General features: G+C 45.0%; 1 protein-coding gene across 1 annotated transcript; it reads left to right on the forward strand.

The window, feature by feature from the left end:
* The first annotated feature begins 20,620 nt into the window (after positions 1-20,620).
* LOC142784600 (solute carrier family 41 member 1-like) lies at positions 20,621-53,975 on the forward strand. Its single transcript, XM_075883021.1, has 9 exons — positions 20,621-20,722; positions 23,411-23,518; positions 28,269-28,340; positions 32,328-32,488; positions 33,005-33,246; positions 47,891-48,037; positions 50,070-50,205; positions 51,059-51,135; positions 53,680-53,975. The coding sequence occupies exons 1-9, from the start codon at positions 20,621-20,623 to the stop codon at positions 53,973-53,975; spliced, it is 1,341 nt and encodes a 446-aa protein (XP_075739136.1).
* The last annotated feature ends 18,114 nt before the right edge of the window (positions 53,976-72,089 follow it).

Consider the following 72,089-nt stretch of genomic DNA (forward strand, 5'->3'; position numbering starts at 1 on the left):
GGAATACTATACACACCAGGGGTGAAAGATGTAGTCACTCATCTTATCAAGGATATATTTAAAGGTAACAAGGTAATTATAAAGTGGGAAAAACAGGTACCCAAGCCTACAGAGTTAAAACGGGGGCTTAGGCAGGGGTCTCCCCTGTCACCCTTATTATTCATAATGTACCTACAAGGATTAGAGGCCAAATTAGAGGGAAGTGGACTGGGCTTTAACCTCTCTTCCGTCAAACAAGGAAAACTCATTGAACAGGCACTACCAGCATTGATGTACGAAGATGATATAGTGCTAACGGCTGACAACAAGAACGATTTGCGGAGATTGGTGGACATCTGCGGTAATGAGAGATGTAGGTCAGATTTCAGATGCAGTAAAGAAAAATCAGCAGTCATGACATTTAATTACAATGAACGTAGTTAGCTTAGAATAATGGGGGTCACGCTAGAGATTACAGGTAAATACAAATATCTTGGCGTATGGATATGCAATGAGGCCGAGTACCTAAGGGAACACGAAATATACCTGACGACTAAAAGTAAGAGCAATGCAGCGGTAATGAAAAACAGGGCACTGTGAAATTACAATAGGTATGATGTTGTAAGAGGAATATGGAAAGGGGTCATGGTTTCTTGTCTGACGTTCGGCAATGTGGTCTTGTGCATGAGATCAGAAGTTCAAGCAAGATTGAAAATTAAGCAACGTGGAACAGGTAGGCTTGCCTTAGAAGCTCACGGGAATAGACCAAATCAGAGAGTACAAGGTGATATGAGTGGACATCATTTGAGGGCAGGGAGGCTGTCAACAAGATAAAATTTGAGAAGCGATTTAGAGAAATGGGGGACGAGCGTTGGGCTAGGAAGGAATTCAGCTACTTGTACAATGAAGAAGGTCGATACGAAATGGAGGAAGCGAACCAGAAAATTGACTAGTAAATACTTAAAAAACAGCAGGGGGCCAAACCAAGAATTATCGGTAAAGAAGAAGGTGAAGGAATCTGAGACCGATATGTGGAGAATTGTCATGATTAAGAAGTCCGCACTAGAAATCTATCAAACATTTAAGCAGGAAATGGCCAAGAAAAGGATCTATGATAATACTCGGGGTAGTTATCTACTGCTTGAGGCCAGGACGGGAGTATTGCGAACCAAGAAATATCGGGACAAATACGAAGGGGTAGACTCGGTATGCAGTGCGTGTGGAGATGAAGAGGAAAGGACCGAACACTTGATAATGTTCTGTGAAGGGCTTCATTCTTTAGTTCAGGATGATGGCGCAGAGTTTTTCACAGCACTGGGGTTTAGGGACAGGGAGGGCAAGATCAGGGAGGGCAGGACTTTAAGCGGGTAGAAATAACTAGAAGGAGGTTATCTGATTGGTGGCTAAAGTCAAGGCACGAGTGAAAATGAAACACTTCACTGCAAAGTACGAATCCTTAACCTCATTATTTAAAGGAACAAAGATAAATATAGTTTTTCGTTCATTAAGTATTACGGCTTGGTTCGCTTGCCACCACCCGATATAAAGGGTACAGCCATATCCATCCATCCATCCATCCATCCATCCATCCATCCATCCATCCATCCATCCATCCATCCATCCATCCATCCATCCATCCATCCATCCATACATACATACATACATACATCCGTCCGTCCGTCCTTCCGTCCGCCCGTCCGTCCATCCATCCGTCCGTCCATCCATCCATCCATCCATCCATCCATCCATCCATCCATCCATCCATCCATCCATCCATCCATCCATCCATCCATCCATCCATCCATCCATCCATCTATCCATCCATCCATCCATCCATCCATCCTTCCATCCATCCATCCATCCATCCATCCATCCATCCATCCATCCATCCATCCATCCATCCATCCATCCATCCATCCATCCATCCATCCATCCATCCATCCATCTATCGGACGGACGGACATATGGATGTCCGTTCGTCCGTCCGTTTGTCCATCAATCCATCCAAACATGTTCCATTTCTCGAACACCATGTGCTCGATACTGTCTTCTAAGCTGTCTGCATGGACGGTTTAAGTGCTCTCTAAGAATTTGAACACAGCCAATATTCTGGGTTTTTTGTTTTAGGGCTCCGGTTCTAGATAAGCGCTTGGCCTGGGGTGGACGTATTTATATGTGTGAGTTCAAACGCAGCAGAACTCAAAATGTTTGGTTTCGTTGTTGACACAGCCGCTTAAACATTTAAAATTTCCTTCCTTTCATGATCAGGTTCTGCCATGCTCGAAAATTATGTACGCTACCTCAGCATTGCAGCTAAGATCTCTGCTTTCCCTTTCGCTCATGTTCGTCCATGTTTGCATGTTTATTTCTACGACACATTTTACGAGGAATTGTGTCGTGCCTAGGTGTAATGATATTCACAAGGCACAGGTAGCGAGATATGTATACTAAGAGCGTAACTGCAAAGACTGAAATCACCGGGGTCATCTGATAAAGCCACGTTCGTACCACTGATCTTAAGATACATTTATCGCATGTTGATTTTTTTGGCGTCATGTGTAAGCCCAAATTTGACGTGTTTAGGCGTTACAGAACGCACGGCACAGTGCTTGTATCGAATTAAATGTTATTCGAAGCTGGATTGCCCTTAAATTGCGAGGTGTTGCACGCCGAAAAAACAGAATCATCTTTTTCAATGTACCCGCAGTTCGTTTGAGGAGCTTGCAAATTTTCTGAAGCGAGGTTTGATTGACGAAAAAAGCTTGCCAGGTCCTAAACTTTCAGAAAACCGTGCATAATCATCGACAAAACATGGCTTAAGCACTTTCGGTGGCGGACGGCTCTCTTCACAAAACATTTTTAGAATCAGCGCAGCAATTAGTGAGGGCTGGTGGCGGCGTTTTTCGAAGTGCCACCTAGGCAGAGCCTGACGTCTATGGCCGCCGTAGAGCGAGCTTGGACCAACCATAGCGGGATCGTAGAGCTCTACTGTTAGACTATAGAGTTATCTCGGGCTGCCCGAGAAGCTGGCTCATCTTGTATAAAACCACAGATCCAGTCTTTTTCATCGACACAGCCGCGTCACAATATCTGTTTTGAATTAAGTAGAGCTGAGCTATGTTGTAGTTTAGTGAATTATTATTTAAACGCAAGGCCAGTTTTTGACTGGTGTGTATTTAGAATAATACAAACAATGAGCAAGTTTATCGAATTAGCAAAATCTAAAATACATATGTGACAAATTCATGACCCAGTGGCCTACTCGCCGGCATTAGAAAAAATATCTTTGCCTAAGCAATCAGGTTGACACATTTAACTTCCAACCGAACTAAGATGCGCTATGTATTCAAAGCTGGCGCAGAGAACGCTTAATAGCGCTATGTTAGTGTTAAAAAGTGCATTTTATTTCGAAGCGAGTAAGTTGTACCGAAGCAGTCAGGACACTTCGACAATAAGGTGCTATGCGCTTGACGTACGAGAAAACATCGGAAACACATACAATAATTCTTGCCTTAAAAGCACATTCATCTGCCCTAACGATGATCGACGATCATTTAGACATTGTGTAAATGAGTGATTATTTTCCAACAGGTGCTGGTAAAGTGATCCATTTCATAAATCACTTAGTGTCAGAAAACGCAATACAGCGATGCCAATATCTTATTTCGTTGTCTTGGTGACATTTATTATCGTGTTAAAATATCATCGTCAAAAAATTAACTTCAGTATTATAAATATTTTTTTCCGCTGCATACATCTTGAAGCGGTGCTTCTAGCTTTACTTTAACGTTTGAACGCATTGAAAAGCGTTTAGTAGGCACAATGTTTTTTTTCTTTGATCTTCTAGCTCAAATGAATGATTTTCTACGTGCAATGATGCACTTTCTTCCACTGATGACCGAAATGAAATAAAACCTTGAAAGATTCCGCTTTCTGCATTCGCTCACGGGCATCGATCAAGAGAAAACGTTTTTTTTTCACAATCAAGTCATTATGTTCGCAAAAAAACGTACAGAAGGTATCCCTACATCTAGAAAAGAGCATTTAAGATCCCAACAGACAAAATGATCTATGCACTCAATCGCCTTTATGTAATACTAAATTCGAGTGATTTCTTTGCGTATGGCAATACGGCAAGCATCCTTGGCTTCTATCTATCTATCTATCTATCTATCTATCTATCTATCTATCTATCTATCTATCTATCTATCTATCTATCTATCTATCTATCTATCTATCTATCTATCTATCTATCTATCTATCTATCTATCTATCTATCCGCCTACATTTGGCTGCGGCGGCGAGCACCCCATTACCTTGGGTTAAGCCAAAAGTTGCATGTGAGGGTAGGAGGGTTTCACAAATACGACTTGCTGGTCATGAACAATATTAGGCTACTATGCTATCGCGAAGTTGTCAAACACTTCTCGCTAGACAATGACACACACCCGCGGGCGTGTACATGCCACAGGTGATTGACACTTTATATCTACCTAGGAGTGGCGAAAACACACATGAGTAGTTTGAACGGGTGAGCTTCAAGGAAAAGCTGACATTGGCTTCGTTGGAGCGGCGAATGTAAAGAAATAATGTCCGGCTCCCAGCAGATATGGAACCGCAGTATTTTGCTTGGCAAAATGTATTCTACTACAGATAGATCATAATCTTCGAGAAGCGTGAATTGGGGATGCAGGGATGACTACCTATATTTTTTACCAATACATATGTACTCCAACGAAACAGCCCTCACATGGCGTTAAGATCAGTTGCAGTTAAACGCATTGCGCCGAAAGTGATTGAGAGTTTAAATTAACCAAAATGTGGCATGAACAGACAATAGGTTTACTTCGAGAGCGTTAAGAAAATTCAGTGCAGCTTCACGAAGTGAATGGAAACTTATGGGTGAAGGAATAGGTCCCAAAATTCATGATGTCTTTGTTGAAGACCCCGACTAGTAAAAAGGACGAACAGATAGACGGACCGATGGACAGGCAGACTTAAGCACGGGTGCACGGACGGTAGGACGCTCGAATGAAGAGACGAACAGATGGGCCGACGGACAGATGGATGAACGGACGAAGAGAGCGGGTGGTCATCTGTTGCGCTGTCATATGCCATATAGATAATTACACGCAAAGTCAGTTGTTTACACTTATGTTCTCGTTTGTGTGTGTGGGGGGGGGGGGCTGAGGAGCTTCGCCCCTAGAGGCTGGAACCAGCAGCAAGGGCGGAACGTGTGCACAGAGGGATTATCATTGTCTCAGTGGGGATCCAGCCCCACATTCTGCGTTGCGACCAAGTATTCTACAACAAAGCGATGCTTTGTAGACCGTATCAGCTTTCCGCTTGTCATCAATTTTGTTCTGGTTCATCTCTTGTCCGTGGCGCATACCCACGGTGGGGGATTGGCCAAGAATTGAGTGTTTTTATAAAATACTAGGCAGTTTAAGAATAATCTAGTATATATAATAGAAAGATTTCCGATGACTTAGATAATTGTGGTGCTTAGTCTAGTGCATATATATATATATATATATATATATATATATATATATATATATATATATATATATATATATATATATATATACTAGAAAAAAATTTCTTTTCAATGAGCTCAATACTCTGATTTTTATACGTTTATAATCTTGTAGACACGTTAGGATAATATTTTAGGATAATTTGTCAACTGACTAGTTTCATCAATATTGCCGCGCGCTTGATCTGCCAGCGCAAAAGAGGCAGACGAAGTGGCAGTTCCCCTCGTGCCATTGTTCTGTTTTTGGCTGCGCTGAGCCGACCGCTCTTCGGACTTTTGTGAGGACGCCTTAAAAACGTCTCCTGTCTTTTTAACGTGACATTTTAATGGTGGAGGTGCGGGGTAACCTCACCTATGCAACAGACTCCTTCTAGCAGCCGGAACGTGACCCAAAACCCAGAGCTTACGCCGGTACACCGTTTCAGTCGGAGGATTCGAGGACTGTCCCCCGAGTTTGTGTCTCACAGTACAAGTACGTCGACTGGTATGGAGAATACTGTTGCTGTCACCGCTTCCCCTGCCGCTGGAGCCGCCGCTGCTCCAACCGCTGCACCCGCAGCTGCACCCACTCATTACACGCTGCAAAAACCACGTGTTCCGAGTCCCTTCCGTGGTGGCCTCTATGAAGATGTGGAAGATTGGCTGGCTGAGTACGAGTACGTAGCGGATTTCAACGGGTGGGACGAAGTAGCGAAGCTCAAGAATGTGTACTTTAGTCTTCTGGATGGTGCTCGCACATGGTTCCAGAACCGCAAGGGCCTCCTAACGTCGTGGCATGAGTTCTGTCACAGGCTCCGCGAAACGTACTCGAGTCTCGATCGTCGAGAGCGCGCTGAAAGGGCCCTCCAGTCCCGCATGCAGATGCCTAATGAAGGTGTGGCTGCATACGTGGAGGATATGGTTCATCTGTTCACTCGCGCCGATCCAACCATGCCGGAAGACAAGAAGCTGCGACACTTGATGCGAGGTGTGAAAGAGCAGCTCTTCGCTGGACTCATTCGTAGTCCGCCTAGAACGGTTGCGGAGTTCCTCACTGAAGCCGTCGCCATGGAAAAGGCGCTGCAGCAGCGGAACCAGTACGATCGGCAAGTGAATGCTACCTATACCACCGGGCTAGGCTCGTTCCCGACCGACGTGGGAGCGCTTCGCGAGCTGATACGTTCGGTTGTTCGCGACGAGCTGCAACAGCTGCAACAGCTGAACCAGGCGCAGCAGCAGCCTTCCACGAATTGCATCGCCACCATCATACGTGACGAAGTTCAGCATGCGCTCGGCACACCTCGTCGCGAGACACCAACGCAGGTTGCTGCACCACTTCAGGCGTTCGCAACTTCAAGTGAACCTCTAGGGGTGACCTACGCAGACGTATTGAGACGCACCGTTCCGTCGTCCACGACACCATCCCCAGTGAGTGGTTTCCAGCGCACCACTTATACCGACACGTTCGAACACAACGCACCTGCACCAGTCCCACTACCAGCCGCAACCCCGTACGCCACACTGCAGTCCGCACAGGTGGTCCCTTATTTTGCAGACACTCGACCCGTCATGCGTAAATCCGACATATGGCGCATGCCCGACCGACGACCGCTTTGCTACCACTGCGGTGAAGCGGGTCACCTCTACCGAGACTGCCAGTACCGCCGACTTGGGCTGCAGGGTTTTCCTGCCAATTCACCCCGCCCCCGGTTTGGACAGAGACCACCAGAAATTGAAGATTTTATCGCTCGGCAGAACGTCCCACTCAGGCGTCAGTCGCGCTCACCGTCACCGCGGTCGTCGTCTTATTCAGGCAACGGAAATCGAAGGCCGCAAGGACGGTCTCCGAGCCCCCGCCTGGAAAACTAACGCCAGCGACCTTTCGAGGCGAGGCCGCTGATTCTCGACGTGATGAAGACCTCGCCCTCCAATCGACGCGACATCGGACCAACGGAAATTCGACTACGCCGGCGCCTGTATCCCAGCTGAGCGACTTTTCAATGGACATACCTGTGATGCTCGACGGTCGCAATTTAACTGCCTTAATAGACACTGGTGCTGACTACTCGATTATTAGCGGACAATTGGCACGTACCTTGAAGAAAGTGATAATGCCTTGGACAGGATCGCATGTACGTACAGCTGGCGGACATGTTGTAACGCCGGTTGGTTTGTGCACGTCCAGGCTACAAATACGAGGCTGCACGTTTTTGGTCAGCTCCATCGTGCTACGTGACTGCTCCCGCGAATTAATTCTCGGCCTCGATTTTCTTCGGGAATATGGCGCCGTAATCGACCTACGGCGACGCTGCATTTCCTTTTCGACAGTCAACGCTACGTCAAGGGACTCCAACCGCCGTACAACCGCCCTCCGTGTTTCCGACGACAGTGTCACAATACCACCTCGTGCAAGTATCCTAATTCAGGTGACTTCCGAAGGAACCAGTGACGGTGAAACAGTGGCAGAGTGCAACGTCTCCCTGCTGCTGGCGCTTGGAATTTCTGTGGCACGAGGCATCATTGACATTCGGAACGGTACAGCCAAGGTCATGATTACAAATTTCACCAATGAGCATCGTCACCTTTTCCGGGGCACTGCGGTCGCCTACGCTGAAGCCTTGGAGGACGTCATTGAGTGTTTTGCCTGTGAAGACAGTAGCCGCGATGGACAAACCGTAATAGATGTTGACATGAACAGTGCACTGCCGGAAGAGAACCAGAGGGCCTTGCGAGAGCTATTGTTTGAATTCAGGGCGTGCTTTGCTCAGTCGTCTAAAGTGAGTCAGACGCCAATTACACAGCACAGGATAATCACTTACGACGACGCAAGACCTATTCACCAACAGCCATACCGCGTCTCGCCGACAGAACGCGCAGCTATCAAGCAGCAAGTGAAAGAAATGATCGACGACGGCGTTATCCAGCCTTCGAACAGTCCCTGGTCCTCACCGGTCGTTCTGGTTAAGAAGAAGGACGGTACGCTTCGCTTCTGTGTAGATTACAGAAAGCTCAACAACGTCACAAAAAAAGATGTTTATCCGCTGCCGCGTATTGATGACTCGCTTGACCGACTACGACGAGCGAAGTATTTTTCTTCCCTGGATTTAAAGAGTGGCTACTGGCAAATTGAGGTTGATGAGCGCGACCGTGAAAAAACCGCCTTTGTCACGCCGGATGGCCTCTACGAATTTCGGGTGCTACCGTTCGGACTCTGCTCTGCGCCAGCTACCTTCCAACGCATGATGGACACTGTGTTGACTGACTTAAAATGGCAAAGCTGCCTTGTGTACTTGGATGATGTGGTCGTGTTTTCAACCAGCTTCTCCGAACATCTGAAGCGACTACGACAGGTACTTGAGGCGATTCGGACGGCTAACCTTACGTTAAAGCCGCAAAAATGCCATTTCGGTTACGAAGAACTAAAGTTCCTTGGACATGTCGTAAGCGCAGAAGGCGTCCGTCCTGACCCTGAGAAAACCGCCGCTGTCGCAGCCTTCCCGACTCCTGCCGATAAGAAAAGTGTGCGGCGGTTTCTTGGTCTATGCGCGTACTACCGGCGCTTTATAGGCAATTTTTCGAAAATTGCCGAACCATTAACTAGACTCACTAGAGACGATACGCCGTTCGTTTGGAGTGCTGAACAAGAATCAGCATTCACAGAGCTTCGGCTTCGCCTGGCATCACCACCTGTTCTTGGACATTTCGACGAGGAAGCCGAAACAGAAATTCATACCGACGCCAGTAACGTCGGTCTGGGCGCGGTACTCGTCCAACGGCAGGAGGGAATTGAAAAGGTTATCGCCTACGCAAGCCGAACCCTAACACGCCCGGAGTCAAACTACAGTACCACGGAGAAGGAGTGCCTTGCTGTCGTGTGGGCAATTGCTAAGTTTCGACCTTACCTTTACGGCCGTCCATTCAGAGTAGTGACGGATCATCACTCGCTGTGCTGGCTTGCGAACCTCAGAGACCCCTCCGGACGACTGGCAAGGTGGAGCCTACGTCTGCAGGAGTACGACGTCACTATCGTGTACAAGTCCGGTCGTGCACACGAAGATGCGGACACGTTGTCACGCGCGCCAGTTGAGCCTGCCGCTCAGAGCTTCGAAGAGGACTGCCCTTTCCTTGGCTCCGTAAGCGTAACAGACTTGGCTTTACGGCAGCGAGCAGATGCTCAATTGCGACCTATCATTGAACATCTAGAGGGCCGCAACGTATCACTGCCCCAGCATATAACTCGCGGATTGTCATCCTTCTGCTTACGACAGGGCGTGTTGTACAAGAAGAACGCAGCCGCCAGCAACAAAACTTACCTGTTGGTCGTCCCCGCAGAGCTGCGTGAGGAAATTCTATTTGCCTGCCACAACGAGCCTCCATCGGGCCATCTGGGCATCACCCGAACCATCGCTAGGGTACGAAAGTCTTACTACTGGCCGAAACTTGCCGCTTGCGTTAAACAGTACGTTCAAGCCTGCCGCGAATGCCAGCGCCGAAAATCCCCATCTGTTAAGCCTGCGGGATTACTTCACCCTATCGAGCCACCCAGAACACCCTTCGATCAAGTCGGCATGGACCTCCTGGGTCCGTTTCCCTTGTCATCTTCCGGCAACAAGTGGATAATCGTCGCTACAGATTATCTAACCCGCTATGCTGAAACTAAGGCGCTTCCTAAAAGCACGGCTTGTGAAGTTGCTCAGTTTTTCATCGAGAGAATTGTATTACGCCACGGTGCTCCATCCTGTGTCATCACAGACCGAGGAACAGCGTTTACAGCAAGGCTCCTTGAACAAGTTTTTCAGTTAAGTTACTCCACGCATCGCAAGACAACAGCGTATCACCCTCAGACAAATGGACTGACCGAGCGGTTTAACAAAACGATGACTGATATGCTGTCTATGTACATAGACGTACAGCACAAGACGTGGGATGAAATACTGCCTTACGTAACATTCGCGTATAATACCGCTACGCAAGAGACCACACGATTCACTCCGTTTCGTCTTCTATACGGTCGGGACGTTCAGACGATGTTGGACGCAATGCTCCCATGCGACATTGACAACATCGAGGATCTCGACGAAGATGCTGAGTGTTTCGTGCAACGAGCCGAGGAAGCACGTCAACTAGCCCGCGTAAACATCAAGAAACAACAAGGCGTCGATGCACAGCGCTACAACCGCTGCCACAGACAAGTCGATTATAAACCAGGTGACCAGGTGTTAGTTTGGACCCCTGTGCGCTGCAAAGGTCTCTCTGAGAAGCTTCTCAGTCGGTATTTTGGCCCGTACAAAGTGCTACGACAAGTGAGTGACGTCAATTACGAAGTCCTTCCGGACGGAAGCCAACCACCCCGACGCCGACAGCTACGACCCGAGATTGTGCACGTGGTGCGGTTAAAACCGTACCACACACTGTGACAATGTCTTTTTTTTTTTTTTACGATACACGCTTCGTTTAGCATCGAGGCGATGCTCTTCAGGGAGGAGGGGCAGTGCCGCGCGCTTGATCTGCCAGCGCAAAAGAGGCAGACGAAGTGGCAGTTCCCCTCGTGCCATTGTTCTGTTTTTGGCTGCGCTGAGCCGACCGCTCTTCGGACTTTTGTGAGGACGCCTTAAAAACGTCTCCTGTCTTTTTAACGTGACAATATATTCCCGCACAGTCGCGCATACTGCCGCATTGTAGAACTCCAAAATTGAAGCTCCAAAAGAGAAAACGACATGCACAAAAATGCATACCAATACCACGTAAAATTATTTCTAAAAGGGGTTTTCCTATTGCGTTAAACCACCTGCAGGTCAAAAAGAAATCATCTATTGTTTCTAGTTAACCACAGAACGTGCATGGTGACGAAGGTGCCTGAGCGGACCTGTGTTTGTAGAAACTTAGATTTGGTACCCCGCAACAAAGCCTTGTTACTTCTTGTTAGGAGGTTGGCAAAAGGCTCTTCGGCAGGGATGTAATAAATGGCAATATTCAGTCTGTCAGTGTTGTATCTTTGAAGACTTCCATAACTGCACGTCCGCGGAATGAAGCAACTTCAAGTCGATGTTTCAAACCATAACCAAACCTGGTTCACACAAAACATGAAAGACGTTTGCTACGTAGACAGAGCTTCCCAAGATCTCGTGCCCATGACGAGAAATGGTGTTGCCAATGACCACTTTTTCATAACAGACATGAACAAGTCCAAGCAACTGAACTATATGTTATACTTCAGTGTACATAGGCCTCCTATTGGCGCATTATTAAATGATTAAAGGAACAACTGTACTTTCGCTGAAGGTGCTGATATTTCACAGTGATTTGATCCAAATTAAGGAGGCGTCAACAGCCCCCTGGACGTGTATTCATGACCCATTGGCACAGGAACGACGCAGATGCGTGGCAGATGCACGCCCGTTGGCGATGTATGCGCACGTAACCTTGATCGCGTGCTTAGGAAACACTTCAACCTACCACAGTTCATGGTGGTGGTACATGTCGAGCGCGTATAGCTAACGCTATTGCATGAGCATCCTTCTCATAACGCCGATTTTCAAGGTAAGTGAGATCTGCCAAACTTTCGAATGACGAACGAAGGGCACGACCCTTGTCACCCTTGTGCTTTCTGAGTTCTTGCCCATGCTTATACCTTGCAATATGCATGAAAAAAGAAATGTGAACTAAATGAGGAAGATAATTTTGTTCCTAAAATCTCGACTCACAGCTCTTCTGTTGTAGTTTCATATATTTGCTGGAGTCTATTTTTAAACACTTAGGGTACTCTATCTTTTGAGCCGTTGTACGTTACGTGGTATACGCGACAGCAACATTTCAAAACATATTTGAGATAACAAGTATGCAACGAAGCCGCCCAGAAAAAGATGTGTGAGTTAACCCATACCGAGTACTGTTTCATGAAAAGTAAACTACATAAAAAACAAGTACAGAGAGACAGAAAAAAGAAAGGATGCAAGGGAAGGATAGGACGGTAAGGACAACCAGGTAATTCCTGGAGGAAAAAAAATTCTTTGCTGATGCGAGGTTCGAACCCGCGCATGCACCATACGTAGGTGAACGTTTGAATCATTTGTCTACCCAGGCTTCTTGTTCTTTATTTCCTCGTTTATAATTGGATATCAGGCACGATGGTAGAGCAGAAGTTATCCTTGTATACGCGGGGAGATCGGGCTACCTCCGTGCACGTTTGCATAGGCGGTGTGCGGCACGTATACATACACGCAGTGGCGCTTTGTTGCCTGCGGACTGAGACGATTGTCGGCGAGTAGAGTGTGTGGATCGCAGTTGATTGGTAATATCTACGCTCCTCTCTACTGAATCGGTACACGAAGCCTATGCAAGGTTACTATTGCCAGCGAGCAAAGCACATTCTGCCTTTCAAAAGGATGTTCGCACGGGGTGACTCTCGGCGCTCTTTCGCACTAAATCACGCTTTGCCTGTATTGTTCGTTTGTGTTTAGTTTGTGTTCGCCTGCTACTTTCTGCTGTAGTTGGACGGAACTACTTACTTACCTCTTTCTCATCAGCATACAACAAAAAAGAAAGAAAGATAGTAGAAAGCACGCATATCTGTGCGATGAGTTCAGTATCATTATTTGCACTTATACCCAAATGATAATTTTTCCTCATTTTGTACACCATCATTTGTGATACAGTCGATTAGTCTGTCCAGGAAAGATTAGTGGCTGGCAGTGTTTTGCGCCCCACTGCTTTTACCACATATACGCACGCGTTCGTGCACCAGTCGATATAAAAACCTCATAAGTATTCAGCAGAAAGCTTTCATCGATGCATAATACCTGCATGATAGTGCTACATCAGAAGTCTGCTTATTTTATGGAACAAGTTCACATTTTTTTCCAAAAAAGAATGACCATTGCCTTCCGCTGGCCAATAACAATGCCACGCAAACGCTCAACACAATGTAAGAAACGTTCAGTTTTTTAGTAAATTTATGCAATAGTGAATAGAATTCATGCCGTTTTAATTAAATTTGAACGTGTGGGCTCTTTAAAGCATATGTAAAACTAAGCACACAGTTGCTTCGTTTTAAGTACAGTTTAAGTACAGAAAGGTCACAGTTTACGTGATAGTAATAGTTCTCTGTAGTGGTATCATGGACAAATAAACCCAACAGATGCTCCTTGCCGATTCAATAAACTACAGTGCCGTAGATTTGCACCTACAAACAACTGCAAGTGTGGAGCCCGGAGTCTCATTTTTTTTTACAAGCAAGTCCCTAAAACACTGCATTCACACTTAATTTAATAGTACTCACGCTTGCGAGGATGTCAAGAGCGTTTTGAAATATGCTTGAAGTGAAAGTGACACCTATTCCTAAATAACCTCAGTAAATGGACGGCATGCGACAGTCAACAGCACTGTGGAAAGTTGCTCTCGATTATCTTAATACATTGCATTAGCAAAGACCTCAGGTGGTAAATATTTCCGGAGCCCTTCACTACGGCGTTTCTCTTATGGTGGTTTCGGGACGTTCGACCCCACATATCAATCATCAATCAATGCATTAGCGGCTGAGCAAGGTCAAATTCATTCGTATGTCTCTTCAGGCATACGCTCAAGCAGTTACACTCGCGCTAACATGACCGGACAAACCACCCTTTGACAACGGGCATAACGTACGCACACATAGAAACCCGACATGGCTGAACATCGAATAAAACGATAGATGAACATCAAATAAAGCGTCCATGTGGCTGTACCTCAATGTAGAAGCTTCAAAAGAAAAGAAAAAAGAGCAGGTTCTGATAATTTCAAGACCAGTTCTCGAAGCAGTGTTTCTAGTATGCTTTTTCTGAATAAATGGAAACGGCAACAATGGCGTGCTTAAAACAGTTTCCACTAGGCGGCGACTCCCCTCGATCTCTCAGCCAATAGTAGTGCACAGTGAAGGAAATGAAACAATAACGACGAGAGGAGAAGGAAAGGACGGGTACAGATAGAAAAAAAGGGCAAAAGAAAGAGAGCAAAAAAGTAGAAACTCAGATCATTTCAAGTGAATGAGAGCCACAAAAAACGATGAAAGGCGAGAGGCTGACGACAGAAAAAAAGCGAGGAAGAAAAAGAAACAAATGAAAAAAAAACTCAAAAGATAGAATACGAGTGACTGAGTAGCAAAAAGAGAGGAAAATAGGTGCATGATAACAAAGCTAAAAAAACAAAAACAGAGAAAACGAATGGTGATAGAAAAATGTGGAGACAAAGAAAAATATACAGTGAGAAAGTTTTTATTCGCAGTTAGATCTCTAAACTAAGTTTTCAGACTGGTTTTAGTTTTATATAGGTATCCTGCCACCCGGCTCTTGACCCATCCCCCTTTGTGGGTGAGCGCCATTCATCTCAGGTCATCATCATCCTCATCAAACCACACACGCACACAAACACACAAAAGAGAGGCAAAGAAAGACCAAAGGCATAATCACACTTTGTACAGTATTGTAAGTATAGTTTGCCGTGTGGAGTAAAATAAGCTATCATCTTCATGAATCCATACCTCGTCTCTCGATCGTCTAGTTCAACTTAATCTTGTCCGAACGGAACGTTTCCTCCGAATTGTACACAGGGAGATGAAATAACAAGGGCGGGTAAAATATGTGCCGTTAAACCGAATAAACAGACATATTGAATGCACTGCACCACTCCACGACCGGTTCAACAACTGTGTTGTTACTCAGTGTGACGCGAATTCGTCTAAACTGAGCCATTTTTTTCGGCAGAAGGAGAGCACGTGCTGTGATCGATTCACTAAAACGTGAACAAAAATTAACGATAAAGGCACGCGTTACACGAGGAAGCAGACGCAGAAGAAGAAGACTGCGTTCGTGCCTGCGCCTGCGTTCTTTTCTCGCAATGTCACAAGGAGCGTTCTACTCCAGAAGAGGCTCAGCTATTGCTTTAAAAAGGTGAAAAATTTTTTTGTCGTATCGACAATCAAGTCCTAGATGTTAGGGGCTGAACAATGGTCATAATTGCCGGAACAGAAACACTATATCGTCCTTCGTGCAAGCCTCTCTAACCAGCCACTCTTTCTGCAACGTTATTATCATAAGGCAGCATAAAGAAGCGTGGAAATAGAATCCCTTAACGTTTGCAATGTCACATGGACTTATGCTCGACTTAGCACGTCTTCCTCATTTAGAAAAGTAATGAAATCTCATTCACAGTCTCAATCAACTTTAATCCGCTTATAAACCGTGCTACAGGACTTACGTCTCGGTCAGTATTTTGAAAACATTTGACTACGCTAACAGATCGTGTACACTCCGCTGTGTAGGCTAAACTGTCTGTAATCTCTCTACACTACAACTAGGTTTGTGTTAGATACGCTGTTGGTGAAAATCTTTCAGAATATATCCACGTGTAATTGGCGAACCACTGTCGGAAAACACGTGTATCTCGCTTGCTCATGACTAGCTTCGAAAAGTAAGCTCGCACCTACGATGTTCAGCGGACAAAGGATGGCCTTGTTGAGTCTTACAATTCTGTTGTTCACGTGTGCTACGTGACGTAACGCTTCTACATTACGTAAATGAGAGCTTATGCATCCCTCTTCGCCGTAATTCTACAATTATGAATCGGCCTTTTTTACGGCGCTTATCGCACGCACCCTTCGTCTAGTTGAAATATCGTTAAACATTACTTCAGGAGGCTTTACTTCTGGGCCATCACAGGAAATGAAAAGGGCGGATTGGGTGACTGATATTCGGAAACGATAACTGCCAGATACGGCCTCGCATGTAAATTATATCTTAATGATTCCCAAGAAATGTGTGTGTGTGTGTCGTATGTATGTGTATGTGTTAAGTGTTGTTAAAAAGGCGAGACACCAACACGGTCCCGAAGGCGCTACTGCTCCGAACTTCTCCGCCGAGGTCACCAGCCGTTTAGTAGCGTAGGTTTCTCAGCTCATGACTGCTACTGCGCAGAGCTGATAGACGAGTTGAAACGACGGTGAGTAAAGGCAAGGTTTATGTACAGCAAAGAAATAGAGGCTTTACAAATTCGGCACTGGGGCCGACAGTTTAGGGACTCGAAGAGCCAAAATGTCTTCTCTCGCAAGCTGTTACGATGCGCACCGCCGACGAGGTTACGAAGGGCGCCACGAAACTCGGCGCTTCCAAGGACACCGGGCGCACCGACTACAAAGGGGCTCGAAGCAACGAGAGGGTTCTCTGACATATAGGTGTACTGCTGGCGACGCGCCATAGGGCTTTTTTTTATAGGCGCCGGGTGGATCCTTTGAGTCACCAACGTCCAACCAGAAGAGCCGCTGGCCGTGATGTCAGAATCCTCCAATGGGGCCCGCCGCTGGGCCACGTCATGCTCATCGAATCCGAAGCCGCAGTGCGTGGTTGTACCCAAGGACGAGTGACGTGGCCATGCTTTGCATAGACTCGCCAGACTGGGAGGCGCCTATTGCGTCAACGGGCTCGTGGGCTGAGGGAGCTCACTGTGCGTTGCGTGACAGACCGGCACCGCCGCTTGATGACGTCGTTGAATTGATCGCGTCAGGTGGGTTCGAACGCTGGCGTTTAGACAGATTGCCTTTGCAGAGGCATTGACGTTCGGTGTGGACTCACAGGTGTAACAGTGTGTGTGTGTGTGTCTTAGTTTGTGTGAATGTGTGGGTGTGTGTGGCCCTGCGTACGCGCGTGCGTGCGTGAGAGTAGAAGAAAATGATTGTCGCTTTTGAATTTTCTGTCCGCCCTTCTTTTATCGATATGGAATGTGGCACCTACTGTTGTACTGCTCTTCGAGTTTCAGTCTTCTGTAATGAAACTTGCGCTCTCCATAAATTGACACGCTTACGACAGTAAGTCTGTATTTGATCAAACTTGCCAGGATCACGAGAAGTAGCTAAAACGGGGGTAAGTTAATCTTGAGCAATTAGGCACAATGGCATGTATATTCCTATTACCAACGACATGAAAATACTGTTCACCATTACATTGGAAATCACGTAGTGGAATTGACAAATATTTATCTCAATGAAGTTGGATAAGACGTTATCATTGTTATCGCGTGCTCCTTGAGAGAGATTTTTATATCCCCTACTCTTCCCGTATATATGGTGCTTGAGGATCACAATGAAATGCTTACTCGTGATAAACATCTACATCACAAATATCGATTTTTTTTTTTCAATCCTTACACCCTACGAAATATTTCGCTATCGAAGACCCCCGCTCTTTTATTGCGGACGCAGTTCCTGACCACCGGGAATCGTGCACGAGTGAACTCATCCTACGCTATAGTTTCGTGAATTATCACGATTCTGTGTTTGCGAAAGTGTGCGTCTTAGAAGACTGATGAAGTTAAACATTTTAGTGTAACAATTCATTCCCAACGGTGGGGAGCCGATGATGTTCTCTTGTTTACCTGCGCTCATAAGAAAGGAAAACTTCGTGACAATTTTTGACAGCATGAGCAGGAAAACATCATAAACTTAGAAAAAAGAACAGGCTACCTCTTCCCAGAAGAACACAAAATCAAGCCTGTGCATTCAAATTTCTCATATGGTGTTACCTTGACCGAGCAACAAAAAGAGAATTTTTAAAAATTTTCCTTTTCCATTTATGTTGTTTTTCAGCTCATACATCTGAATGTTTTACAAGCAGCCTAGTCCACCACCATAATGCCCTTCGAGGTTTCGTTGTTTCTGTCACACGGTTGAAATTAGATACCTTACTTTAGACGCTCACTCGTGCTGACAGTGACTATTTAGCGAACGTTCACTAAACTGGTGGTGGTAGGTCGGCGCTATGCCTCCTAGAAGAAGTATGCACGGAACGTGAGCCTCGAACGCGCCGCCCTACCCTTGGATTTTACCCTCCCCCTCCGGTATGGAAGTGAACGCCTTTGGCGGCTACCCCTTGCGAACGCAGCAATGCTCTCACAGTTGCTTCCGAGCAGCTGTGATGTCACGTGACAGTGAGCGTCATTGATTTACACGTCCAAGACGGCTCCGGACGGCCCTGGACACCGGCGCCGCATTCGTTGTCTCGGAGACCAACTGGAAGCTCCGCCCACTGGTCCGGTATCACTCAGACGCATGTTCGTTTTTCGCGTGCCTGGCGGCCTGCGGGCGGCCCGGGACCGGCCGAACATTTTCAGGCAGCTGGCAGACGACCGCGCGGTGCGCATGCTGTGCGGCCATCTTAAGTTAGACACGGAAAATTTTCGATGCGCTACTCTCTCTATGCTTTTCTGTCCGCTTCTCGCATTTTTCAGGATTTCGCTTTGTTAGCGCAACCAGTTCTTGTCATCGGTGTTCTGCGCCACGTCGAGCATGTGCGTATTCCCGAAGCTCGAGCTAATACGCGTTATGCTCGCTAGGAAAAACAGTGGTGAAACGACCGTGCCGGTCTACGATGCACACGCGCTCGAGTAGTTCGCTTACAGTAAGTTGCATCACAACAGAAATAGTGATAACTCACTACCTAACTGCTGTTTAGGTTGCAAATGAGTCAGCGTTGTGGCCTGTGCTTCAGCTCTGGAGGGAGCAGACGGCATTGCCAGGCATAGCAGACGCCACAGCGGATGCAGTCAGCCGCAGTCAGCATCAAGCGCGCAGATGGCCCGAGGCCCCTTGGGCTGTTTTGGGACTTTTAGATCACGTGCATCGGACGTAGTCACCTGTGCGCCGAGGCGTCCGCGGGCCGTCCGCGAGTGATCCGGTACTGATTGATTGATTTGCGGGGTTTAACGTCCCAAAACCACCATATAATTATGAGAGACGCCGTAGTGGAGGGCTCCGGAAATTTTGATCACCTGGCAGTGATTCGGGACTTGGTAAATCGATGAAGCTCAGAGTGGTGAGGTAATATCACGTGACTGAGCGGTACGGAGGTGAGCGGTTCCACGCGGCAGATGGTCACAACACGTGGTAGGAGGCATGGCCTCCGAGATTTCGTGCTAGCAGGAAGCTCCCAATTGGAAAGAGAGCGACGTTCTAGGCATTGTTTCTCTTGGAGGCGTTGGTCGGCGTTTAGGATTGACAACGTTTGACCGTCCTATAACTGAAATAAATTGCAGCACGAGAAATGCCACCTAAGAATAAGACACGAGATGACAAACCAGACGACATAGCGCCGGTATGTCATTTCGTGTGTTACATTGTGTCTGCATTTCGAATCGTTTCTGATGTAAAACCGCAAGACCCAATGAACTGTTTTCATAATTTGCAAGCGCGCTTCCTCTGCACTGCTTTTTTTAAACAAGTAATGGCGGCACTTGTGCTTCACGCGAAGACGCGATCGTAGTAATGGGCATGCGCAGGGTTCGTGTTCAAGGGGGCGAAGGTCCATCGCTGTGCCGCCCCTCCCCATTAGGACAATATTAGGGGAAGATTTTACGATACCCCTCTTGTGGGGATAGCAGGGCACCTCGCTCCCTAGTCAATGTATGGAGCAGATCTCGCGCCCCCCTCTTAGGTGACTAGGGGGCGCCGCGGTCCTTTCTGCCTTCTTTTTGCGCACGCCTGGGGTTCTAGATGAACGTGCTCGGTCTTGTCTATTATAGGTGCTTAATTTTGGGAGGCGACTCAACATTTTTCACGTCTTTGCGTATGTAAACCCCGCTTAAACAAGCTCTTTTGACTAAATGGCAAGCCACCATTTGTTGCTCAAGCTGCATAGCAGAAAAGCGAACTTTACAATTTTGAAAAGGGTCTATATTAGGCACAATTCAGAAAATCCCAATAATTTTAGCATAGTGCCTACACGCTATTACCCACAAGCGGTTAAACCAAGTCTCACGCTATTTTGAAGCTAGTCCCATGATGTCTCCACAAAGTGGCAGTATTGTGTAAAATGAAGGCAGCAGATCACAGTTTTTTCAACGCTTACGCACTGTAGCACGGATGCGGCCATCCACCATGGTACCGTCGGAGAAAGGCCGCCAGGACCCTCGCAACAACGACGTAAGCTTGTCGTTGCCTGTTCGTGAGATTGGCCAGGCGTCGTTCATGCTTTCACCAACGTCGGATCACTCTCCGAAGCGGGTGCACCCCTCTCGATTGACGCCTGCGTTGGCACTGCCCTTATCGGCCGTGCAAGTGTGCCACGCACGGATATTGGGAGCGCCAGTCCTAGTGAAGGAACGATGAACGCCCAGCTGACCTCGACGGCGCTGCAGGTGTTCGTGCCCTTTATGCTGGCTGGCTTCGGCTCCACCTTGGCTGGCATCCTGCTCGACGTGGTCAAGGTAAAATTGGCTGGAGTGTAACTGCGAACTAATGAGTCACTCAACATAAAAGCTTCATAAACCATTTTCATGAATGTGGCGAAATATTACAATGCATTTTTGTAACAGGAGAGACACTCACGAATGAAGAAAGGAAAAAAAACAGCCAGAAACAGGTAGGCACAACCTCTCAACTGTGAATAATTTGTGAGGAAGCAATTGGAGCCGCTCTATGAAAGAAGAGAAGAAAACGAGAGTAGGAATAAAAGTAGATTATGGGAGAAAACATGGCTCTCTCTGTCTGGGAATTAGTATATCAGGAAAGAGAAACGTGCCCTAACAGAGGCAGTTAACAGTTTCTTTTGTTTTGTTCGTGCACAAAGGACAACGAATATATGCAACAGAAACAAATTATACTGTCACGCAAAGAACGGCAAGCAGTTCAAAACTTGCAGCGTGCAGCTAAAGGAGAAAGCACGCACGAAAGTAGCATACACAGGACGCGCGCAGAGTAACAAATATCAGGGATCGAATTCATACTTATTTCTGTGTGAGCAGCTTCGGATAAACTTGTTTGGAGCAGCTGGTGAAGTAACCTTCGCGTTTTCTTTAACTACTGTAACTTGAAAGCAATCTTGCCGTGGAAAGACAAGTACATAGCGTTCGAATCACGAGATTAGCGTGCGTGCATGAACCAGCGCATTTTGTGAAGACACGCGCGCATCTTCAGACACAGGACGATGACTTTGCCACGTGCCCAATGCATGTCTTTCGGGCCATTTTGTTACAGATGTGAACGCGCTGAACGACCAGTCATGTATATGAAAAGCTGGACAACGTACACTCCATGGTCTAGAGGTTTTGTGCCGCCCGCTGTGCATTGGGAGGTTGTATGTTCGAAACCCGGGGAGAAGTTTGCCATCGGTTAGGATATATTTTGCGCGATATCAGTGACGGAAATAGGTCAGCGGAGTTGGGGTGCACCTTGGCAAAAACACATTTGTGGTAAAACCGATAAATCTAGAGATCCTATCGTGGGCGTGGGTAGGGTTGCCCATTTAATGTGAGAGTGAATTTTCATCGCACTCGCCCCCCCCTCCCTCTTCGTTGGCAAAATCCAAACGACAACGTGCTTTACAATGGGTTAAGAAATTGGAAATTATGCGGAGACTTCCTTCACCCAAGGGCTAGCCTGAGTTGAAGACGGGAAGTAGACAGTTCCTGAAATGCAACGTCAGGTGTCTTCAGCTGGCAATAGTTTAAAATACCTGTGTATTCATGATTGAACAAACGTATAAGGCAGACTCTACAAACACCCTTTTAAGTGATTAATAGAATGCCGCGTCCCTGTGTCTCTCCTGTACGCACTCCTATGATGCTACATATGCAACTATTGACTTGAGGCACTACATCATGTTTAGATTGGTTCAAAAATTTGTTGCAGTTTCATCATAACATTCGAGCACTATTCAACTTTCAGATGGCTGGCGGTTAAACCCAATAAGTTGCTTATATATCACACATTGCCAGCGCCATAGCATTTTCCCCAGAAGAAACTTGCTAAAAAATAAGGCCTTATTACATGCTTGACGTGCCTTTACTGCAGGATTAGCGCAATGGAGCGTATCAAAACTTTATTCCATAAAAAAGAGAGCAACCCGTATTTACGACACTAGACGCACCATTGAGTTCATGTGCATGCACTGGTCGTGTGCGTGTCGCTTTTAACAATTCCTTCAAGTATTTCGGCAAAACAAAAGTAACGTGGAAGATATTTTCTATCACAGTCCTAAACACATAGCCTGAATTGATTATTCGCACAATGTCAAGCTTTGAAACCTTCAAATTGATAAATTGTTCCCGATCGCGCCCTTTAAAACTGCACTGCACGACCTGTGGTAATAGTGCGGAATATAAACTGTTGTACTGCGTAGTTCCAGTATACTTCATTCGCAGTAATTGTATTACCTCGTATTTCAAAGTGAATGGTTCTAGTTGCAACTTATGAATTTAGTAAGGAAATCGCAGTGAATTTTTCGCCTCCTTAAGCACGACCAAACAGTTTATGGTTATTGTTTTTGACGGCCACGTATTTGATATATACAAAGTGGCTGACCAAAAGCCACCACCTTCTAAAAATAGGCGGACTTGTTGGGTTGAGTAGCTATCCAATTTAAACCATCATTAGGTCTTTGTAAATGGAGTTCCGTCAAATTGAACGGATAAAAACTATTCGCATTGTTTTAAAAGTTCTAATTAAAGCTTTGTTTTAATGTACGGTACAACTGAAATCTGTTTTTTTTAATGTAAAAAGTGGCCACATTTGCTATGCTTACGTGTCCTGGTCGAATGGTTAGTAAAACAGATTTTACCCTTATTAAATTAAAAATATATGGTTTTTGCTTATACACGCATTGCAGCATGAGGTGGTCGCTCAAGTTCTAGTACGACACGTGCATATTAGTCTTACTGCTCACAACCGAGAATTTCTAGAAATTTTCAAGCTGGACTAAATCATAGCAATATCGTTTGATTGCTCGCAGGAAAGCTCAAGAGACACTTGTTGAGTTTAGTTCCTCTGTAATAAGGTGCAAATAATTGAGAGAAAAAAATGTTCGGACTTTTATTGGTGTTGGGGGACACCGCATTCTGTTTTGCGACTACACCTTGTTTGAGCGTGCTCTATATGTTCTCATTTCAACAATGCAGGAGTGGCCGGTGTATGTGATAGTGCAACACATATTCGTGGTCAATCCACCCTTGCTGGGACTCAGCGGCAACCTGGAGCAGACCCTGGTTGCGAGGCTTAGCACCCAGGTGCGTATTTAGTGTGCCACTCTTTGACCCACATAATACAGAACTAATCCACGTCCTCGCTTGTCTATTCCACTTGCACTATTCGAATGTGCGTTTTCATGCGTGCCTGTAAGAATGTAGCTTTCAGTTGCTCTGTAGAGTATCATGTTTAAATTTTAATCACAATCTCACCTAAATTACAAAACTTATTGATTTTCGATGGCGTCTTTCATAGCATAAGCTCCTTTTGATGGTTGCACCTCGTAAAACAACGAATCCATTGTTCCTTGTTTAGGCACACTTTTAAGACGCCTAACTGAAGTATCTGACTCACCCTAATACTCGCAGTTTTGTCCATAAGTGTGTTCCCCGTTCCACTACTGTTATTTTGCATGGTTTTCAGAAGATTTGAAGAGGAATCGTCTATAAGATGGTATCCTGAAGCTAGTTAAGTACAGTTACTAGACAAAATGCAGTCATTATTTGAACCAGTGTGGCCTAAAAGAGAAGCAAAGTTCACTAATTTAGGTGTGCTTGTTAAGGTAATAAAAATGTAAAACCCTTCAGCGCTCTGTATAGGTACAAAATAAAGGTGACGCTTTGAAAGTCATTCAAATTTGATGCTACTATTGCCACTTAGCATAACTTTAGTTCCTTTTTATCGCAAAAACAATGCAATAGACATAGATTCGTGTACACAACTTGGCATGCATACTGGAACTTATGTTTGTAAAGTTAAAGGGACACTAAAGTATATTAACTATTTCCGCCAGAAAGAAAGCTCAATGCATGACTGCATCTAAAACGACAATTTTATCAACGACAGTGCGCTACTTACCGTGAAATTGGGTAAATTCACAAGAACACAAGTGCCGCAGTGAGACATTCTTAAAATGATCCCGATTACATCAGATGAACCACGTACAGTTATTTTGTAGTAATTTGTTTAACTGCACTAGATAAAGAACCTTCCGCGCGTCAAAATACGCAATAAAATGCTGCTTTTTGTTTCTGTTTGAGTAATGAAAAAATGAACCGGCTGACGTAACTATGGGGAATGGCGCGAGTTGTTCAGAAATGCAATTTCCGCGTAGTTACACTGTACAGATGGTGCCATATAGCGGGGCACAGTTGAACCGAAAAACGTCTACAATCTTGGAGCCAAGCGGGAAGTTGATCTATGGCCGTATTTTCTGCTGTGGCTCCCACTGCTTTCAATCTGCTGCTAGAAAGCCGGGCAACCTCGTGCATTGCAACAGTGACGTGAGTTGGTCCGAACTGTCCACTTTTTGAGGCGAGTAATTTGAAGTGCGCTAACCTGTTGCCGACCACTAAAACGTGATTTTATTTCAAAATAGGCCTTTTTTAGTACAAAAATAACAATTGATGCTTATGGATCAGTATTTATACAGTCAACGTCGACCTAATAGTTTCCTTTAGTATCTCTTTAGAAGTCATCGAAGTCATGACCCGCTAAGTTAAAGCGTTGTGCCAAAGCCAACTTCCAATCGCTAGGAAAGAAATTACGCAGTCATAACTTAGTTATGAACTTTTTCAAGGGAGTTTTTGAATCCATGCAATATGACATAGTACATACCCAACAAAAACAGATGACAGTGGAGCCCTTATATCAACTTCTGACGTACAATTTACACGTGCGGCCTCCGTCAGATTGAGAATGAATTGAGCATAATCATAATATATTTCGTAATTCAGTGATGCATCCACCCCTCTCCCCCTCCAACTCCACGCCCTCGCATTTTTTTCCGTTTTGAGGGAATGCTTGTTTCCCTTTGAAAAACCTACTTCGAAATGCCGGCCTCCTTATCGCCACGATGCCCGCTTTCAAAGTTGCCCTCTACTAATTTTTGCTTGTTTTGAAGGAGAGGGTATGAAGCACGCATACAGAAGCACTGAAGAAAGTAGTGCAGAATTGAAGACAAGATGTCGAAATGACGGCTCTAGCGTATACTGAATGCAGGAATTTTCCTTAACCATGCATAATATTACATAGCATAGCAAAAAGGTGGGAAGGGAAGTTAGGGCGAGGAGGAGTCTTGTGACGATGACAGAGGAAATGAGGAGGCGACAGGGTGAAACATGACGTAGTCTTATAAGGTTCACTTTAACAGAGAGCTAGAGCTTGCGCCCAGGCATATGAGGAATGAATGTGTAGCTTTGCTGCAGAAAGAGTCGTCCGGACACAAAAGTAAGTCGTCTTGGCAGGGCGGTCTTGCTACACGTCAGCAAATTCCAGTCCGAGCACATCTTGATAACGCTGCCCCAACATCTAACAATTTTCCCGTGGATTAGCCACACTTTTTTCATGTGATAACGTTAGAAAGCTTGTTTCGCAGATATGCTGGCGTCTGCATCGGGGCCGCCATCGTTCGTCGGCAGCAAAAAATCATGATCTTGTCCATGATTGACACAAGAGTCAATGAAATGAATTAACAATAAACATGTCCGGGACCAAGTGAGGATCGAATTCCAGCCAATTTCTTTTCAAGCAAGTATTCTGCCACACAGCCACGTCGATGTTCGGAAATGCAGCTAAAATTACTTCCTCTACTAGGAAATGCAGTCAAAACAACTTTCATGCTTTACAAACACAAGATCGTTGTATACAGGCTTCATAATATAACGTGGCATAGCGCTGTAAAAATCGCGTGGTACAGGAGTACATTGACACTGGGTGTAATAACACCCGATAATCATAATGACGGCGTGGTTTGAAGCCGGCCACAGATGACAAAAATCACGGACGTTAAGGCATGTATCCCCTTGCTACCATGTAGTGGGTGCATAGAAAGCTAAAATTAGATACTTCGCATAAATGTTTCTAGTTGAAAGTTTGCTACCCTCTACAGAGAGTACAGTTAAAACTTTATTGACACAAGCTACTTTCACCTTTATCGCTTACTTTCAAGTAATCCATGATTTGAACTCTTCGTGTTATATGACACATAAAACATTTTCGTCGAGATTTTTGAAATACGCACTTTAAGAACAGGACATTGCTCTCGCGTTACACTTTTCACCCATTCTAACCGAACGTACTTTTCAAAGTACACTCCAATTTTCGTGAATAGAAAATACTGAATATAATATTCTGAACTTGTTCACTAAAATTTAGAATGCCAAACGTCCCAGCAAGCTAATTGTAAATGGTATATTCACTCGGTTCTGCTCTTTTTTGTGTCATAAGTCGTTAAAATTTATAAAAGTATAACGAATCTTAGAACAAATAAAATTTTCCTACCTTTAGGAAAACGCAGAACCCGTCAAATGCACGTAGTCATCTGCTTTACCAAAATAATTTCAGTTTTCCCATTTATATATTTCAAAAACGAATTTCTTGTACTTCAGCAAGAACAAAATACTTCTTCCAACGCGCGAGATGCACATAGAGTGCATAGGTTTGCTTTGAGGTATAATAAAATGTGAGTGTATTTTGTATTCCACGTTAGAACTTCGTGGGAGCACATATGGCCTGTTGTGCATTGCCTCAGAGACTAAACTTTAGCTTTTTTAGGGGTGTGGTATTGGGGGAAGGTAGGCATTTTTTGCTTATATGAGGCTCACGAGACTGCACCAGTTGTGCGTTGGTGGTGCCTTGGCGCCGCCTTCAGGGCCACCCACGGTAGTATTCTGTCGTAAACGCATTTGTGTGGCATCGAAGGTGGCGGTAAGTCAAGCTCAAAAAAAAAGAGCGTGTATGAATACGGGCGTAGGAATGAAGATGTACTGAGATGGCTTAAAGGGCCCCGCGACACTTTTACTACAGCCTTATTTAGCACTGAAACGCGTCTAGCCGTGATTACTGAAACAAATGCAACAAGACTGATGAAAATTGGTGCACAGAAAGTGAAATTATGAGTCCTCAAAGTTCAATACTTTAGCAGACGACAACGAGAAACGTTCTCTTTCACATGTTACTCGCCTGATGACGTCAAACACCACTTCCAATCACAGCGCGCGTCTCATAAGGACATCCTAAAAATGTCATCTCTTGGTGGCTTTCACACAATACCTCTTGATCGCTTTTTTTAAGGGCGTGATGGCGTGCTTACTACAAACCACATGCGTCGAGTAGAAGATGTTCCCATGGTCACAATATGTAAGATACACACATGCGCTTTGGGCAAGGTCAGTTCTCAGTTTGCATGCAAGGTGCGTTCTGTACGGCAACGCGGGCGTTCACCGCCTGTTGCATTTTTAGCTGGCTTAAAACTGGGTACAAGTTTCCACATTTAGTTGCCGGTGTGCCATAGCATCGTTCGCAGGTTAAGTGTTGTGTTCGTTGTTCTGAAAACACATCATTTTGAAAGAGGAATGGTTTCATTGTGAGAAAGTATAAAAAAAGATTTTTCTGTTTTAGCATTCACTCGTAGGCCTAGCTACCACCATATGAATATGGCCTGCTATTTCTCGCATCAATCTAATAAAAATAGTGCGGTGTTTGTCGTCACGCCACATGACATGACATCACTTCTTATAATTAACATAGCCGCTGTGTGTCGCGGTAGCCTGAAAAAAGGTAGTTTATCTCGTGAAATAAATTAGAACTGCGTCGACTTTGACGTTGCCGTGTGTGCAATGATAGTGGTGCGTTCCACAGCACCAGAATAACTAATAATAAATACGTGTTCAAATAGTGTCACAGGCCCCCTTGAGGCTCTTTTATAGTAGAGTATATCCTATACTTGAAATAGCTCAACCTTGTTTCCGAATGCAATATACTACAAGGCATATTTTATTTATCTCGCAGGCAAACTTGGGCAACCTGAACCGGGTTCGCGAACAACTACCCATGATATTTGCAAACATCGCCCTCTTGCAGGTAGCGTACCTATTTTTGCTCATTTAATTACTGATACAGTCTTCGAAAGCTTTTGATAGTGAACTGTAAGGGGAATATATATCACATGAATAATTAAGTGGTCATAATTGAGATTACTATATAGGGTGAATAAATATATGAACAAACCAACCCAATAACTAGTTTTAACATTTCGTTCTGCAATACAATGTTAATTTTTTCACTGAAAATCACTACTTTTGCTAGATTTAGTTTCATGTAAGCAGGTATTCCGTGTAGCATTCCTATCCATCATGCCATACTGGGGGTATAATATTTCTGCCTGTGAGATATCTTGAAAAAGGCCTGCATGATGATAACTTCTTGCGATAACTTGTCTGGTGTACGAAACAAATGAGTAATTATCTGTGGTCTGTTATGCCAGCACTGACACTAATGTAGTTCACGTGTATCAAAACTATAAACGCTAAAAACATGCTTTCGACTATAGAATCGAAAAAAGTATTTATTGTTAAGTATTTCAAGTAGGAATACACAGGGGACATGGATGGGGTAGTTTCGTTGGAAGTACTACAGGTTGGTGAATGTGGAAGCTCCTCCTCTAGATGCAGAGCTCTCATCTATTTGTGGAAACAGAAAACAAGCGTGGCAGTGGCACAGGTTGTAGGGGCAAACTTCTCCATTGTAATCATCAAAAATGCAACTCTAAGCACGCTAACACTGATTTGCTCACTTAATTGGTCACAATCTGCGGACGCACTTGTTTCAACTATATGCAGAAACACCGTTTATACTACAGTTTGTCTTGTCGCGTTGTTCTATCTGGATAATTTAAAAGCAATAAAAGTAAATATAACAGTATTATAAATATTCAGTGTATAGGTTGAAGTCGCATTCCTTTATATTTACTACGCGGGTCTCAGTAAAACTTTGCAGCAATATTTTTTACAAAAAGATCAACGAAGAGTTCAATTCGGGAGCACGATAGAATTGACAAGTATTCACACAGGCCACACTCGAGTAGAATTATCACTTTGGGAGATATATGCAAAAAAAGTTATTTTTCAAAGTCGCAAGAACTTGTAAAACGTAGGTTGACGGGTATACGTTCATAGGTTGATTGTGGTTTGGCAATTCATAAAGGCTTCAGTGTGCCGTTGAGACAAAAAAGGCTAAATTATCATCTATGGTAAATGTTCGCTGTAGCTCTCTTGAATAAATTCGATCAAATTTCACGTTTTTTTAAATTTAAACATGAAACGTAACATCAGCAGAAAAGTTTACATTTTTATTATATAATCACAAACGGCCACAACTCTACAAATAGCAGTTTTCCAAATGTAATGATGAAGTTTTTCCTGTTTTGTGGTACTTTCTAGTACCATTAGCGCAAAGTTTGTATTGCTGTAAACAGTAGAGTTACATATTTTAGGTGCTAAGCTTTTGGTGTTGTGGGTCTGTCCCTCCTCTTTAATAGTCTGTTGTAGTAGCCTATTTTAGTCAATTTTAAAAATTGCTCACTAGATGGCGTTGTATATATGTGTCTTCAGAAATCTCACTAGGTGGCATTAGCAGTTTTGGTATAGTTTATTAATAAAGAGGAAAGATTGTGCAATCATAATAAGAAATTCGCACTAGATGTACGGAATACGTATTGATGAGTGGGGCGAAGTGCCCGTCAAACCGTTTGTCCATCTAATGCGTGCCCTAGTGTGATAGCAGTGAACGGATGGACAGACAGACAGACAGACAGACAGACAGACAGACAGACAGACAGACAGACAGACAGACAGACCAACCGACCGACCGACCGACGCTTCGCCCTACTCATCATCAGTTACTGCGTGGATTTTCTGTCAATGTTCAGGAGAGAGAGAGAGAAAACTTTATTTGCGCATAACGCGGAGCATTCCAAATGGTCGGACCATTATTCCAGGGCTCCGCATTATTCCAGGGCTACCCGTTGGACCAGCCAGCGCTGATCAACAATGGCCGAGCTGGACAGCAGCGCCTCCCATTGATCCTCTGTGTTGTTCATGTTGTGGTGTTCTTCATTGCGATGCGTACACTCCCACGTGATGTGAAACAGAGTTGGTGTGGCCCCTACCACGGACATATATCTTTGTATGCTGTGGGGTAGAATACATGCAGCCTGTGTAAGTTCGTGTATGTGTTTGTTTGGATTCTGCGTAATGCCACCGATTCCATTGCTGTGAGTTTCTTATGCGGTGCTGGATACAGTCAGTCAGTCAGTCAGTCAGTCAGTCAATGAACTTTATTTACAAATTGTCCTTAGGAGCCGATTCCCCTCAAGAGGGAGGGTCGGCTGCGGGCCGCACCCACGTGGGGACAGGAAGAGCGAGCCCCTCCGTCAAATTGCGGGCCCTCTGGACAGCCCGGATTTGGACCTCTCGGTCCGAGCTGGTAATTGCCGTCCTCCAGGCAGCTTCTGTGCTGAGGGGCTCGCCATTGCGCAGCGCCGCGCATTGCCAGAGCATGTGGGGTAACGTGCAACGTCTCTCTTCGCAATGAGGGCATTGCGGCTTTATGCTAACGATAAACTTGCTGTACACTAAAGGCAACGGGTAAGTACCCGTTTGCAGCATTCTTAAAGTGACTGACTGGGCCCTAGAGAGTTGCGGGTGCGGGAGCGGAAAGCTACACCTGGCCAATTGATAATTTTTGCAAATTTCGTTAAAGGTGAGGAGCGAATCAAGCTGCCGGATGCCATCCCCAAAATTAGATGCCGATTGCCCGTCACGGTGGGACAGTTCGCGTGCAAGCTCATGGGCAAGCTCATTGGCATTGGGGATAACAGGGTGAACATTCTTGCCACTCCTTCGGCACCTGCCCCGACTCCCAAACCCGGTTGACCTCGTCAGTTAGTAGCTCAATGGATCTATCGTCCAGATTTTTAAGTAGCCTGTTAGTGATACCATCCGGCCCGGGAGCCGATTTTCCATTGAGATCAAAAAGGACCGCCCTGATCTCTGCCGTGTTGAAGGGGAAGTCCAGCTCCGCATCCTCCAGACCAGAGAAATCCGGGTAGTCTGCATCCGTGGTAGCCCCCAGGGGGAGGTACCTATCCGCCAGCTGTTGTAAGATTTGATCATTGGAGAGCCCAGCAGACCTCTCCTTGTGAATGAGCCGATCAACAGTGTGTTTCTGATTAGCTTTAGTTTGCTTATCTCCCAGGAGGTGCTTGAGAATGTTCCATTTCACCCCTGACCGCGTCTGCCCATCGACAGCGTTACAGACCTCATCCCATTGTTGTCTGGCCAGGGTTTGGCTGTACGATTCAATCTCCTGTTTGAGCAGAGCAATTTTCTTTCTGAGCCTCCTGTTGAGTCGCTGCGTACGCCATCTGTTAAGTAAGGAGTTTTTGGCTTCAAGGAGCCTCGCTAGGTGGCTGTCCATGCGCTCCGTTTTAAGATCCGTCTCCACCACCTTAGTGGCAGCTTTAACATCTGCCTTAAGACGCTCAAATAGCTGGCCAAGGTCATCGTACTCTTTTTCATCGCTTTGTCTGAGTTCCTGAAAGGCATCCCAATCAACAATTTTGAAAACCCGCGGCGGCGGTGCTTTAACATCGAGGGAGATAGACGCGATGAAATGGTCGCTCCCCAAGTTCTCATGCAAGTTCTGCCAGAAAGGGCACTCGACGTTCTTGACAAAAGCCAGGTCCGGCGTGGTGTCCCTTGCTACAGAATTGCCTAGACGTGTGGGAAAGTTGTGATCAGTAACTAGTAACATATTAAGATTGGTAGTATGCTGCAGAAGCGCCCGCCCCTTAGCCGTATTATTGATATAGCCCCATGTCTGATGTTGCGCATTGAAGTCGCCAGCAACTGTCAATGGAGCCGAGCCCGCGATTTTAGAGGCTTTGCAGAGAAGCGCATTAAAAGTTTCCCGAGTATCAGATGGTGAGCTATAAACGTTGAGAATGAATAGGTGCTCCTTAAGCCGAGAGTTTGGGATTAACTCAATGAGTATGTGTTCCACCTTTAGGTCTGGACGTACATCGTGAACCTCAAAGGAGAACTCTTTGGATATGAGGGTGGCGACCCCGCGTTTTCCTTCCCCCCAGCAGGCCACGGAGCGATAACCCCGGAGGGCCACCTCTCCTTTAAGGGTCTCCTGGAGGAGTATTACGGCTGGCTTATTCTCCTGTGAGCTGACGAACTGCTGCAAGGCTGCCTTCTTCCTGTGGAAGATCGCGCAATTCCATTGCCAAATGGCAAATGTTTTATTTAGCTTCGCCATGATTGCTACTTAGGTTTTGCTCCACCACCACCACCCTTGCAGAAAGGGACTGGATGACAGAGCTGACACCAGCGATGGCCTCCTTAATTTCATGGACCACCCCCATAATTTCCTGTTTAAAGTCAGTGAACTCCTTCTTGATATCTACCGGAGGGTCAGCGGCTTTTCGTTTACCGCCTCTAGGTTGTGCCTCGGCCTGCTGCACTTTCACCGCCCCTTCAGGCGTGCGTTCGCGCTGCCTAAGCTCCTCAACTAATGCTTTAATCTCCGGAAGCTCACTCCTCAGAGTTGCATTCTCACGCTCTAGCTGCTGTATTCTAGCCGTAGCTTGCTGTGGCACCTGGCGCTGCACGATAGTGCGAGACTCACGTTTTGGGCCCACTCGTTCAGCCCAGTTAGGTTCCTGCTGAATCCGGGCACAGGAGGCAGACCTATCCCTCGAGCGAGAGCGGTGACCCGCACCCCGCCCAGGGTTATCAAGGCCACCCCCTGGTTGAACCCAAGCCCGGGAGCTTGCTGTGGCACGAACTCCGCGCGCTGCTTGTTTGCTTTTCTCCGTCGTCGCCTTCTACGCCGAACGATGTAGGGAACCTGGTACCTGCTTTTGCAGGCCCGATCCGCCGTCGGATGCGCTCCTCCACAGATGGAGCACTTCGGCTGGCACGTATGATTCTCAGGGGGCGATGAGACCCCACAGTCCGGGCAGGTGATGACTGTAGGAGTGGGACAAACGTCCGAGCGATGTCCCAGCTTTCCGCAGGTTCGACAGGCGTCGATTTGTCGTGGGTAGAGCGTGCACCGGATCAGGTTCGTCCCACACATGACGTAGTTTGGAACTTTCATACCGTCAAACAGGACGATCACCGTGGGCGTTTTCTTGATGCGCCGTACTCCAAGAACCTTCGGATTTCTCGCGTGCACGAAGAGCTCACCAAGCCGGTCATCAGAGAGCTCAGGGTCGATACCGCGAACAACTCCTCTGCACGTATCCCTGGGTGGCGTCACGTAAGTAGAGACTTCATGGAGCGTTTCTCCCACTCGAATTTGCTTCACTTTAGCGTAGGCTTCTGCGTTCCTAGCGTGTGGCGTGCTGATCACAAAAATGTTCTGCATTTCAATGGCACAAACAATATCTTCCTCAGCCTGCGGCGGGCCGAGACAAGCAGCCATCACCAAAGCTTGGGTAACCTTGATTCCACTGACCTTGCGCACATGCATGCCTCCCTTGGGACGTACGACAACCCGGTAGTGATCTTTAGGCAATCGCGGCAGGCGCGACGCGGCGATGAGCTTGTTTATTGGCCCTTTCGAGTGCGCTGGACGGGCGGCACGATGACCGGCACTGGGGCCAGGGCTGTCGCCGGGCGTAAAATCCTGACGCTGCTTCTTCCGAGAGTGGGCAACAATCCATCCGGAGGCTTCATCCTCCTGTCTGGAGATTTCTTCGCCGATGACCATCTCCTCGAGTGGCATCCTCGAAGCGTCTCGCTCGGCAGGCCGAGCTGAGCGCCAACGTGGCACAGGGTGAAACACCCAAATAAAAGTTTGAAAGCTTGACCTACCCGCAAAAGTCGGGTATCCACTCGATCTTTGAAAGAAACTGGATCAGATGAGTCGAAAAACCGAGGTCGATCGGCAAATTTGCGGTCAAAAACATTTAAAAAAGCAGGAGCCGATGCGAGCGCGTCCGGCTCGCGTCTAGCAAGCGGCCATGCTGGATACACTTTTCTATTGTCCATGTAATACTGAAGAATTGCACCAAAGTTAGGGTCTAGGGGCGTTGGATCCTCTATTGCAGTGTGCAAGGAAGCTCGGTAATCTGTGAAGCCTCGATCCGCCTCATCCGCAAACTGGTTCCCGGTGACGCCCTCGTGCCCTGGCGCCCAGATAATGGTTTGGGTGTATTCAATTGGGAAGTCCTTGTGAGCTTTGGTTAGAATTTGGAAGGCCTTCATACATCTTCTACCTTTTTCGTAATTTCTACATGAAGCCTTCGAGTCTGTGATTATTGTCATTGGGGCTTTTCGCTCCCTGCCCTCCTTGATTGCCAGCGCGATCGCTATCTCCTCCGCTTCTGTGATAGAGGCTTGGGCTATGGAGGCACAACTTGTGACGTTTCCTTTTCGGTCTGTGACCACGGCCTACATGTTCTTTGCATTTGCCTGACATGGTGCGGCGTCAGTAAATCTCGCCGTATTCAGATATTTTGTCTGTTTATCTATGTAAACGGCTCTTGCCTTACGTCTTCCAGCATGTAAAACTGGGTCCAAGTTCTTCGGTAGGGGGCATATTTTGTACCAGGCTCTGACTGAGCACTACAATTCCTTAGCTCTTCCATGTGCCTGTACTTGTTCGCCGAGGTCGATCCTCTGAAGAAGTTTTCTGCCGGTTGTCGTCTGTAGCAGGCGGTTAATCTGGGTGGTTACTTGTGCCTCAGCCAACTCATCAAATGTATTGTGAAGTCCGAGTGCGAATAGCTTCGCAGTCGAAGTGCTTTGTGGTAGTCGCAGAGCCGCTTTATACGCCATCCATATTATTTTGTCTGCTTTTTTTTCTCCTCTCTATTCATGTTGTGGTAGGGTAGCGAGTATGTTAGTCTGCTGATGAATAAGCTCTTTACCAAATGAAGCACGTCTTGTTCTTTCAGTCCAGCACGATTGTTCGTTATTCGAACTATCATACGAACAATTTGTTGAGCTGTTCGTTTAAGCATATTCAGTGTGCGGAGACATCGCTGATTGGACTGTAACCACATCCCTAAGATCCGAACAGTTGTTTTCTCTGGTATAATATTGCCATCTAGCTTGACCTCAAGGCGGAGGCTCGGGTCTTTCCTTTGTTTTTTACTCTTGGAGAACCGAATAAGTTCCGATTTGTCTGCTGAGCACTGAAGCCCCCTTTCTTTAGTGTAATCTTCGATGGTTTTAGCTGCCAGTTGAAGCCGCTCTTCTTTTTCCGCCAAGCTACCCTTGGTTGTCCATACAGTGATGTCATCCGCATAGAAGGAGTGTCGGATGTCGGGAATACCTTCCAGTTTTTTGGCTAGACCAATCATGGCTATGTTGAAAAGCGTAGGCGAGATCACAGCGCCTTGTGGTGTGCCTTTGCTCGGTGGGTGGAAGACATTGGATTCGTCTTCTCCTAATCTGATAACAGCGGTTCTTTTAGTAAGGAAGTTCTGTACATATTTGTACATCCTTTGACCACAGTTTGTCGCTTTTAGCCCATCTAATATGGCCTTATGGCTTACGTTGTCAAAAGCGCCTTTCATGTCGATGGCCATGACAATGTGTTCTCCTGCTTTTGGAACATTCGTTAGTACTTCCTCCTTTAAAAGCAGAAGGATGTGCTGTGTCGAAAGGTTCGAGCGGAAACCAAACATGGTGTTTGGCAACAAGTTGTTTTGTTTAAGGTGCCATTGAAGTCTGGCATTTATTAATCTCTCAAACACTTTGCCTAAGCACGAGGTAAGAGAGATTGGCCTGAGGTTTTCTATTGCCAATTTCTTTCCTGGTTTGGGTATCATAATTATTACAGCATGCTTCCATTGCTGAGGTATAGTGCCATTCACCCAGTGTTTGTTAATGAAGTTTAGAAGCGCTGTTATGGCTTCGTCATTCATGTTGCGAATCATGGCATTGGTGATTTGGTCTGCCTTAGGCGCTGTGTTGCGTTTCATGCTGACGATTGCCGCTCTGACCTCGGCATGCGTGAAAGGTGCATCCAGTTCTGAGTTTGAGAGCCCAGTGTATTTAGCCTGGTAAGGGGCTCTGATGGCTCGGGCGCCGAAACACTTAATATAGATGTCTTGAAGCAGGTCATCTCTTGTGCCTGGGTATGTGTGCAATAATCTTTCTAGAGATTTTTGTCCTTCTCGTTTAGTTTTCAGAGGGTCAATCATGGCTTTTAGGATATTCCATGTCTTTGCTGTTCCTAGAGTTCCATTTAGTGAATCGCAAAATTGTTCCCAGTTGGCTGTCGCGAGTTGATTAGCGTACTGTTCGGCTTGCTGCGTTATTTCTTCAATTTTCGCTTTTAGTTTCTTATTATGTTCAGGAAATGTCTCCGCTTTTGTCTGTATAATAGGCCAACTGAGCGCTTTATAATAAGACTGCACGTTGTTGGTATGAAAGAAACTTTATTGCCGTGAAATTGAGATAGGAAAACTACTTGTAGGTGTACCACCATACTACAATGCGTAACAATTGTCTTGCCGTGGTTCTTAAAAAAATCAGAGCACATCCACAGAATGAATGATGATGAGTGGGGCGAAACGTTCGTAAGTTCATTCGCGCTGCCATCCATTCGTTTGTTATTGCTTCCGCCCGTCCGTGCGACCGTCCACGCATCCACCCTTGCAACCATCCAAGCGTACGTCCGTCCATTCATGCCTCCTTCCGCGTGTCCGTCTCTGCGTCTGTCCGTCTGCCTGTCCGCACGTCTGTCCATGCGTTCTTCCGTGCGTCCGTCCGCTTATATGAGCGTCCATGCGTATGTCCGTCTGTGCATCCGTGTGTCCGTCTGTGAATCTGTATCTCTCCATTCGTTTGTCGGTTCATCCAGCAAATGAACGCTTCAAGTACCGCCATCTCGCGTCTTTTCATCATATGTTCATGATATAAAAGCAACACCATCCAGCGGACATTCTAAAGACTAAAGGAGAGGTGACTACCTACTACTATTACATACATCAGAGATGCGCGACCCGCGGAATAAGAAGCTTCGCCCCTAAAACATCGCTGATCCCTCCGCGATAGGAGTCAGTAAAACACGAAAGTAATATGCATCGTTAAGGAACTAGTTTAAAGTTAATAGTACATTGAGGTAAGAGGGCTTGAACAATGTCTATTGGTTAACTTGTATGCATCCACGTTGTCGCTTAGTCACACATCTCTACCCCACTACTGGCACCCATAATTAAGGAATAAAGAAACCCTTGTGGCCACAGATGCTTGTGGTAGTTCAAGTAGTTAAGATGGAGAGCACAACTAGAGAATAAAATGTGACAGCCGGTAATGTGTGACTGATTGGACGAGAAAATCGCGCTAAGGTCACCTATAAACACCACTTACAGATCAATGCCTGGCCCGGCGACAGAGAAACGCAACGCGCGTCGCCTGCTCCTTTCGGTATGCGGCGATTGTTCGCGGGGTGAGCGTTCATGGGGAACGCGGAGTTAAAGCCAGATGAAGTCGGTGGGCGTGTCGGATCTCTTTGAAACAGCTAAATGCTGTGAACGACGCCGACGAGTGGCTGGATAAATGGTTGTATCCGGCTGTACCCATTAGATTAGGCGGTGGCTCAAGCCACCTAGCCATAAAGTTAACTACTACCACTGTGTGTTTAAGAATTGAGTTTCACTCGCGCCTCGATTGTAGCCACCAATCACTTAGCCTCCTCCTGGTTATTTCTACCCGTTTAGAGACTATTTTGCCTTCACTGTCGCTAAACCCCAACTCTTTAAAAAATGGCAGCATAACCACGGAGTGAATGATGGAGAGTGGGGCGAAGAATTCTTCCGTTCATTCGTTCTTGCTTCCATCCGTCCATGCGTCCGTCAGTGTGACCGTCCATGCGTCCATCAGCCCGTCAGTGCGTGCGTCTGTTCGTGCGTCCATCCCTGCGTTCATCCATGCAGCCACCCCTGCGTCCTTTCATGCGTCCATCAATGCATCTGTCTATGTGTCTGTTCGTCCATCTATTCAACACTCCAAGTACCATCATCTCGCATCTTTTCATCATATATCCCCATATAGAAGCACCGCCATCCAGCGGACATTCCGAGGTATAAACGAGAGGTGGCACACGCACACTTTCTTACGGCTTGCGCTTCGGGTCTACTTCCCACCTTTAACCACCTCGAGTTCATGGTATATACTAGTTCAATGTATTCATGGCACTGCGACCGAACGCTCGCTAAACCTTTCGAAAACCAAGGACGTTACGCCCAGCGAGTATGACGTAGCAATTTTTTTCAGTCAGATAGTGCTCAATGTACATGCCAATGACTGCTAATTGGAAATGAGAGGCGGAGAATTCGGCTTTTACTTTCTTACGGCTTGCGCTTCGTTTCTACTTCCCATTTTTAACCACCTCGAGTTCATTCGTGGTATATACAAGTTCATTGTATTCATGGCACTGCGGCTCAACGCTCGCTAAACCTTTCTAAAGCTAAGGAGGTTACACCCAGCCAGTATAACGTAGCATCTCTTTCTTGTCAGATAGTGCTCAATGCACATGCCAATGGCTGCTAATGTTGATCGCAGCCTGCGCGTTAACTAAAAGCCGAATGCTCCTGTCTCTCATTCCCCATTAGCAGCCATTGACATGTACATTGAGCACTATTTTTATTGTTCAAAAACGCACAGAAGAAGTCTCTCACCGGCACCACCTTGGAGGTCAAAATGTTATACTTGTTACAGAATACGAGGGATGAATGCGTGCCGCTATAAGGAGCTTCGACCCTAATAATCGGCGCCAGTATCTTCGGCTATACGGCGAAGTCCTTTACAAAGCATTATCAAAGGTTCAGCCGTTTCCTCCTGCTCTCCACACGCAATACATACCGTGTCTGTGCCTTCAAATATACTCGGTACGTCTTGGTCGGCAAGTGTCCCATTCTAGCCTCGCAGAGCAGAGAAATACCTCGAGAAATATCGTACATCTTTTCCTTCGCAATTTACTTCTGGAAAGTTCGGTTGGTCTCCAGTGATGATTTCGTAAGCAATCCCATCTTTCACATGTCCCTTCTCTGTTTCCTTCCCCTTCTTTTTAATCGTTGCATTCTGCTGTTGTCTAATACCTGCTTGACAATTTTGAGTTCGTTTCCTTCATTAATTATCGACTTTCTCATCGTCATGTACAAGTACCTGAAATCTTTCCTAATCCAACGCTCCTCTCCCATTTTTCTCAACTGCTCCTCAAATTGTACTTTTGCTGCTAGCTTCCCTGCATTCAAACGATGTCCATCCGATGTCTCCGTGTACCCGCTGATTTGGGGTATTCCCGTATGCTTCCAAAGCAAGTCTACCAATGCCGCTTTGTTTATTTTCCAATCTTGCTTGAACTTCTGGTTTCATGCACAAGACCGCATTGCCGAAATCGTCAAACCCGAGACCATGACACCTTTCTAAATTCCTCTCGCAACGTCATACCTATTGTAGTTCAGCAGTGCCCAATTTTTCATTACAGCTCCATTCCTGGTGTTCTTCGCTATTGTGTATCTTCCGTGCTCTCTTAGGTACCTAGCCCCGTTATTTATTCATATGCCCAAGTATTCGTAATTATCTACTATTTCTTGCGTGACTTCTTGTATCCTATGATCACTGGCTTTCTTATCAATAAAAATGATTGCAAAATTTTTAATGCAGAACTTCCAATTTACCATATCTCCCTCATTATCAGATATGTCTATCAATCTCTGCAGATATCCCTTGTTGTCGGTTATTATTACTATATCATCTGCATACATCAATGCTGGTAATGACTGTTCAATGTGTTTCTCTTGCTTGGCAAAAAAGAGGCTGAATCCGAGTCGACTCTCCTCTAACTTGGCTTCTACTATCTGGAGATACAGCATAAATAACAAAGGTGACAAGGGATATCCCGGTCCAAGCCCGCGTCGTATCTGAATAGGTTCAGATACCTGTTCTTCCCATTTGATAACTACTTTGATACTTTTAAAAATGTCCTTTAGAGATTTGGTATTCCATCTACCACATCTAGTGTGTCCAGTATTCTTCAGAAGTCTTCTTGAATCACACTATCGTAAGCTCTCTTGATATCTAGAAAAGTCAGCCACGGCGGCATATGTTCTTTTTTCCTATTTTATTACAATGCATCAATGAAAACAGTTTGTCCTCCAACCTTCTTCGTTTACAAAACTCATTTTGTTGTTCTTTAGCACCTCGTCGTTGTCCACCCATGGCTGTAAACTTTTCTTTACTATCTGCATCACCAGCCTGTAAACTACTGTTTTCACTCTTATGAGACGGTAGTAGTATGTATCGGCTTAGCCCCCTTTACTTTATAGATCATGCTCATCCTGCTTAGCTTCCACCCATCGGGGGCTGCACCATCCATTATTGCTTTGCTCGCTGCCTCTCTTATTGTTTGCTTAGAGTTTGGTCCTAGTTTCTTTATTATCCATGAGTCGAATGCCGTCAGGGCCTGTTGATGTGCTATTAGGAACTCTTTTTTTCTGCCCTTTACCACTCTCGTTGTCCCAGGGGAGCCACTTAGCTAATTGGTCCATCCTCATCTTGTACGGTGCATGCAGTGCTGTCTTAGTGTTTAAATTTTGCTGTCATCATTGTTATTATGAATCCCATTGCCTCATCCCCTTCTAGTCTGACCCCTTTAACTGTAGTTATAAACCTCTGTTTTATGCTTGTCTTATTACTCAAAGAATTGAGATGGTTCTAAAGGTTTGCAGCTGCCTTTCTAACCTTCCTGTTTACTTCCGCCATTCATTGGGGCCCCATCTTATCTTTTCACTGATCAAATTGGGTGCTTCCTTCTGGAGCTGAAAAAGTTATCCCACTTTATTTTCACATCATCTTCCGGTTCACCCCTCTGGTTAGCATACCTGTGTTCCCTGGAAGCTTCCTGATGTCTTACTATGGATCCCTTCACCCCTCTGGTTAGCATAGCTGTGTTCCCTGGAAGCTTCCTGATGTCTTTCTATAGATCCCTTACCTTCATCAATCCGCCAGTTCTTGGGCTTGCGTCTGCTTTTCCCGGCTGATTTGACTCGTACCTTAGCAAGCTCTAACTCAAACTATCGAGGTATATTTGTGTACGTCCACTTTGCTTTAATATCCTCGGTGAATATTTTCTCAATCTCTACAGCTGCTTTTTCTATCTGCATTTCTGAATAAATATTACCGTGTGGTTGCTCGCAATGCCGCCTTTCCGATTTCTTTCTTTTTCCAAAACTCAGCTTGATAGGCTTGTGATCACTGCCTAAGCTTCTGGACCCAAATTCGTCTATGTTCATCACCCTTAGCCGATCATACATCCTTTGTGACCTTAATGCGTAATCTATCGTCGGCTTCAGCCTTCCCACCTCCCATTTTATCTGCCTTTCGCAATTCTCGGTGCTGTTGCAAATGATTAAATCATGTCTTTCACACACAACCATTAGCATTCTGCCTGTTGGATCAGTATATCCATCCATATGTTCTATGTGCGCATTCATATCTCATCATATAAATACCTCAAACTCTTCTCCTAGTTCGTCAAAGTCATTTCCTCTGCACTGCACCGTTTATTGACTTCCTCTCTGCTTTTTGCCCCTGTCCACAAGTATACAAAACCGAGGAGCATCACTTGCCCTGCCACTTTTCCTTTTAGCCATAAATGTTCCTTGCATGCCTGCTTAACCCTTTGCCAGTCGGTGCTTTTATGAATGAATGTTCCAATACCACCCGCCTTTCAGCGGCCATCTGTTCTATTAAGATATTCCCGCGTATAGTCGGATGGTTAGGAGGTTGTTCCATGCCCCTAAGATGTGTTTCTTCAAAACCATATACCATCGGCCTCTCATTCCTTAGCTGTTCTTCTACCTTGTCCCACTCCAGCCTATTCCTGCCACCCTGCATGTTAATACACCCTAAGCGCAAATTGGCTCGGCCCTCGTGGCTACGTCGACTTCTGCCCCAGACTCTACGTGTCTTAAATATTGATGCCTATTTGGAATCGTTTGTGTCTATACAACCTGTCAAAGAACTCCCCTGGTTGTTTTCCTTGATACTAGCTATCCTGCACCACTAAGGGCCTGCTTGCCCCCCAAAAAAGCTACTGCGCGTCCTGCAAGTCACTAAGCCACCTCTTGGCCTAGCCTCCTATCGAAGTGAATTCTGTCTCGTTGGAAAGAACCCCATCTATGCACCTCTCAGGTTATTTCCACAACCTCAAAGCCTTTCTTTCGACTAATTCGTCATATCTCTTGGTTTGCGTTGACAACCACTTTTTGCAGGTTGCCGTCACGCACCGGTACCTCCGGTATCGTGCATATCACTACCTGTACCTGAGGAGAAGTGGTGCACATAACATCGACTCCTTTTGCCAGTGTGGTCGCTAGTCCTGCCGTATCTACATTTAAGACATCACTTAAACCACTCGAATTTATCACGAGGTTTCGTCTATAAGCTGTAGTTTTAAGTTTTGCGCTCGCTTGCCTCATGACTGCTTGCAGCTTGCGTCCTGGGAACGTTCCTACTGCGACCTTTTTGTCACCTCTTGCTCTTTCTTTGATTGCTTCTGCGCATCGAATTCCATTCTAGTGCTCGGCGATTATCACGTGCTGCGACTTTTCAGCTGGAGCATCCTGCACCGGGAGGGGGGGGGTGTCTCTTGCACCTGTGACGCCAGCTGCTGTGTCCCCTTCCAGCCCCACCACTACTTCGCTGAAGCTAGCTTTTGTGACCATTGAACCGACAGAAGCGGTTTTTTTCCAAACTTCCTTGCTCTTTTTTCTCCGCCGTTCTTGTGTCCAGTGCCCTACCATTCTCTCTGTCAGCTGCTCCTTTGCTCACCTTCGCTAGTGCCTCCTCGGTGTATTTGAGCCTTTCTCTCAGCCTTCGTTTTCTCTTGCTCTGTCGCCAACGCGATCTCCGGCTCGGTGATTCTCATCAGCAGTTTACTCCGGACAACCATGATTTTCTCCATTTTTTGCCTTGATCTCACATTGCCTACACTTGGCGGCAGCCTCCACTTCATTCGCGTCTGCACTTGGGTCAATTTTCAAACCCACCTCACATCGTGAACATTTTACAGCCTTTTAAACCATGTCTTTTTGACACCAATTGTCCTTATGAATTGTCCCAATCGATAATTACAAAACACGGCATACGACAAACCTTGCCCTACGAAAAAAGGAAGTCTAAGCTCTACTACACAAATTTGCGTGTTCGGTGTACCTGCACGTCTCCCATGAGGTGGCAAGAGGAAAAACACAAACACACACACAAACAAGTAAATACCTGGAGACTGACCCCGAAAACGCCGTGCAATGCAATAGGTGTTACATAGGTTTTAACTCTTGCATACAGTTATAAAAGCAAGCTCGAAAAATGCAAAACCACTTATCCCCGCAGTCAATTGGGAGCGCCCAAAACATGTCCATTCACCGGGCCAGTCCAAACTGAATGGGGTAAGGGTAAGGGCGCCACCTGGGGGTGTGTTAAACCGTTGACAAAATCGCATTTCAACGGAACACACCGAATGGTATGAATGCTTAGAAACGACGCGTTGAAGAATCTAATGGCAGATGCGATGGCCATATTGCCTTGCTGCTCTATACCAAGAACATGAAAGGACAGTGGTACATATAAGTGACGCATTTTTAAAAGCGTACAAAACATGTGACTATGGCACAGGGGAAAGTGTGCCCAGAATATGTTGTTCTAAACCTAGGTGTGATGGTTTCAATTGTCTATAAAAAAATTTTTTTTTGTTCTCTGATTGTGAATATTTTTTCGACGTCATTTCCGTGACGTAAATACGTCACTGAAATCTTAGTGAACTCCAGCATAAAACTCTTTTGTGTTTAAAAACAACCTTCAAAGTAAACGCTAACCTGAAAGGAAAAACATGGCAACAACCTCTTATTGTCAAAGATTGCTGCTACTGTAGTTCTAATCCAGTACAGCTTGAAATCGATGAGTGGACAGAGCAGAAATTGGGAAATAAGTGTACTAGTGGAGTATGCGTATCAATATAAAAGTTGAGTATGTCGAGATTAGTCCGGCGAGATCACACATGAAACATTTTCTTTAGCGAATCTAGACACTTGAGAAGCAGCAACTGGGAACTGAAGTAAAAGACTAAGGTCACATGAACCCAGCGCTTTCGTCTTTATTTCCGCATGCACGCTTGACGTCAGCGTAGTGCCGCTTGCGCGCTTATCACGAGGCCTCAACCACATAAAGAAATCGCATAAACAGTGGTGTCAGACATTGTTGTCAAGTTTTCACTCGCGATAACTATCCTACTATGTAACCTATTCTTCGAGTTTTCTCCGTTCATAACTGTATCACCTTGAGATTCACGCCATATCAAACATAGTGTGTGAAAATATTTAAATCATAACTACAGTATCTAGTATTTTGTTCGTTCAGTGCTGTTTGGGCTGGAAAGTGAGGTCATTACTAATCACCTGTTTACCTGCAGAGGTTGAATCACCCATTCATTATTCAACTCATTCAGACTCACAATAGTCTGTTCTGGCCATGAGCTTGAGTCCAAGGTAATCCTGTTGAGAAAAAATTTGTGAGTCCAGGTTTTAGTGAGCCCTGAATGAGAAAGTTTTCTTTATAGTGAAGCATTTCTTATCAAAGTACAGTGACATTGAGCGTATTCGTCCGTCCGTCCGTCCGTCCGTCCGTTCGTCCGTCCTTCCACCCATCCACCCAACCACCCACCCACCCACCCACCCACCCACCCATCCATCCATCCGTCCATCCATCCGTCCGTCCGTCCACCCACCCATCCATCCATCCATCCATCCATCCATCCACCCATCCATCCGTTCGTCCGCCCGTCCGTCCGTCCGTCCGTCCGTCCGTCCGTCCATCCATCCATCCATCCATCCATCCTTCCATCCATCCATCCATCCATCCATCCATCCATCCATCCATCCATCCATCCATCCACCCACCCATCCACCCACCCATCCACCCATCCACCCATCCATCCATCCATCCATCCATCAATCAATCAATCAATCAATCAATCAATCAATCAATCAATCAATCAATCAATCAATCAATCAATCAATCAATCAATACATTATACAATCTCCATTATATAATCTCCGACTATTAGCTCTCCAAGCCGTTTAAATGATGGTATCAATACCAAAACTAATATGCGATATCATGACTCTACGGCGAGCATATGTAACTAATCATAAAATGAAAACCTTGATAGCTATGTCATGAATGTCATGATTTAGATTACATGCTTTTGCTGCTCTTGCGGTCGTTTCGTTCACATGACACATTGCAAAACTGGTAGGGTATCCCATAACTGCATGACGATGATTCTAACCTGGAAACTGTGACATGCATATCATGAAAGTCATGGCTAAACTCCACGCTCGTGTTGCACTCGCACTCGTTTCGCTCACTTCACATATACCAAATTCAGTATCACGCAACGTGAGCAGACTACGAAGGTAAATGACACGCCCAGACATGATAATCATGACATGCGTGTCATGTAAAACATGAATACATGCCATGCTCAAAGCGCACTCAGGGCCGTTTAGCTAGATCTACATATACGAAATTTGGTAGCAAGAGGTGTGAATAGAGAGCGAAGGTATATGACACGTTTAAATATAGCAATGATGGATTGAAGTCGGGTACTGCACAATTTACGTCCGTCTGGTAACGTCAGTTTGGTTTTAAAGGGAGATATTGACCTTCCTTGTTAGTGCTTCGCATGTCATCGGTTCCCACTGTACGTGGCATCTGCTATTTTTTGATGAGTCTGAATGAGCCACCCCTTGTTTTGTCGATCTATGTTTACGTGCAGTGCCAGTCGACAGTGGCGACCTTCCTGACATGTTCACTCGCCGTCCTGAAAGGTCTGGCAATTGACGGTCTCTGGGACCCTTCCCACATCGCCGTCCTCTACGCTGGAGCGCTGGCCGCTGTCAACACTGCCAGTCTCTTTCTCAGTTGCGTATTTGTTTTACATAGCCTCAATCACCGAAGAACTGCATATGGGAGCAGGGGACAAAAACAAGTAATGAGAGTTTGAAGCATTTAAAAATATTCTTGAGAAGTTTAGAAATTCACACATAAATATTGAGTTGACAAAACTAGAAATAGGCACGGTGTGTTACATAACATAAACAAATTTGAAAAGCGAGCGAATTCGTAGTCATCAAGAAATGAGGAATATTGTTGTGATGACACACATGTGAAAATGCACATACATATTGCGGTGCTCTATTCCGGTGCCCGCAGAATTGTATACCGCAGGGGTTTAAAACCAATAAAACTAGAAGGCACGATAGGAGCTGAATTATAAAGACGGAAAACTGTATTAGAACTCATTTCGACAATCGCCTTTTAATACACTAGGTTGATATCTTGAACATTTTACACAGAGGCATATGAGTTGGCTGGCTTATTATATCGGGAGCTTTCGCGCTGTACGAACGGTCACGCTTCCTCAAGCGGATAGGGTAAAGTGTCAATCATCCATGTTCTGTCGTTTGTGCGTGACTATTTTAAAATATCCATGTGCACATAATTAGTGGATTCCATTCATATCGCATTACTTCACGTATTTATGCAGGGCGTTTGAAAAATGTGTCTAATATTGCTTAGAGATCAGCAAAATGCGCTATTTGCTCAATGTCTACATAGTCTTCTCTGTAGCCAAAGGCATTTTAGAAGGTTCACTACATAATTTGAAATAGTACTTAGGAAACTTGCATTAATCACCTTTTCAATTAGCGGGGTCAAGTAGTTAAGTGAAATGGATAATTTGAAGTCCTTGATGTGAAGAACACATTGCTGCTTGTAGATTTTGGAAAAAGGGTCTCTTGTAATAACTATGCAGGTTACACACCCACACAAAGGATTCGGTAGATGGTTTATATACCGCCCCCTCATTTTGGTTTCGCTCTTTTGCGTTTAGGTTTTGGTTTCACCGCAGAATTGGGGATAACTTTATTCATTTGCAGTTATATTACAAATCGTTTTTGTAAACTCTCAATGCAGACATCGGGTTTTTGCATAAGGGGCTTAAATTCTGCCTTTTGACCTAACTGTCTAACTACAGTAGTTAAAAAGCAAATAATTTTATTGCCTAATTACTGTTTTAAATGATATCTTACACCCTCTTAAGATGCCTGCCGCTACAGAAAAACCAATTGTGAAGACAGCGAGCAAATAGCGCCTTTTCATGAAATTTTAGGAGTATAACCTAACTAATAAACTTAACACGGGCATTGGAAAGTGTGAGCTCAGCTTCATATCACTGAACAAATGAAAAAAAACGTTGACGACCTGAAGGAAAATTTTTTTAGAGATATCGCTTCGCAAGGCTGTAAGGCGAAGTCAAAGCCGCGACATAAAGATCCCCTTCACTGCTTTTCAGTACACTCATCTGAGCGCAGTAGTTAACCTAAACAAGGAAATGTCAACAGAGGCTCTTTTTATCCACATTGTTTGCAAATTGAACAATTACGAACATTTATCTACATGCTGCCCTATGAAATATAGAAAGCTGACGTTTTGTACTCTGGAAGAGCGCTTTTTCAATTCCTGTATTTATTGTTCACGCAGGCTTCGTGATGTCCACGGTCGTGGTGCTGTCCACGAAGTGCGAGAAAAACCCGGACAACATCGCGCCGGCCATCGCGGCTTCGTTCGGCGACCTGACCACGCTTTTCTTGCTCTCCGGCTACTCGTCTTTAATGCTGTACCATCCATGTGCGTCTTTGCCACGACCAATTTAAATGCGAAGCATTTCTTAGCGAAATTCGATGACTTTGGGCGTATCTATCTATCTATCTATCTATCTATCTATCTATCTATCTATCTATCTATCTATCTATCTATCTATCTATCTATCTATCTATCTATCTATCTATCTATCTATCAATCTATCTATCTATCTATCTATCTATCTAGCCACCTACGACATTTAGCTCTACGGGCCGTTTCGAGTATCGATTCCAAACTTGGTATGGCAAAACATGACTATATGAAGAACATATCTGACTAGTCATAACATGAAAATCATATCACGTGTGTTATGAATATCATGATTTACATTTCATGGTCCTGCAGCTCTTGCGGTGGTTTCAATCACATGGCTTCTTGCAGAACTGGTATGGCATGACATGATTGCATGGCAAATACAAGAGATAGACCCTAACATGAAAATCATGATATGTCTGTCATGTAACAACAGAACTATAAGCCACGCTCATGATGCCCTCGCGGCCTTTTCGCAAGCGTTCCATACACCAAATTTGCGATTACGGTACGTGAATGGATGACGAAGGTATGTGACTGGTGCAAACATGATAATCATGAGAAGCGTGTCATGTAAAAACATGACTACATGTCAGAGTTAAGGCGCTAATGCATTTCGACGTGTAGCGGTGCGCGTGCTCGCTGGCGTTCATTTTGTCGCGTCACGCCGGCGTTGCCACGCCAGGCACTGGTGCTGCCATATACTCGCAGGCACGCGCCGTGTTGCATCGCTTTGACGCATGTGCGTTTCAGCGTTTTCGGCATCCCTCCATCACGAAAAGAGAGAGAGGCAGTGTTGTTTGGGTAACGCATTGGCGCGAAACTCAGCATGTCGCAGTTTACACCGGTTGCCGTCGGGCCGCACTGACGGACGCTGATCGCACCGGTCGCGCCCGGCGTCAGACTATAGAGCGCTCGTGTTTTTCTAACGTAGCGTCGCTGTTCATCGGGTTCGCGTCAATGCTCTATTGGAGTATATTGGGCCCTTCATGATGCGCTCGCAGTCGTTTTGATAGCTCTACATATACCAAATTTGGTGTTACGTGACGTCAATGAATGACTAAATATATGACTGGTTTAAACATAATAATCCTGACCCGCGTGTCATGTAAGAGCATGACAACATATCACGCTCTTAGCGCGCTCGCCACCGTTTCGCTAGCGCCACATATACTAACTTTGGTATCCTGTGACGTCAATAGATGACGAAGGTAAACGTCACATCCAAACATGATAGTCATGACACGGAAGTCATAGAAGGCATCATTTGCCTTCAACTCGTCACGTTGTGCTGATTTCAAAGTGACATATTAACCTTTCTCATTCATGCTTCGCATTTCATCGATTCCCACCGTACGTGAGATCTGTGAACTTTTATCAGCATTGTAAAGACCAGTTCTTGCAAAAGTAAAGTAAAGCCTGTTGATATGCGTTAATGTGCAAGTTACACTACGCTTGTTCACTGCGCACACGCTTACGTGCTTGCCGCCGTGCTCCAGGTGTTCGGTTAACTTTCGGACCCACTTGCTATAAGAATAGTTGATATCGATTGATCACAATGGTTACTATACTGACACCATTGGTTCTGATGGTGCAAGTTGTGGTATTATACGCGTAGGCTTCAGGCACAAGTGCGACCGCTCTAAGCTAAGTTTTGCGTGCGTTCAGAACACGAGCTGTGGGTGGATTGGGCAACTTGACATTGATAGTATATAATTAAATGTGCCTGAGTAAACGGACAAGAAAGTGTTGCGAACAAAGGCCAGCAGTTATTCACTAAAAGCTGTGTGCATCAGTTGTGCATAACTTCAAAAGTCTTGCTGTAGCAATATTGCTGATTCATCTACGTATAATATAGCTCACTTTCATCTCTCTTTTCTTTATGCGCTCCCGTCTTTTCATGCGTGGTTGCACCACAAGGCAGCACTGACTGCCCCACTTCCCACGCTTCTGCATACAATATGCGCTTGATGACCTTATGCAGATCTGGCGCCGCTGGTGATCGTGTCGTGCCTGCTCCTGCTGCCAATGTGGATAGTTCTGGCCCGACGCAATAACGTCTCCCGGGAAGTGCTGCGCGTCGGGTGGCTGCCAATTATTATCGCACTCACCGTCTCAAGGTAAGTGTGCAGAGAACGCACTCATTGCTCCTTAGGAAAGCGAGTGTTACACTCGAAGCTTTTGCGTTAATTCAGGTGAAATTTCTCCCCATAATTTACGTCTAAATCGGCTTTCCTTTCTGTCACTGCTGCTGTTCTCTCTACTAACGCCATTGTACAGCATTGGCAGCAGGCCCTACTGTGGGGTTCTAGTTGCTGAGGAAATCGTCTGCTGACTGGCAGGTGGTGAGTTCGATTGCCGGCTGCGGTGGCTGCATTGTCGGTGGGGGCGAAAATCCTGAAGGCCCACGTGCTGATATTTCTATGCACGTAAAAGAACCCCAGGTGGTCGATATTTTTTGAGTCCTTCCTTGCAGTGCGTCTAATAATCATATGGTGGCTTTGGGGTGCTGAATACAACATATCATTCAAGCATTTGCAGCAGTCTCTAAGTTATTCTGTGCGAATGCAATTTATGGGATCATTCTCTTTTGTTTTGTTCTCTATTTCTTTTTATGTTTTGTATGTAGCAATATGATGTGTCTTCTACCTGCAATTATGTGAAATTCAATAAAAAGAATTGTTATTAAAAAATAAACCCTCAAATAACCAAACAAAGCGGGGCAACAACAAAACCACAACAAACGAAAGTAAATAAAACTAAAAGCACTCCTAATTTCAGACATTCAACATTTCCCATGTCACCAATAATACCGTCTCGTAATTAAGGATAATTGAATAGAATTCGGTAATGGCAATGTGAAATATTGGAAGAGGCTCCAGGTTTCATTACCCGACAATTTGTGAAGCTCTTCGTACGGAAGCTCCTAAATTCAAGTTGCTAGCAACTTTAATTGTGCATGCGTTTTTGCAGCTTCGGTGGGTACATCCTGGATTACGCAGTCTTCGCTTATCCGCCAATCGCCCTGCACCTTTCTTCAGTAAATGCTGAGTCAGGCTATTTCAACACTGGAATCCACCCCATTCTACGCGATGGCTTTAAACAGCTACTTTTTCAGCTGTATACACGGCTGCATCATAGGTTCAGGGCTTCAATTGAAAGTCTCTATCAGTGATAACTATAGAGTGAAGTAAATAAATAAACAAATAAATAGCGCTTATGTATTGCCTTTCCTATTTTTGCGATATGCCAGCCAGATGTGCCAGATCTTGCCGTTCGTTGCCATCTCCAGCTCTTGCCCATCGCCTAGCTTTGGCTTGTGCACACTTAACCAAATCTCACCCTTAAGGGTGTAAATGAGCTTGTCGCCAGACGAGCACCGTTTGCTCCCTATGGGGTGTTCAAAAAAGGGTGCTGAGGAAGGGTGCAGAGCTCAGCACCCTTAAGGAAAGGGTGCAGAGCAAAAACTTTAAAGGGTGTAACGAGTGCACCCTTTAAATAAAGGTGCTGTGATGTTATAACACCCTTTCAAATGGGTGCTAGAAGGGTGCTCCCCATCGACGTACCTGTGGGCTAAATCTAGGGTTGATGCTGTAGATGGCTAAAAATGCAGATTGCTGTATACTCTGTAGACCATGCTGAGTGACAGCCCACATACGGTTTGTTAGTACTTGGACACATGTACTAAGTCGTCCGTTCCCATGGCACCTTGAACACGTGCACCATGCACGCGGCCGGCCCTTCACAGAGTGCCTTCCGCAGGCGCTTATGAAACTAGCACTGAAACACAGTGACAACACTAAGTGGGGCTTTTGCATCATCGTCTTTTAAAACACAGTGTCTCTGCAGTGAAGCTACGGGTAAGTTGGCTGCAGTGTTTTGCTTTCTGTATGTGTAGGCAAATAGAGAATCCGGCACTATTATCGAGAAGTGTTGCAATTGTGCTTTACCCTGTCCAGGTGCTGTTCCTCGGGTTTTTGTTTTTTGCTGCTCTGGACAGAACAAGCTGCACTCACTGCACTTCTTAAGAACAGTGTCGAATTTTAAATAAGTTGTACTGTTGCAAGAGCAAAGTTTGCTTCACCACAAAGGAAGCATGCTATGCGGTTATGCAGGGAAATAGCCTATCATGTAGTGCCTCACGACGCAAATCGTACGAAGTATCGTTTTGTTCGGTTGTGTACAGATTCGTGAGCGGTGTCTTACATTCCTGGTGTTCAGAATGTTGGCGCTCACGCTGCCTCTGTAAATGCTACGTTGTTCTGAGATAGCATGTCGGCGTTCATGGCGCTATGTAAGCAAACAATGGGGAAGCATCATTACGACACTACTTCATGCACTGACTTTAAGAGCACCGTGAGGTGGCATCGGCAAGGCTTTGAGCCACAAACCAAGGGGCACGAAATAAAAATAATCGGACATAGGTATAATATTTCAGACATAAATGTGTTCAATATATCTACAACAGAAAGTGCTTGAACGAGCGTGTGACGCAAGCAGCTCCACGTGTGGCGACACATCACTACCACTCCCCGAACTAAGGTGGACCGATGGCTTCCGTTGAGGAGTATGCATTTGCACTGGCTATAAAATCAAAGAAAGAGGTATTGGCTATTCCTTCCTTCATAGAATAGGCTTCTACCCGAAAGGTAAACGTATCTTGACAGAGGTATCTGAACAATTACTGCGCATTTTCACAACGGCGAAGGAATGAAGGCGGCAGCAGCTTATTCAAGGTAACTTGAAGAACGGCATGTAGCTCGAAACTTGCCGCGCGCTGCTCAAGCAGAACAGGCGCACAAAACGGACATACAACAGGACGAGCGCCAACTAAGAACTGTGTACTAGCTTCTCACTAATAGCGGGCTGCTCAGACACAAAGGAACGCGTACGAAATGAACGCTCAAGTATACACAGGACCAGTAAGAATCAGCAGCTCACACAATTGTTGCTTCTTAATTTTTCAGCAGTGCACTCCTTTCGTAAAGGCAGCCACTGCTGTGAGTGAATCGGCATTTGTGCTCTCCGTAACTTACACACAAACTAGCTGTGAAACGTTGAAACCACCCGCATCAAGGGCAGGCCTGCATGAGCGGCAATTACCGTCTTGCAGAGGCGTGCTCACTCGTGCTGACCGTGAGAACACATTCAGAGGAAGAGCGATGACTTCTAAAGTTATATCTAAAGCGCACACTTCTCACTATCTCGCCAGTTAATAAATGTGAACACGCTGAAGTGCCACCAACTTATGATCACCGTCAACAGAAAATAACGTGCATAAATAGCTCATCATTAGTGCGCTAATTAATGTGCGTTCGTGTTAGAGTCGCTTCACTCCGCATGCTGCAGAGCTATATATAGGTGTCATAGGTGTGACTAGTGGTGACTGAACAATTTGTTCTTTTCTTTGGGTTTTTCTTGGTCATCTGTGCGGGTATATTTCACAACCTATTACCCTCGATGAAAAGGCGTGAGTGGAGCGGTGGTGTACCCCAGCATAAAACATTTACGGGTAAGAAGTTCGTTTCGAATCACGATCGAATCAACCGTGAAATACTCTGCTCCGCGTGTCTGATGGTTACCGATTGCAGCGCTGGGCGGCAACCTGGCGGCTGTCTTTAGCTGCAGCTTGTCCAGCTACCTGAACCGGGTGACGCCACTGGGAGACATACCGTTCGGGGAACACGTCTGCGTGGGGCCCCTACAGATGTACTACCAGGGCGGGGAGATGGCCAACGTGGCCTACGTGCTCGTCGGCGTCGTGGTGCCCGGCCAGACGCTGTTCGCCGTGCTCTCTAGGATTCTGCGCTTCGGCAAGGTCTCCATGACCATCACCTTCTTCGCAGCCTATTGTGGTGCATCGCTAGGGCAGGTGGGTCCCCACCGATGATGTTGCGTAATTACGAAACGCGAAGAATTCACTTTTCGTTTAGACACAGGAGGAAAAACATGAGTATTCCGCACGCGACCATCAGGGCTACGAGCAGCGCAGACAAACACTCCCAGGTGTCGACGCACAAATACACCCAATAAAGTAGACAGGACGACAACAGCCGCTTTATTTCAAATCGTTGAGCATTGGACGCCTTATTTGATGGCTGCAGCTGCGGTCTCGGCAGGGCCTGAAGGAAGAAAGAAAAAGGAAGGGTGCATCATCACACGAGTGAAGCCCACCGTGTCGGTCCAACACATGATCAAAATGTCAGAGCGTGCGCAGGGTTTTAGTGGCCTCTGTGGCGTTTAGTTCCTGAACCTCTTACGTGAGCTAGCTGGTCTGCACCGAACAACAGGATTTAAAATGAAATCTGCTACGTGCCATACTCCACAGCCCGCCGCTGTATCGGCAAGGATCGTTGCGTACTTGATCTTGAAGTGAAATGTCACATGTTGGGCCGACACTGGTGGCTTCAAAACAGGTCGGCTTGCCAAAGCTGGCTCAATTACATAATTCTTTCTTCTCGTGTATGCCATTTAAAATTCTTCCTTTGACTAATGAAAGGTCAATACAAGATTGACCCGTCACACCTTCTATATTTGTCAGGTAACGATACCAGACAAAGGAACTCACTAGCTGTAACACCATTCGCGAAACGTACGAAATTTTTTCTTTCCTAGAATTAACTGTAGTGGATCGGAACAAATAGCCCGGTAAAAAGGTGACGAAAGATTAACTCTCGCAATTTGAATCGCACGTTCAGTAGGAAGCAATTATCTTGTCTAGCTAGAATATCTTTTGTATGTTTCTGTTTTTGTTTAACTCATTCTAACTCGTCTGTTGGACCTAAAGAACGCTGGACTAACGCCTATTGCCCCTACGTTTTGTTCATCAAAGCACACGTGCGAATGAACCCAATGTTTCCCGTGTTATTTTTTTTATTTTTATTCACCTATATAATGTACCAGGCTGCCAATATATAATGTAATGGCTGCCACCTATATAATGTACCGGCTTTGACTCACTTTGACCTTCCATGAGTCGTTGGAACCATCTATTTAAAAAACTCGCAAACGCACTCTAGGGCGCCAAAAGGTGAATGGCTGTGTCCGAATTCCCTTGTTAGCTGATTGAGTTCCATATAACTACTGCCCATGCGCAGCTTGATGGCTTTTTTTTGCATGACTATATTGGTATCTTTGTGTTCGTAATTTTCAGTTCAGTATTTCCCGGGGTAATAACCACTGCAGCTATATACAAACTTTGGTAGTAAGTTTCATGTTTTCAGACAGTTACTAATGTTTACTTATTTATTTTATTTATTTACAGAATTTCTGCTGGCTTTAAAGTGAAGCCATAAGCAGGAGTGGGTAACATATATAGATATAGCACGCTGAACATTTTCACGATATATTACACACAGAGAATGATGCGGACACACAGGTTTTAACGTGGTAAAAAGAAAATTATACAGTGCATGACATGCAATTGAGCATAGCATAATACCTATATAAGTGCGTACTAACATAACTTGTGTACTAACAACGCAACGTCACAAAACAAAGAGTACAAATATGGCAGGAAGACATGCTATAAGTTTTTTAGCTCCGATAAGAATGACGCCACTGTCGCCGCCTCCACAATCCCACCAGAGAGGCGATTCCACTCGCGTACAGTTCGTGGGAAAAAAGAGCCCATGTACAAGTTCGTTCTGCAAGAAAATTCCTGTAATTTTTTTGAGTGATGCGCCCGCGTGGGTCGTCGCACAACTTTTTCTATATACGCACTTGAATCAATGCCAAGCTTATCGTGGTAGAGCAGATACATATAATTCAGTCTTTCGCGATATCGCCGCAAATGTAATGCTTCCAAGTTCGCTGTCTGAAGCAAAGCAGTGACTGACGTAAGGCGATTGTATGAGCAAAAGATAAATCGAGCAGATTTTCTTTGTAGGTTTTCTAGCTTATCAATATTTTTTTGTGTATGGGTCCCAGACCACGCAACGCATATTCCAAAAGGGGACAAATGTAAGTTTTATATGCTAATAGTTTTATTTCTTGCGTTGACTGTCGTAACGATCTTCTAAGATATCCAAGCTTTTGCATGGCTTTCATTTCTAGAAAAGTGATATGTTCATTCCACCGGAAGTCTGAAGTGATTATTAAACCTAAGTATTTATAACGATTTACAGCACTAAGACAGCGACCATTTATTGAATACTGGAAAGTAATATGTGCCTTCTTTCTTGAAATTGTCATTGAGATGGTTTTTGTAGTATTGAAGCTCATCTGCCATTTTTCACACCAATTATGCAGTTTGTCCAGGGCACTACATAACAATGCCTGGTCGACAGGTGTGTTTACTTCCTGATAAAGGATGCAATCGTCCGCGAACAGTTTGATTTTGACAAGTATATTGTTTACGATATCATTTATATAAACTATAAAGAATATTGGCCCGAGAACCGACCCTTGGGGAATGCCTGATTGCACGGGCGCCGGGCGTGAACACGAGCCGCCAACTGATACGCATTGACTCCTATACGATAAGTATCACTCTATCCATGAGAGAAATGAGTTATTTTGTAATATGGGTTTTAATTTTAACAAAAGCTTATGGTGCGAGACGCGATCAAATGCCTTCTGGAAGTCCAAAAAAATTATATCGATTTGACTCTGTTTATCTAAGACTGAGGTAAACTCGTGTATTGTCTGAAGGAGTTGGGTAACCGTCGACATTCCCTTACGGAAATTATGTTGCCGGCAATCAATCAATTTATTTTGTTGCAGAAAGTTTGACAAGTGCATAAAAATAATATGTTCTAGCAATTTTGAGCAGGTACACAGTAAAGATATTGGTGTGTATGACGTGATTAGTGATGTATTACAGAGAAAGATATTATGAGAGCACAAAAGCCTTCGTGCCGTAATTGTCCGTCGCCGGTGTTCGTATTCGCAATCGCGCACTGTGAAAAAAAAGACACAAGCGAAGTAAACAAAAACTCTGAGGCCCGACTGGAATTCAAAACCAGACCCCCTGTCTGCAAGCCCCGTATTTTACCACTAAGCTACACCGGTGCTTGAGACCTCGTGCGTAAAACTTCATTTCAGATTAACACTAGGCAACTTTCATGTTGAGAAAGAAATCGCGTTAATATAAGTAATAAAGTGTTCCAGAACAGCAAAGGAACAACCGGGCATCACACAATGCCAATTGCGTTATGACGAACAATAGCACAGTGGATGCCTTTCTACCACAAAGAATTGTTATTTATGGCATAATCGCTAAACTGCAAGTGTGCTCATAGCAGTTACATAATGCATAAATAAAAAAAGTCTTCAGAAATTCCGCTCTTCCTGCATTCGCGGTGACAGTGCTGCATGGCCCGCGCTGGCTTGGTGCTTTTTGTTTTTGAATAAGATGTCACGGTGAAGTGCTGTAACTGCCCACTAGTCATCATGGCGCTTTAAGCCTAGCCTGAGGCGTACACACGAGGGATGAAGGATCTGGGAATTCACTTTACCCGTCAGTTTATCACCAGTCAGTTCATTACTAATAATGTTATTGTTATTACCTAATTTGTTATATTTAATAATATTATTATTTATTATTATATCACTATTTTTGTTGTTGTCCTTTGAGAGGTTCCGTGTTCCGAAATCTTATGAGTGCGAAAGGCGACGCGGATGCCTCCTAGATAGACGCTTCAACAGACATATTGCATGCAACACTTCACAAACGGAGTAAAAAGAAAGGCGAGACGAACAAAAAAAAATACTCGCTAGTCACATTCACCCTTTTCAAATTCAAAGTATCCGGATCATATACTCTATAAGGTAACCTAGAATTTCTTCACCTAAGCACGTTGTTTTCTAGCCGTTCGAAATTTACCCGAGGCTATCCTTATTATGTTCGTTCTTCAGCCTTCAAAGCCCCTTCAGGAAGGTATTTAAAGTAGGAGCTCAGAATTTGGGTGTAGTAGTGCGAATTGAAAGCACTGTGAACGTCAAAATGGCAACAAGAAGGTACAGAGCTAGGTGGACACAAGCATGAGCAAGGGGCCATTTTTGAACAAACGCCACTCTCGGCAATGTATTACGGAATCAAGTCGTTTTTGTTGAAGTAGCGGTACCTAAACTGCCGCGAGAGCCACGGTTACTCTGGAAGCTCATTGTAATGAAAAGGTCGACAGGAAATGCTGTGAAGAACATAGTGGGAAATTCCTAAATACAAGTATAAATTATAGGTTGACGTTAATGCTCCTACCTAACTACACCAATCGGCCAACAAAGCATTTTAGAGACTGTTTAGCCACTTTTCGTAATTTTCGTAATAGCACCTGTCCTATCTGAGTCACGCCATGGTGGTCTAATAATTATGGTGCTCGCGTGTCAGCAGGAGGTCTCGGGATCCTATCCCCTCTGCATCGGCCCCATTTCCGATGGAGGTGGGAAAGCTATAGGCCAATGTATTTATTTCTAGGTGGACGTTGAAGAAGCACGAGGGATTCAAATTTATAATAATAAAAAATTTGAACCATCTCTCCGAACAGAATCCTGAAGGGGTGCGAAGCATAAGCGCTGCGCACGTGTGGCGTGACGGATTGAAAGGCGCTAACGTGGGTGCTGCGGTGAGCGCTGGAAGATTCGTTTCAAGCGATGGCTGGCGTCGGTCTGGTCGTTTCTTCACAGTGGACACGGGCGCTGAACCGGAGCAGGCGCGCGTTTCACCGTGATGATCGCCGCCTTGTGATCGGTGAAGTGCACGCTGAGAGGTTCCTGCAGACATTCTGCGTCGAAAATGGCAAAGGCCAGATCGATGCGCATTCCTTTTTATCGTGGTGGGTAATTTCCGTTCCGCTGACATGCACTTCAGCGAGTGCACGTCTAGCATGTAATCGACGAGCCATTCTCGTCTTCCTCTACTGACAAAAACGTTGAAGTCTCCCGCGCATATAAGAGGCGCACATCAACACGCCTCGCTTCAATCAGTCAGCATCTCCTCCAGACAGCGCTGGAGGATTCTACGTCAATCCCAACCTCCTTCGGCAGGTTGGGAGTGACGTAGAGCCCGAGGATTGAGACGTCACCGATGCGCACGGCAATGCAATCAGACCAGTAGTGTCTTTGAGAAGGTCCTGATCGTTTTTACACGTCACCTCCTGTTCGCCCGGCGTAACCCTGCTGTTGCGGGTAGGTGCTTCAGTGGAGGGCGCGTGACGCTTTCGAGACGTTGCCAAATGACGACGACGCCAAGGATTCCTCAGCGTTGGCCTCCGCTGTCGGTGCTTCCACTTGGCTTTCTTGACTCTCGTCTCGCCGGTGTTGCCGACGTGTTGAAGACGCTTGCACTTCGCTTCCTTGGCTTACGTCTCTTCGGTGTTACCAGCATACCTTCTCTATTCTCGCACTGTTGTCCTTGATCTTCCACTTCCGACGCTTGAATTCAGCTTCCCTGGCCCGCGTATTGTAGGTGTTGCAGGCGCGACGTCGCTATTCACGAACGTGATTGGCTCTGCTAACCCTCGCAACGCCAAACAACGCCCGGGTTAAGCCAAATCACTGAGGCGAATCTTCTGGCGGGCGCAGCAGCTAGCTTTCTGGTGTCCCCTCTATCGCAGGTAAACGGGTCAAAAGAGTGTTCACTATACTCTGCGACAACTTTCTGTGTCAGCACAGCCAAGGCTATGAAGCCCCAACGCCCCTTTTTACTACGCTTCTGCTGTAGCGCGCTGTAGTGCCTTTGTTTCAGCGTACTTCGTCAAACAGTCTGTGGCTGCTATGATACACTTGTTGCCGGCAGATGTCAGCGGAAATGGCCCACGTAAATCTATTCTTATTTGATCAAATGGCACCCTAGGTGGTTCGATTGGTTGAAGAAGCCCCACGGGCTTCATTGGCAGGAATATGCGGCGTTGACCAATCCGGCAGATTTTCTCGTATCGCTTAACGGATGCGTAAAGCTTAGGCCAGTAGTACGCTTGTCGAGCGAAAGTTCGAGAGGAACCTAAGTGACCAGATTTGGGCTCATCGTGGCAGGCGAGAAAGACGTCGTCACACATGTCAGTTGGCACGACTAGAAGATAAGGTCTCTCATCGCCGTTGGAGTTTTTCTTATACAAGGCCCCATCTGGCAGGCAGAATGACGACAGACTTCGAGAAGTACAGTGAGGTATAGAACAGTTACGTCTTTCAAGTTTTAGATAACTGCGCGTATTTCGTCGCCCGCGCGCTGTCGTGTAATCAGGTCGGTTGTAGTAAGGGTAGTGTAGTTACCACCGTCGTCTTTGTTGTCGTGGGCCACAAACTTCTACAGGTGCATGGGACAACGAATCGAAACATTCTTGCTTGCGGCCCCATTTGAAAGTGATCGTGAAATCGAAATTCTGCAGACGAAGATGCCATCGTGCCAGTCGCCCGCATGGGTCCCGTAGGTTGGTTAACGAGCACAACGAATGATGGTCGTTCACTACCTTGAAGAGGCGTCCCTAATGGTAAGGCATAAATTTCATCGTGGCTTATACAACAACAAGGCACCCTTTTTCTGACGTGGAGTAGTTTACGTCGGCGCGGGAAAGAGTGTGATCACTTGTTTCGTGCCCTCTTGTAGTTGGACGACGTCAACACCAAGACTCATGTTACTGGAGTCAATATGAATCTCAGTATCAGCGTCTTAGTCGAAGTGAGCGAAAATTGGTGGTGTCTGCAAATGCTCCCGTAGTTCAGAGAAAGCTGCGTCCTGTTCTTCTTCCCAGACAAAGTACACGTCTTCACGAAGGAGTCGAATGAGTGGTTCAGAAATCCTAGAAAAATTGGCTATAAAGCGGCGATAATACGCACAGACCCCAAGAAACTGACTTGCTGCCTTCTTATCACGTGGAACAGGAAACGAGGTCACGGTGGAGCTTTCGTCAGGGTCTGGTCAAACACCGTCCACACTCACAACATGACCAAGAAACGTCAATTTATTATTATGGAAGTGGCATTTTTCTGGCTTCAACTGCAGGTTATCAGAGTGAAGCGCTTCCAGCACTGCCTGCAGACGCTTCATGTGCTCCCGAAAGGTCGCAGAAAACACGAAACCTTAATTCAGATAAAGTAGGCACGTGTGCCATGTTAGACCGGCAAGAACAGTGTTCATATATTTTTGGAATGTCGCAGATACAGAACAGGAGCCGAAAGGAAGCACTTTGAATTCATATAGGCCATCCGATGTAGCGAAGGCGGTTTTTTAATGTTGTCGTTCATTGACTTCGATCTGCCAGTAGCCACTTCTCAAGTATATCGATGAAAAATACTTAGTCTACCGCAGTCAGTCAAGGGAATCATCGAGGCGGGGCAGCGGATAGACTTTTTTTCAGTCACGCTGTAGTTTTTTGTAGTCTATGAAGAAGCGCAGTGATCCATCTTTCTTCTTTACGAGAACAACCGGAGATAACTCTAGCACTCTTGGATGGTTGGATAACGTCCTCTAGCAGCATCTCTTCAACGTGAGCATTACTCACTTCACGTTGCTTGGCCAAAACGCAGTAAGGGTGTTGTTTTATGGTTGAGGCGTTGGTATGCGCATTTTTCGGTGTTTGGGGATCAGTGTTTGACGAACCTTCGAGTTGGATGCTAAGCACTCTATAACTTTATATAGCAGTTGAGTAATTCAGTCTGTTGCTGTTCCGAGAGGGTTAAATTGACATCAACTCTGGCAAGTAATGAAGTCACGTCACTTGATGTCGGTCGAAGCTCGTCGTCGACTGATGTAGGTGTGAAACATTCAGCCATGTCTGCGACAGGGTAGGCGAAAGTGTTGGTGGTGTGACAAAACAGGTGCCGGTACTCGTTACTGAAATTAGCCACAATATATTTGTTTGGGCTTAACATCCCAAAAAACGCTGTATGAATATGCGAGAGACCATAGAGCAGGACTCCGAAAGTTTCTACCACCTGGGGTTCTTGAACGTTCTCCTAAATCAAAGCACATGGGCCTCGAACATGGGCGTTAAACACATGGGCGTCCGTCGCATTACGACCGGTTGGGCTGGGATTTGATCACATGATGATAATATGTGGGATTGATTGCCCCAAACCACCATATTTATATGAAAGGTGCCGTAGTAGATGGCTCCGGAAATTTAAACCACCTGAGGTTCTTTAGCGTGCACCCAAACCTGACCACACAGGCCTACAGAACTTTCGCCTCCATCGAAAATGCAGGCACCGGAATCGGGATTCAATCATATGACCTGCGAGTCAGCAGCCGAGTGCTCTAGCGACTAGTCCACCTTGGCGGTGTCGGAATTTCTGAAGCTCTCTGCTACGACATTACCTAATAATTATGTCGGGGCTTTGACATGTGCGACTGCAACTAGTAATATTATGCCGGAGCAACCAACACTTACTCGAATTACGAAGGTGCTGGTATTACTGTACCTGGCGCGCCTCATCGTGTACAACCTCTGGAACTGGGGCGTGGACCCGGACAACGCGGCCATCCCCTGCCTGACGGGCTGCGGCGACTTCCTTGGCACGGGGTTTCTCACCATGGCCTATGCGTTGCTCTACTACATAGGCGACAAATCGGCCGTTCGAGAAGAAGAGCTGCGCTCCTACGTGCACGTGACCACTCATCTCACTGTGCATGCGTCGTCTTCTACGCCAAGTTACGGCAATTCTACCTTGTCCTAGCGATGCCACGTACTTTGCTCCAGCAGAGTGGACGAGGCGCAGTTTCAGTGCTCAAGGCTACTTGTGCGCTTTGATATGTGATGACAAGTCTACTTTCTTGTCTTATTTTTCGTTGTTTATAACGTTATAATGCTTTTATCTCTATTACGTCAATGATATTTGCCAACATTTAAATTTGCCGATCATTTTGCTCTCTTTACTATGTGCGTGTATGCATGTATACGTCGTATACCTCAAGTACGCTTCGACAACGTACTGGTATCATAATGTCACCTACGTGAAGACGTAAGTATGAGTGTTCCGCAAGTTACATGGGTTTTCTTTGCGATATTTCAGATAAAACAACGCCAACCTATGCCTTCTTTTTCTCATTTTTACTTGTCATGGTACATTTTTCCAGCGCTGTATAGTAATGAACACGAATATTTATAAGACGCTTTGGCCTACATACCAGTGATCAATAACTTGAACTATCGAAGGCAATACCGACAAAATCAACGATGGGTGAAGCGTAAGGCAAAACAAACAAGTGTTACAGCGTGATAAAGCACCGCGCCAACATAAGCTTAAATTATTGAGAGAAACATCAAGGACACTAAAAGGGCCAGTTTCACAAGAAAAGAAGATATGCACAAGTTAACATTGACCTAATATCTTAATGAAGTATATTTATTAGTTCTACGAGTTTCTAAAACATCTTTGATAGCTAATATTACAGGAATGGGTACAGACAGTACGCTACAGTTACTTATATGAATAAAGAACAAGCGTAACAAATTTCTTGTAAAACCCATTCATTTTATGGTACTAAAGAAGAACTTTTGACGGCACTCTTAGAGATCTAACGTTGTGTATTTATCAAGAGGCCCAAAACCGAATGACTTCTCAATTTATTTTACTACGAGAAAACTCGCTCTACGCTATCGGTGAATATTCGAACGTGATAGCGCTAAAAAGTTCATGTCGGAGAAATTTTGGTATGAGTGAAGCCTTCGTTGGTTCACAGCTGAAAATCACGATGAGTGCCTAAACTCAAAATCTTAAACACATGAATAAAAGTGATGTCATCTGGGTAACTGTCGCGTCCTCTACCAGTGTCACGTTGTCATTCTCTATGTGATGTCACTTTGCCGCAAAATGTTGTCCAATGTATTGTGCACTGGGATTGATCGCACTAGGTCGTCCAATACATTCAACGTTGCGACTCAAGGGTTTTTTTAGGGAGGGGGGGGGGATACAGAGCATACAATGCACTGGAGGTCGGTAAAAAAACAAAAATTCGCATCACAAATACACATTTATTATCTGCTGCATGAAATAAGAGAATAAGTGCACACATTTATTATCTTCTGCATCTTATACGCGTGTGAAAGTGAATGGCCGTTAACCTCGATGTCTACAAATATAGGTTCAAGACGAGGAAACAATTTGAAAACGTTGTTGTTCCTTCATTATACAGTGAAAAAATTGGCGCATTGCCTTTACAGCATTTTTCAGGACAAAAAAAATTCGGCAGATTCCTCGTACGATGGGAATTGATGTTATGAGAAGTATGCGGAGGGAAGGAGATAGCGGTGGAATTTGTTTACTGCGTAAATTGTTACAAAATAACGATAATATAATGTCCGAATATAATACATTCAGACGTGTTGAACCATCGCACATGCTTTCCATAACCTGTTAACAGCTGTGTAACGATGGCAAAAGTAACTGGGGCATTAATAACACCAGAAGACATAAGCTGATATGTTGTGCTTGTGCTTGCGAGGTTAATGATTGATATTGATTGATATGTGGGGTTTAACGTCCCAAAACCACTCTATGATTATGAGAGACGCCGTAGTGGAGGGCTCCGGAAATTTAGACCACCTGGGGTTCTTTAACGTGCACCCAAATCTGAGCACACGGTCCTACAACATTTCCGCCTCCATCGGAAATGCAGCCGCCGCAGCCGGGATTCGAACCCGCGCCCTGCGGGTCAGCAGCCGAGTGCCTTAGCCACTAGACCACCGCGGCGGGGCTGCTTGCGAGGTTAGCAGCAAAGGCTAATGCTTCATAAACTAACTTTGGTGGATGGCGCCTAAGTATTAAAGAGACGCTAACCAAACGTAACGCCTGTTTTATACGAGAACTCATAAAATTTCTTTAAAATAAGATATGCAGCACTGCAACAACAATTGACCTTTCAGCAACATTACGCCTTCGTATGGTCAATTACAAAGTATTTCCGAGACCTTTCGTGGCTGTGCAGTAGAATATCAGATTTTTATAGAGGCTAGCTGCGTTCGACTCAAACTGACACCCTAATAGTTTCAGATTGCATTTGGCGGGCTCACACTGCCAATGTAAGTTCATCTGAACACTCTCAAATTTAAATTGCCCACATTCTTGCATTTAAACCTAACATGCGCACAAACAGTTATTCCTTGAGAAAACTTGCGAGAAAACTCTGCTTTTATTCTCCTTGTACAGTTCGTTTTATGAAAAATACGAAATGTTGTTTGGTACATAACCTAATTATTAAGATATGTAATTATTAGTTAATATTGCATAATATGCATGTCACTAACTTTTTATACCATGTTAAGTGAGCAAAAGCTGCTTATCACCACACCAATAGTAGCTTTGTTCAGGTATTATATTCACTGTAGCAAATATTATACAGCGGGCATTACATGGTTCAATCTGTGCTCCTACCGTGCTTTGGTAGATATAAGCTACCACCTGAAGCGTAACTAGTGCTTGTACGCATGTGCATTCCCGAATGCAACAAGCAACACATCATGCAGTTCGGCGTTTGTCGCCAGCATGGAGTAATTTCGTTTGAAAGAGTGATGAAATCCGACAATGCTACGTCTGAGACATTGAAGACGGTATGGAATAACTTCAAGTGAATGGAGTGAGAAATGTATGTTAGTCAGTAGTGACTCTGAAGCTAGGCCTGAAAAAAAAGTGAAGATAGCTTAAGCGAAAAAATTGTCATTCTTCTAAGGGGCGCAGACGGAAGAGGGTTTCAAGTAAATTTCTCAGTCCGTGTTTTTTTACTAATAGAACGAGAAAGATCTGCTTTGTTGCACAAGAGATTAAAAAAAAAAACTGCAGGTTCTAACGAGCACATAACCGTTTCTTGCAAGAAACCTGAGATGACCGCTGTTCATGACGGATAAAAATGAGAGCAGGACACAAATGCGTTTGAATGTTTCAGGCTTTTCTCTTACGTGAATCTGAGATAAACGAGAAGAAAATTCAAGAAGCACAAACGGTGCCGCAAGAACGTTATTTCAAAATGAGTCTGGTAGCTCGTTTGGAGGAATGGAAGACACATAGGGCGAAATTTAAAAGGGATCATGAGAGGAACAGAACGACACCGATGAAAATAACAAGGTATATGCACGAGTAACAATCAGAAGCGTTCTAAGAACTGAATCTTGGTCACTCGCATTGCATCGTACGGGCTGCTGCTGCAACATGCTACATGCGCAATGCCACCATTCTATCAAATATGTGCTTGAACAAGTTTGAATGGAATGCATGGTGAAAGCTTTTAGGCCACGACCAAATTGTGTCCCTTGTCACAAGAAATCTTTCTGTCTCATATTTCGAGATTTCGTAAAACAGCCCGCCTTTCCCCTTTTACTTCCTTTCCTTTACGCCGGTATTCTTTCTTTTTTAATGAGTTGCACTGCACAGTCATATCGAAGTATAAACGCGGTGCGCTTGTGATTGTGTCCTAAGGCGAAACACATAAAATTCTTAAGGTTCCACTATACGCACTTTTTATGGTATAATGAAACAGAATTCATTCTCCCCTGCAGTCTGTCTGCATTTGATTGGTACAGTGAAGTTTATAATTTTGCAAGTAAAGTTCATACTAACTTCCTTTGTTAACAAATTTATTCTCCGTGCATAGAGTCTCATTGCATGAAGTTTTCGCTCCAGTTGGTTTATATTAGAGGGTGGCAGGACAGAGCAAGTGCCACTGCATTAATAAGAAGTCTCGCCATTTGTTGAATCTCTCGTGGATACAAGCATAATTCATTGCGCTTTCGTAGACTATAAGGAATGGAAATTTAGGCATAGCGGAATGTGTGTAATATATCTTCATTGCGTACAAAAAGATGCTATTTGGACACAACCTATTTTACACCAGCAGATGAGGCAAGACTATTTAGAGAAGAGTTAACGAGACGCCGACACAAGAACTCGGGAACACACACAAAGAGAAAGAGAGGAAGAGAGAGAAAATGGGAGCACATAATGTGCACGTTATTTGCGTGTGTTCTTCACGTCCATACCTTTTGGCTGCTTTGTTATCGATCTTTCGGCCCCCCTATTATACACCAATGGGCTAAGTCGCAGCGCTTGTGAGCTTTACACATAACACCGTAAAGTAAGGCGGTGTTTAGTCCAGCCGGACGTTGAAAATGAAAGCGTGAAGTTGCGATTGTGTAGCCAGTGCGGTGGGGTACTTGCTGTAGCCCAACCAACTAGCTGAAGCAAGGGGACAGGGGAAAACGTAGCCTTTTTGTTCGCCTCTTCGTACCCGTGTACAACATATTTCCAGCAAGTCAAACTAACACCTACACTCTGATTAACCTCTCTGTCTTTCCTGTACCTTCCTCGCCGTAAATGCATTCTACCAAGTGTATTTCTGTAGTTAAGGGTCTTTTGTAACCGTTACAGCTTTTTATTTTCTGAAATCCGCATGCATACTGCATAGCTATTTTAGTTTCGTCAGAATATCTCTGAATCAATTGGAGCACACGTGCCATGAATAAAGGTGCTGAATTCAACATGGAGTGTTAATGTAGACTTGTTAGTATATGCTAGACATCGGATAAAAACACTACAACGGAACATCGAAAGAAGAAACAAGAGCAAGGGCTGACTGACATCAACGAGTCTTATTTCACCGCAACAAAATATGAATTGATTGATTGATATGTGGAGTTTAACGTCCCAAAACCACCATATAATTATGAGAGACGCCGTAGTGGAGAGCTCTGGAAATTTCGACCACCTGGAGTTTTTTAACGTGCACGCAAATCTGAGCACACGGGCTTACAACAGAAATATGAATTCAAGGAAAAACGAAGAAAATTTGATGACCAGCCGATGCGTGAAGACTGCATTCAATCCTCCAGATAATAATGTTCCTTCTTCAGTAGCACTACTGATATCATGCTGAAAGATCTCTCCTTGCGATCCTTTTTCAGATAATATATAATCCGCTGCAGCGAAACAAAACTTGCTTTTGTGTGTTAGCGCTTCATTTTGTGCTTGTTGTAGGGCTGTTCCCGTGGTATAATTTATATGTTCAATACACGACTGACTGCTTGAGCTACTTGTAAACTCTAAAAAAAATGGCCCCGTATATACATGTTACACTGCAAATGTTGTCGAAAGACGTTAGAATTGCGTTTGGAGAAAGGGAAAAAACGTTTATTCGATGTTCTGCGCAAGAAAATTGATGAATGGTATTCGGGAGGCGCTGCGTTAGAGTGCTTCGAGCGTGCTGCGGAGGCGAACGAGTGCATAAAGTCACGTTACACGTGATACATGAGCGCTATCTGGCAGTTATCTTGGAAAACGAAGCGCACGGCGGTCTTGCAGGCGATAAGGTGTAGAAAGCAAGGCAACGGGTAGGTGTGACCACCGTGTCGTCTTAGCAAAGCCGATGCAAGCGTTGAATCGTCAGCGCAGCGTGCTAAGCGCCGCGGTCCTTATAATTACTTATGTATGCCTTTTGTAGTAAACAGACACATATACTGAATATTAAGGTGTTGTTACGGTGCCTCAGTTATGCGCCTTAATTTCTCTTTTATTTGACAATAGCACAAGTATGAACGCAAAATATTGATCGATAGTGGTGGGCGCTGCAGATCGGGTTCGCGTTTGGGTTATTGTTTGCTGCCGTTTGAAGTCGCGTCAAAAACGGACAAACAGACAAATGTACAGACAGACAGACCAAAATTCTTGCGTGGATTGTCCCTAAGAAAGACTATCATCTTAGAAAAACCAATCTGTTATATTGTAGCTTCTAGGAGGATCACAGTTTGATCACACTCCACTGTGAGAGCACTTGCCTCATTAGTGTTGTCGTCTATGATAACTTGAACGACTCAAAACTTGTCTTCTTTTGTTATTTCGGTCATGACAAATTTGAAGCACTGCTTGTTACACTTTAGTATATTCTAATATTCCCACACTGGGTAGCTGCTGAGATACACTTTTGCTATCAGTTTGCTCTGATTCATGCGTTTTTTTTCTGCGCTGTAGGGGCATGAACGAAATTTTTTAGTGTCCTATTCAATTTAGTCATGAACATAATGTATTTTGGAGGGCCTTCAGAAAATGTTTCGTAGTTTCCGTACTTTACCCGTAAACTTTCAAGGGGTATTGATTGTAAATACAGAAATCTTTGAAAACACTGTTTATTGTAGAAATATATAAGGTAGTGCTAAAGGTGTCATATTAGGACGAGAATTCGAAAATTTCTGAATGAGAATATAGTTTCCTACGAGCATTTGACATAGGCCTACCTGTAATGAACTTGCTAAACGCACGACTCAGAGATAAAAATTGCACATTGAACAGACTTCAACATATTATCACTCTGTTAGGTTGAGGAGCGACAGCATTTTTCAATGGTAGCTGCTGCCACAAAAGTATGCGGTACAAGCCAAACTATATTAATACACAGAACATTTTTTTTTCAGTGACATCGAAAGGGTTTCTATTCACTCCCGCTATATAAATTCAGAAGTTGTACAAGATGTGAAATCCTTGCAATACAGTCGTATTGTACTTGTCTGCTGCATCACCATTGGAGTTAGTAATTACGAAAAATGGTTTGTCTACGTCATCAACTTCGGCACTCTCACAAAAGGTGTTTGTGTCATTAGGTAATAAATAGTGCAAAGTGAGACTTCTTGACCTCAAGTGCATTTTCATCCACAGAAAGTGACAGCCGTACTCTTTGTGACATTCGGCTCTAAAAGATAAACTGCAGCAAGTACATTAATTCACAAGTTATTACAACTGGTGAAAAGAGGCGTGACAAAATTTTACTCGGTAAAAAAGTGCTGGTGGTGTCGATGGGAATAGTGGCGCCAGGTAACTTGTTGTGCCGGAATCGCTCACTTTTTCCAGATGATTTCCAAGTGTTACACCTGAAATAGCAACCCTATCAGGGTGGAGGAATCGGGTGTCTTGGAGGTAGAGGCATTGAAACGTGTTGGCAAATATCTTTTCTATACGGGCATTTATGGGTTGTATGTAGCGACCGTGGAATAAAACGCTGATAGTTTGACTGAAAATGGCAGCAAGGTTTGGCGAAAGTGTTAGGGGAAATTTTTTGGACGAGCATTCAGCTTTTGCACATCTAATTGCTTACTAAGCGACAAACGTGCCATAGCTGTGTGACCTAAAAAGGTGCCATACGGGTCGGAGGTGTTAATCAAATTTAAAGGCTTTCAAATGAAGCGATAGGAGTGAAACGACATCATAGAAGATGCCCTAAGTGCACCCATACGTGTCACATAGCGAATAGCGCATGCCACAGTCTCGACAAAAACACACGCAACAAATAGGAAATGAGAAGCGAGGGATGTATGCCCTGTGACATAAAGAAGAGAAAAGTCTATTTTAAAGAGGGAGACAGTGGCTCCACACGTAACTTAGCATACGCAAGGCAACCTTCTATTTACACAGAAGGCAACACGAAGAGAGATTGGAAGCGGGTTCTTGGCTGAAGAAAGGTTTGTCCTCTGTACACTACTAGGAGCACACCAATTCGAGGTCACGCGCTGAATTGCGGTCGTCTTTCGTGCTACACTATAAGCCCCATGTGCTCGCGCAGCCATGGCAACATCACGGACAATGAAAGTTCTTTCCGGCAGCCGAGGATGCTGCACTCAGAAGTGTGTTTCTTTGTAGCGATCATTGTGCACGGCAACGGGGCTATGACATGAGAGTCTTCGTGTGTGCTCATGTCATATATCACCATGCCCCGAGCACAGGGCTCTGAAGCCTCAGCTGCATTTACACGTATTTATCTGTCAGCCTGAAAGGCAGTGCGATAAAGCAAGGAGGGCTAGGCCTCCTCAGAGGACAAACGTTCTGCTTTTTCAAGAAATCAAGGAGATAAAGCTTTGCAGGGCATTGTTAAAGAAAGGAGTAGCCTTCGTGAAGTACGTAAGCTCTGCTTCCGTTACGCTCTCATCTCAAACTTTTTATTTGTCAACACATTTGCCTTTCTAACATTGTGGTATCCTACTGCGTAAACTCAATTTCTTAGTTGGGTTCCTAATTTGAGGCTGCTGTTGCGCATTAGCGTCGGGAGAAGGACAAGCCCACACTAATGGAAGGCATCGCTCTATAATGGTTTTAATGTTCCGTGAAGTTGCGGTTGTGGTGGTGATGATGGAACTGACAGTGCTGGGAACAAGTTTGTTGAAAACCGCAGCAAATTAGTGGTCGGGACCTAAGCCAACCTTCGAAAAATCGGGAAGATCTGTTTTCTGGCCTCCTCACGGGCTTGCTGCCATAGTTGTCGCACGAGGATATCCTAACATAATCGTATTATGGCTCATACCCAAGTTGCTTTGCGTGGTGTCCTGTTTTGGAAGATAAACTGATCGTCAGTCACAATGTTATAATGAAAGCTATTATCCTAGTTGCTAGATAGAACTGTCTTGCCTTGTTCCACACAGGACACTTGGGCACAACGATAAACTTTCAAGTAAAAAAAAGTTGTGTCTGCTTTCATTCCTTTTTGCAATAAGCTGCTTGCTACAAATGCAGTAGAGCGATGATGTTGGAAAGCGAAAGAGTCGCAGTAGCTTACGCAGGGGTGCTACCATGGTAAGAAAGCAATAGCTCTCTACCTGCGACAGATGTAGCTATCGGCGCTTTCATTTATTGTATAGGAGTTTTGTCCTATAGTTATTCCACATCTTGTGGCTCTCAGTAGTTCTATATAGAGAAGAAGCAGTTGCACAGATGACCATGGAAATCAAGAAGGCTCTCAAGACAGCGACCAGCAAGGAAGGTTAACAAGAAAAAAGGGCAGATCCCACGTACAGTGGGAATTGAGGATATGCGAAGCGCGAAAGAAAATCTTGTTATGTTACTTTAAAATCAGCACAATTTTACAAGGTGGAGGTAAATGATGTCGTACATGGCTTCCGTGTCACGATTATCATGTTTGGATGTGTTGCTTACCTTCGTCATTTATTTACGTCACTTGATAACCAATTTAGTGTATGTGGAGCTAGCGAAATGGCCGCGAGCACGCTATGAGAGCGGTATTTTGTCATGTTTTTGCATCATATGCGTGTCAGGATTATCGTGTTTGCACTAGTCACATATTTAGTCATCTATTGACGTC

This window comes from Rhipicephalus microplus, unplaced genomic scaffold, assembly GCF_043290135.1.
Source record: "Rhipicephalus microplus isolate Deutch F79 unplaced genomic scaffold, USDA_Rmic scaffold_15, whole genome shotgun sequence".
NCBI lineage: Eukaryota > Metazoa > Arthropoda > Arachnida > Ixodida > Ixodidae > Rhipicephalus > Rhipicephalus microplus.

Excerpts from the sequence above, each read along its gene's own strand:
- LOC142784600 (XM_075883021.1), top strand. The coding sequence starts at position 20,621 with ATGAACGCCCAGCTGACCTCGACGGCGCTGCAGGTGTTCGTGCCCTTT. Across the intron at positions 23,519-28,268 it reads TTGCGAGGCTTAGCACCCAG|GCAAACTTGGGCAACCTGAA; the intron begins GTGCGTATTTAG and ends TTTATCTCGCAG. Across the intron at positions 33,247-47,890 it reads TGGAGCACTTCGGCTGGCAC|GCTTCGTGATGTCCACGGTC; the intron begins GTATGATTCTCA and ends TTGTTCACGCAG.